This window comes from Phragmites australis, chromosome 21 (assembly GCF_958298935.1).
Source record: "Phragmites australis chromosome 21, lpPhrAust1.1, whole genome shotgun sequence".
NCBI lineage: Eukaryota > Viridiplantae > Streptophyta > Magnoliopsida > Poales > Poaceae > Phragmites > Phragmites australis.
The window spans coordinates 17505384-17576704 of NC_084941.1; the positions used below are offsets into that span (position 1 = coordinate 17505384).

Consider the following 71321-nt stretch of genomic DNA (forward strand, 5'->3'; position numbering starts at 1 on the left):
AGGGACAATAAATTGGGCAACACCCACATAAACCAAATGTCCTGCTTTCTTGCATTGATGCACGCTTTCTGCAGAGTGGACAATTACTAAATGCATAAGGGACTAGATGCTTCATAACGACTATTTTTTCCAAACAAGAATCACATGTGGCAAAAACTTGATAATCATATCTGCTTGTGCCTTCCCAAAATAAGCACATTTCTTCAACTTAGAAATAAGTTCCTCGACCTTTAATTTGAAGACTCGGCTAACTATATCAGGTCTAGCATCAGGCCTTTGCCCTGGAACAAATGCAAGAGCATCAGCTATTTCTTACCATTTTGTACTACAGGTAAAAGTAATATATATGTCCGGAGGTCCATAAAATCGACAAATTACCATTGCATCTTGATAGTTCTGTACTATATACCTTTTACTTCCTGTAAAGCTAGCAGGCAAAATAACCTTTTTCCCAATGTTATTTCCATCAACATCAACCCTATGCAGTGCATCTTCAATGCCCTTATACACCTCGGACCTTAAGTTTTTATTTTTTTTATTATAAACCTAAGCCTATTTTCCTCTACTAATGCAAAAGCGTCAACAATGTATTGCTGGAATAGTTGATTACCACGTATTAGTGTTGTCACCTCGTGGCTACGTTGTTGTAACCGGAAAGTATAGTATTCGAGCATGGTAACCTCATATCTAACTCCGACCCGCAAGGTTCCTGACTGATTGTATTTAATCCCTAACTTCAATCCTTGTTCCCCATAAGGAAATAAAATTGGGTATTGTAAGGCCATATAGTTCGCATGAAGGTTTCTAATTCTTCTAAGCCCACCACCTTTATCTTGAATGATTATGTCATGACTCTTCTTCTCCTTCGAGAAATCTCCTACTATTAAAGCAGCTATCTCCGACCCTGTCGGTGCACTAGACTGAGGTGCAGCCTTGGACCTATCATGCAATAGCCTAAGGCATAAGGTTGGCATTGGCTCTATCCCAATAGGTCCCTAGCCACCCTAAATAATTTTACCAGCTCATTTGATTTGTCAAACATCCTTACCAAGCCCTCAACAATTTTGTTATCAACTCTGTTGTCATTATCACAATCCTTGTCTCTATCAAAAATTAACATTCGATTTTGAACCTCATTTTCAGTGTCAAAAATATAGAGTTGTACATACACTGGGGGCTTGCCCTCATCTGATAGCAAAGATCCAATTTGATGATAGATCTGGCCATTAATTTTAAATACATATGGCTCAGGACCCTTGTTTATACCGGTGTCAATTTTAGCATCGAGTGATGTAAAAGCAAACATCAAATTGTATGACCGAATAGACTTAATGAAGTGTTGCGATAAAACATCACCGTTTGGATTCAACAACCCAACCAGAAATGGAGGATCTTTTTGAAATGGCAAGCTGACCTTACCACCCCTTCAACAAAGATGGTTACGAATACAACACTCACATTGTGCCAAAATTGTGCACCACAGTACTGGCATTCGTGTGTAGGAGGGCCGTAGTATGAAGTCTAGAGTGAAAGGTATACTGCAAAGGAAACAAGCCACTAGATAAATTACAAATTTATTTACTTAGAACATTGGCATGTATATATCTACTAATCTTAACATATCTATTGCTACCTGGATTTTTTTACTGGACAGCACAATTTCCTACATAAGGAATCAACACTCACATGTTAATGGATAAGTATTTTAATCTTTGGGTATCCATAATTATAAATTGAACACAAAGAGGTACACGATTCACCTTTTTTCTTTGCTTGTCTTATGGATCTCCGAAGTTCCTACCTCTCACTTGTTGTTCCCCCACCTACAGCTAGGGACGAAAAACCAGTATAACCAGATGAAGCAACTGAAAATGATATTCTTAGAAGACGAGAATAAAAATGCAAAAGTGCATGAAAAAAAAATAAATCGGGGGAGGCAGGCCAGCCCGACGGAGGAGGCTAAGCTTTGCATGCATTTCTGGTAGTTGATGTGGGAGTAAATATTAAGGCAGGGATCAGATGGGAGAAAAAGAAATGATGGCTGATATGCTGTCACACCCTGATTTTCGGATTTCTCAAATTTCTAAATTTTTCCAAGATTTAATTATAGGTTGAATAATTAGAATAGGATAAAACTTATTTTCTAAATTCAAATTCAAATTTGAAGTAAGGTTATAATTGTTTGAATGCATTCATGCTGGAAATAGGCATCTAGGTTTTTATTTTGAGTTATTGGATTTCTTTGGATTTCATTTGAGCTAGATTTAATTTCCAAAATTCCAAAATGTTTTCATGAGTTCAAAACATTTTTATTGGCTTTTAAATGTTTTCAAAAGTCTGATGGAAATTTTCCTATAGTAATTAGGTTTTATTTGGGTTTTTATTTGTTTTCCTTCTCTTCTAGAAATTCCAAAACCAAATAAAAAACCTAAACCTAATTCTATCCAAACCCAGCCCAACCCCATCTTCTCTCTCTCTCTCTCTCTCCATAGCCAATCCAGTCCCCCATCCTTTCGGGCCCGACCCAGCTCCCCTACCGGCCCAAGCCAACCCTCCTCTTTCCCTTTCTCCACCTGGGCCGCCAGCCCGAGCCGGCCCGCTGTTCCTCCCACCTTCTCCCACCTGGGCTGCGTCACCGAGCAGCCCATCTCGGCCGCGCACTCGCTGGCCACTCAGCCGCTTCGCAGCCCTGCTCGCCAACCCGCTCGCCGTTGGCGCCCAGCGCCGAGCCGCCTTGACCGCGTGTCACCGCCACGTGGGCCGCGCCATTGTTGTCTCCCTTCCAGACTTCGACTCTGAGCCAAGTCCGCCAGCCGCCGCCTCCCAGTACCGGCATCGCACGCCTCCCTAGCCCTTTAAATATCAGCCGAGTGCCCCCGCCGATCCCATACCACCACAAACCGCCGCCTCCCCAAGCCCTATATCGCCGAGTCATCGCAAAAACCTAGCTCGCCACACCGCCATTGAAGCTTCTCGGCCGAACTCGTCGAATTGTCGTTTCCGCACCGCTTTGACCCATCCAAGCCGCCCTCGAACTTCGCCGATGCCTGCTGAACCTGACTGAGCCCTCGCCTTCGCTTTCTGTGTGCCGGAGACCCCATCTCGTTGACAACATGAAGCCGGTGCCGCCTTCTCCCGTCGCTGGACCGCCTTGCCACTTCTCCGAGCCATCTTGTGCCCTAGGTAAGCTGGCCATGCCTCCCTAGTTCTATTCTGCCGCTCGTCGTCATAATCCATCCACCGGAGCGCCGATCCGGCCAACTCCGGTGAAATCCACCGCCGTCCCGAGCTTCCCCCGCCGCCCAGTTTTCCGCCGCCGGCCAAAACCATCGGGAGCAAGCTCCAACCATCCGATCTTCAGCCAATGCCCCAGATTATATCTTTTCTTACCCTTTTATCTACCAATCAAAGGCTACCACGTGTCTATGTGATCCCAGTGAGCAAATGAATCCGATGTAGCCGCCATGTCACCATGCCGCATCAACCAATCTGCCCAATCATCCATCCAGACAGCAATTTCTCAATTTTCAGTGCAAAATCAATTCCAAAAATATCCTTTTTACAGAAAAACCCTTGGATCTTTAAATAGCCAAAATTTCTTTGTTTTAGCTCTGAACTGAGTGATTCTTGCACTCAAATTTTCCTAAATTCATGATCTATCGAACCATGTTAGTTTCAAATAGCCATCCTCATATCTTTACAGTAGTTATATCCTATTAACATCTAGATCCCTACAACATGAAGATATTCATGGTTGTTACAATAGCATATAGGTCATGGCAAGATCTACATGTCATTGTGTCACAAACATAAGTTTATGATGTTAAAATAATATATTGATTTGTAGGTCACACATGTTAATGCTTCAATCAATCTTTTCTATCATTCCATGTAAAACCCTAAACTTTATCGTTTCATCTATCCTCGAAAGAAGTCCAGTCAATTATGTTCTCTTTGCCTAGCTCAACCAAGATCCCGGTCCATCGTTCTATTCCTTTTATGTTTGCTATTTGGAGTTTATTTGGTGTTTATTTGATGTTTCTTTTTATTATCGGTAAAATACACGATTAGTCGACAACGCTTCGGATCTGTTCAAGGGCCTTCAAAACCAAGGTTTCAACAACACTGAGCAGCATGGATAAAAAAGGCAAGTGTCCTTGATCATACTGAACCTATGTTTTTAAATGTTTTATTTTATAAACTGCATGCAGTGTCTGTCAATATGATAGGTAGTCACCTATGTTAGGGTTTTCCCTAGATTTTCCCTTATCATCCCTTGGACCTAGATGGTTTATGGTTAGGTATCTTTGGTAGGTAGATTGCTTAGCCATGCTGTCAGAATGTTGGGAAGTGTCATATACATGATTAATGGAGTTACGCAATGGTGATGATGAACTTGGTATAGTAACATGGAACCCTAAGACTTGGGCAAAAAATGGGTTTGGTGATGATGGTTCAGGTGGTGAGCTTGTGGATACGTTCCAAGAAGAGATGTTAGGTTTCGTTGGTTATTCCCAGCTGGATGTTGGATAGTTGGAAAGTTCTTGCCCAAATATCACATATAAGGACCGGTTCGTGGAGCGACAACCCAAGAACTATCGTACCAAACATGAGGCCAATATGGGTAAGGCTTAGCATATTGATTAGACACCTGGCTGGCATTCATTGGAGTACCAGGACCTAATTGATGGACAATGCTTCGTAGTGATTCCCCTGGCGGCACACCACTGGCGTGTGTTAAGTGTCTAGCAAACATGGCAACAAGGATATCACGACTCGTGGCTAAAAGTTGGACAACCTCTGCAGAGTGTAAAACTGCTATAACAATCGTGCCCGCGGTTATGAGAGACTTGGATCCTCACATGATTAGTTGGTAGTGGAATGATTTTGGTTATGGTTATGGTCACGGATATGGTTTTGGAGGTTAGCCTCGGATGTTAGTTGTTGGGTGGATTAATTGAGTTACATTCACTTAATAATTGTTTAATGCTTTTGTGTTCAAATATATTTTCATTACTCTCATTTACGCAAAAATAACATGTGTAAGCCTATTCTTGATATAAGCTGCATATCATTATCTTTCCCACACTTGTCGAGCGCGTCATGTGCTCACCCTTGCTATTTTCCCCTATACCATGTGACGTGTGTTGTTGCTCAGTGAGTGAAGATGTTGAAGACTATCAAGACGAGGTTGTGACGTTCTAGACGCATGTCTCCCGATCAGTTGCCTGCGGTGTTGTTGGGCACCAGTGCTTCTGTTCTGCTGCAGATATCTTCATAGAAGACAATATATGTCAATTGTTGTAAGAGTTTAACGTTTATTCTATAAAAGTATTACTTTTGTTAATTTACCTGTGACGTTCTTATGTGTGTTGAACATCCTGGACACACATAAGCCGCATCTGTTTTTAGCCGTTAAAACCAGGTGTGACATATGTTCACTTAATACAGGGCGAGCTGTAGTTAGCATTTACCTCAATGGCATACATGGACCCATAATATTTATTTGTTTGGTCAGTGTGCCATGGCTTCTCCGTTCATAGTAAGACATGTGCATAGATCGCATCAGTACCTTTTAAGATCCAATATACTGTTCCTCTTTGCGGAAGCGAAGATGAAAACACAAACAATTTGCTAGAGCATACTATATACTAGAATCGATGGAGAAGAGACATAACACACATGCAGCTTAATCAAATTGCAAATAGCCAAGAAATGAAGACCACTGAAAGGTTTGTTCATGGACAAACACTTTTCGTTTTTGTAACACCCATACAAAGTCAAAATAATAAAAAACGAACAAAGTAATTTTTCTATGTATGCATACACTTGCATGAGCATAGCTAGACATAAGTATAGAGTAGCCATGGGTATTCCACAGAATATACTCCCACTTAAAAAAAGTTGTATAATGCAATCAAAAGAGCATGAAGGTAGGTAAGGACACCTAGCCCTGCAACTGCTCCTTTGCCACGCTACCTCTTCCTTATCCAGCTAGAGGAAGGTGCCCCCTCCATACGACATTCCTGCACATGTGGATATCATACTACAAAAATTACCACTACAAAGTAATCTCAAGAAGAGACGATAAAAGAAAAATGCAAAAAAAAAAGGAAACACTAGAAGGACTCCAAGGAAAATAAAAAAAACAAAAATAGAAAAAGAAGACTTTAAATTAATGTAGTGGTCATAGTAAAACATACGTGCAATTGTCTTCTGCCTGCAGGTCACTACAAATCATGTCCACAAAACATGTCTTTTCAACCCATAACCATATATTAAGTCTATAGTCTCATGGTACTTATTCTTACGTTAAAATCAATCATTCCTACAAAGCCACAACAGAGGCTTATCCTATCGATATGAGTAACTTCTTATCATATCATTAGTTGGTCTTAGTAAATTTTATTGGACAGTGGAAATTTTGTTAGCGTAAACAATAATTGTATAGCATGGTACGGTGAGAAGTGCACCGTCTAGCTGGACTGTGTAAACCTCATAACTAGGTAACTCTAGTACCTTAAGTATGCACTATATCAAGCATACAAGGCAAGCACTGGATGAAATGTGCGATGGAATGAATGTAGCATCATGCTTATATAACCAAGAGAAGCATCATGATGTGCATACATCGCTAGGAACAACATAACAGAAGATGAATAGTCAGTAAGTGACGTGATATGAAAGAGCACTGGATATAGCAAATTAATGTGACATGAAGTAACGCTAGATGCAGCATGTTCATCAATACGCACTGGCTTGGGCAGCAGCTTCATCAATGCGCACTGGCGTGAACACAGGAGGCTTCTTTGTCGTCTGGTTATTGTTTTCTTCTCCGTCTGACATGCTATCAAGAGTAAGTGACAGTAGTATGTACTGCGCTAGCTATGCCTCTTGTGCATGTATAATATTATATTGCATCATTAAATCCTCTTGGATGCAAGTGGTGCAAGACTGCTAAGTCCTCCTTCATGCTCTCTCTCTCTCTCTCATTTGTCTATTCTCATGTACACTAATATTATAAGGAGTCTAATGTGGCTATGCTCGGAGTGATATGAAGGAGCACTGGATATAGCAAATTAATATGATATGAAGAAACACTAGATACAACAGGTTCATGAACACTCGCTGTCTCAAGCAGCAGCTTCATCAATATGCACTGACGTGTGCATGAACACATAAGGCTTCTTTGTCCTCTAGTTATTGTTCCTTCATGTCAAACAGTCACTTACTAAGTATTCACCTTTTGTAATATTGTGCGTGAAAGAAAACATTATCTCAGACATAAAGGAACACTGGATATCGCTAATCATTTTGAATGACCTTCATCCAGACCATACAAAACATATCAAAGGATTAACTAAAATAGACTAACGTGGATCCGCTCGAAGGCCAACGAGACAGCACAGCCTAATACTTCTAATAGGAGGCTTCTTTATCGTCTAGTTATTGTTTTCTTCTCCGTCTGACATACTATCAAGAATTAGTGACAGTAGTATATACTGCGCTAGCTATGACTCCTGTGCATGCACAATATTATATTGCATCATTAAATCCTCTCATGGATGCAAACTGTGCAAGGCTGCTAAATCCTCCTTCACACTCTCTCATCTATCTGTTCTCACATACATTAATATTATAAGAAGTCTAACATGGCTATGCTCGAAGTAATATGAAAGAACACTAGATATAGCAAGTTAATGTGATATGAACACTGGATACATCAGGTTCATGAACACTCAATATCTCGAACAACAACTTCATCAATATACACTAATGTGTACGTGAACACAGGAGGCTTCTTTGTCATCTGGTTATTGTTCTTTCGTGTCAAACGGTCACTTAATGACTATTCACCTTTTGTAATATTATGTATGAAACGAAGCATTGGCTCGAACATGAAGAAACACTGGATATCGCTAATCATTTCAAATGATCTTCATCCAGACCATACAAAATATATCAAACGAAACAACTAAAATAGACTAACATGCATACGCTCGGAGACCGCCGAGACGGAGCCGGCCTAATACTTCTGATTTAGGATTTGTCCACGTGACATATCTTTGGCTGCTTGCCAGCCTTTGGTCTAGGACCCCAATACTTCTCAGGATTAGGGACAAATCTTGGGCTCTTCCGCGGGACTGAAGCCTGGGGTACTTGCGAAAAATTTGCCTGTTAGTTGTTCAATAAGAAAAATATTATAAACAGTTAAATACAGAACAAATATACAACCAATTCAGCTAGCAAATTAAATACAGTAACAAAAGCTTGAGAATAGTGATAACCATAATTCACTTCATACCATTCTTCTATTCATTTCGAAAATATGTCCCGAATAGTTGTTAAATAAAAGTAAAGGCAACAAGAGCATTCTAGTTCAGCAACCTGTCAAAAAACTATATCAACCAAGCATGACCATGATGGTTACCAGAGGAAAATAAAACCACACATTTCTTGACTCAGAACTAGAAAAAGAAAAAGAAAAAAAAACAAACATTCCAGGAAAAAGCTTTGTTTTTTAATATTTTCTTTCAGGCAATAAATTCAAACATGCAGAAAAGTTGTGTAAATAGCCAAACAGCTCTTAGCTCAGCTCAAGCTTCACTGTTGCACATACAAGATGCCTGATATGGAGGGCTGGACGGAACAGCTGCAGTGGAGCATTTAGGATAGAGGAAAACCTATCCTAAATTAAACATACAGACAAGCTGTGTAAACGCGGATGTTCTAAACCTAAGATTTACTTCATTCTTGCTTGCTTGTTGAAAGGATGCAAATGTCTCCATGTTCATAAGAACCTCCTAACATATTGATTCTAGAGATGAACTAATTAAACAAAACAAAAATAAGATATAATTCAAACCACTTATCTCTAAATAAATGACTTCTCTTAAGCAATGCAATTGTTGTGGATACCGGTCCAAACAAGTAGAGAGGGGAACTTGAAGTGCAGGCCCGAATGGTCGATACTTCCAAGGCTAGAGATGATCAAGTACCGGCAAGAAGGAATCTGGTACTAGGTGTCATGCACCTGAGAATTGAGTGCCCCATTACAGCCTAGGGTGGGGAGTATTTATAGCCCATACCAACCACCCAAGAATAATTACCAGAAAGCCCTCATACGGAGGCATATTATGGGGGTTACAAGGGTCATTTTCGGATGCTAGCTTTAGCCTTAATGCCCTAATTAGGATTGCCATTGTACTGGCAATTACACGTGGACACTAAACGGGGCCGTTACATTTTGCTACGGATGGGGCCTTCATCCAGGGGGGCTCGTGACTTCTACAGACTTTAGCGCCGAAGCCCTCTACGGTGTCTTTCGACGCTACCCTTTGGCACCAAGGTGTCCATTGGAGGCACCGGTGCTATTCTCGTGACCTTCGGCGAAGTCTCTAAGGCTTCGCCTCATCTTGTGCTTCGCACACGACCCCCATCTTCTTTGACTTCAGACTATATGGGGGACGAAGCACCGTTCTCCCGACAGTAGCCCCTTGCGGGCAAGGTCCAACTTCAAGGGGCGAACCTGTGACCTTTAGATGTGGGCATCGGTACATCATCCCCCTTTGGCCGGTCGAAGTCGTGTCTTAAATACCGGACCCATTAAATACACCGTGCGCAGTTATGACCTAGTTAGCGATCATCCTTTTGGGGTTCTGTAACAGTCGGACATGGTCACTTCTTCGCCGCCTTCGAGGCATCGACATGGGGAAACGTATCATCAAATGTTGGCGTTTGAGTAGAGCTGGACACGCGCCTGTCGTCCATTTGCTACAAAACGGACACAACTGAACCCACCCACCCACACCCACCCCCCTCGGGGTGGAATGTCACGGTACTTGGTTTGCCTTCAACACGCTTGATTGCCTTCCCTACAATCTTCAGCGCCATCTTCGAGCGGTTATTCATTTTCATCCTCTTTCCCTTCGTTTCCAGCCTTGCCTCGGAGATGGGTTGCCCTAACAAAGCTATTGCCACGTAGTCGGAGGACACGCGATGGGTGTGAAAAAACACCCTTCGACCAACCCTCCTGATCCGAGCCAGGTCAATTGTGGTTTCTTGGAAGGCTTGGTCGAGAAAAGTGTCCTTCAAAGCATCGCGGACGCTCGGCCTCCACTTAAGGGTTTGGCTATTCCCTATCTGGAGGATGAAGAAATCATTGTCTTCCTGGAGTTCTTCGACGCCGAGCTCTGCTTTCCCCTCTCCAAGTTCGTGGAGGTGGTCCTGGCACTCTTCGATCTAGAGATCGAACAGCTGATGCCGAACGCCATCGTACATTTGGTTGTCCTCGAATGGGCCTTCCATGCCGAAGGCTTGCAGCCGTCTGCAGAGGCCTTCACTACCCTGCATTACGCGGATGGCCAAGCCAAGATGATCACAGTGAAGGAGAAGCACTGCCTTTCTTACGGCAGCATCTTTTTCCTCCTTTGGAAGGGCACGTTGGTGCCTGCGAAGGCTACCAAAAACTGTTGGGAGATGGGATGGAACCACTGGTAGTTCTACCACAAGGTGCCGAAGGACAGCACCCTTCGCTCCTCTTGCGATGAGATCTTCACTCGGGAGCCGAAGCTAAAGCTCATCGGCCACCAACAATCTATGATGCTGCTCTTAAAGTAGGTAGCAGCGAAGCTGAGCATGTGAGACATGGCTTTAGAGTTCTGTGACGTAGACATATGGCCCTCTTTGGGCGGGCTGGACCTTGCCTTTGGCCCCTGCCCCACCGGAAGACAGCGTCGGCGTCAGTCAATTTATCGACGGTTTCAAGAGCCTACCAGGTGAGAAGTCTTTGCAGGGGGAGTCTCAGCGTGCCTTTTGTATCAGCAAGTCACCTTAATATAGGATTCTGCAGATGTGTCCGCAAAGGATGTGGAGGACCGTGCATCACACTTGCTCGGGGACTTCATTCGTAAGGAGTGGGAAGCCAAGAGGACAATGGTCACTGATCGTCACCTGAGCCAGGTGCTTCTCCTACGTAAGGTCGACTTGGAAGAGTGGCTGGTGCCCATAAAAAGGGAGCAAGCGCCAAAGGCCGGTAAGCATGTTGCATCGGCGGACTGCCCTTCAAAGCCACCCAAGAAGGCGAAGATTGGGTCGTCGCACTCGAAGGCCTCGGCCGCCGAAGGACGACCTCTGCCAAATTCCAAGCAGTCGGGTCCGACGACGAGGACGAGGTCAATTCACAGAGCGACAAAGAGATCATCCTTTCGGACGAGAATCAAGCATCAGAGTCTGCACTCGGCACCGATGACCCCAAAGCTACAGGCACGCTTGCCTCTGATGACCCCAAAGTTGAGGTCTTGGGGATACCCTTAGTCTCCCCGCCCTCAACCCTCATTGAAGGAGCTTCGTAGTCAACAGGCGGTGGCAAAGTCCCAAGTATGTTTTACGTGGACAGCCTTGGAGCGGAAGACTTCAGTTCCTCTTCAGATGATGATGTCAATTCCCCGCCCAAGGAGATCAACGAAGCATTTGCCCCAACCGGTATGAAGCTTCTCTCCCCTCTACTGTTGAGATATCTTCTGTTAGCTGATAGATCTTCTCCAGCAGCTTCTCTAGGCCATCAAATCAACACCACTCTGGAAAAAGACACAGGCACGGCTCTAGAACGGAGCGTGGGGATGCCCGATCTCCCAATCAGAATGCCTCTAGCTTCTCCATCGAAGATTTCGCAGTGAGCAGCGAGTCCCGGCAATCCTTCCGCTCAACGGCTAGACTTTGGAGAATCCCAAAGTCGACCGCTCGTCCCGGACCCCTTGCCCTTGGCCATAATGCATGACTCCATGTACATCCTCGAAGGACTTTTGTCCAGATGGTTCCAGAGTTATCCCGCCAGTGTATGATGGATATCCGTCTATAGGATATACCGTATTTCTAGTAAAACCTTAATTATCAAATCCTCATCAGCATGTCATGTACTCATATTAGTATGTTACTATGCCCAAAGCATTAAATAAAGACAGATGACAGATGACAAAGATTCCAGATAACTTTATTAAGTCACTACTCCATTTTGTACATGTTTTTTTAACAAGCATTTTGTACATGTTTCGCAATGTAAATATTTCAAACTAAAAGCTCAAGCTTGAAATAAGTAGTCTGACAAGATTTCAATACTAAACAGTACTTGTGCAGTTGAGTTGACCCATTCATTCAGAGAGCTTTTGGATAGTATCTAACACAGGAATTCTACAAAGAATTGATACAAAACTGTGATTTATGAACTATACCTGCAACTTAGGCTCTTGGGAAAGTATTATGTTGCCCGGATGATTTCCAGGTCGATGCTTAACTGGGTGAAGCTTGACCTGCAGAACAAAGCTACCAATAAATCAGTCAAACATGGGTGATTAGCCTAGAGAAAATAAAGAACTGTGTCATACCCAGCATCTCATGATGTCCCAAATTACAGACATTGGGGCATCTGTTTTAAGAGCTAGTGGGTCCACATGACTTCCTGATATTTGATACCCTGCATTTCTGATTGCAGAATGTAACATACCCATGGTTGGATTAGTGCACTTCAGTGTTGCACACAAATTGTGAAGACTCGCAAATAAAGGTGCGTTGGGCAATTCCTGCATGAGTAAATGTGACATATTGCTCCACAAGTCTGATAAGCATCTTGAAAATGGTTACATGTACATTTGACATGTGTAATCAAATCAAAGATTGATTATTTTGATGCCTACAATTTAAAAGGTAACAATAGCTTCTGGACATCATAATCTTGAGGCATTTGTTCAAAGACTTTGGAAAATAAGGTTCAGCTCCAGGCAAACCCAAAATTGTGGCACTTTGTTATCAGATACTGTGCCTATTAAAATATTATTTCCAACCAAGACAGGAGAGAGAAACTTTAGAAAATGACTGGTGATGCCCCTGAATAGAACTCAACACCGATTATTCCATTGTCTGACTGGTGCAAAAGCCATAAATCGTAACTCCCATCTCTCATCCCCATCGGGCTATATGGTCCGATTGGGCCAAACATCAGTGGGTGCAACCGGAGAGGTAAATATTCGGTACAAAACCTCCTCTTTGGTGGAATCGTGAAAACCCATCCCAAAACATATCTAGGAGTTTTGAAAAATTCTTAAAAAATCGACACATGTAGAATAGGTGATCCCACACAAGCATGCAAGATCAAACTCTACTTGGTTTGGAAGATACGAAATTGACAAGTAGCTACATGAATAGTGATGAAATGGTACAAATCCTGTTTTTTTCTTTTTCTTTGCACTTTATAGCTGCTTGTCAATTTTATATCTTCTAACCCAATTCAAGTTTTTCTTGAAAATTTGCATGCTTGTGTGGGATCACCTACTCTACATGTCTGAATTTTTTGAGAATTTTTCAAAACTTTTGGATAAGATTTTGGGAGAGGTTTTCACGATTATACCGAAGAGGGGGTTTGCACCGAATAGACTCCCATTTTAACAGTGTTGTCCTACAGCAAAGAGCCATAATTTTGGGCTCTGGAGTTGAACCGCATTTTTCCAATCATCCAACAAATGTCACAGAATTGTAATGTTAGGAGCCAATTTTGCCTATTAAAAAATCAAGCCTTTTTGTTCTGTACAACAGGTTGCCAAAGAATTATGGAATTTGGCAGACATGCAGCTGAATATTATCATATTCCTTTGCTAATTATTGTCAAGAAGTAAGAGTAGCAAGTAGTTCAAATATGCCCCTGGAAGAGACCACCTACCGGAAACCACACCTGACAGTGAAAAATTGAAAATTAGTCTTAATTTTAATTGATGGGCTCCGATCCGTTAGTTCCAGTTCATGTGGCTCTATTCGAATCAGTTAGGAAAAACCTCTTCAACTCCAGTCGACTGAGAGTTAGGAGATAAACCACTTGGCGGAGTAATGTTTATCATTCCATCTAGAGTTATTTATTAATCCACTAAAACACCCTGTCTCCATAGAGTAGTTTTGTGCCTGAAGTATTGTACCAGCACCTACTCATTTTCGTAAGATCGACTACCATTGACGATGCTTTTATATTATTATGAGCATCTATTGCCAGGTCAGCCATGTGAGAGTTCTTTCTTCTATTGCCTGTTCAGCCATGACCACCAATCGATGTCTTCTGATTTCAATCTGTGACAAGCAATATTTACACTCTTTATTACATAAATTGGTAGTAGATTTCCTTGCTTCAGTTTGTATCCCTCTAGTTCAAAAACCAAGCTAGTCAACCCGTTTGTTTTTGCATCTATCCCATATCACTTAATGTAGTCGCAAAAATCAAATTTGTTTCTATATCCACGGTCAATAACACAGCACATTCTATTGGGCATCAACCGCCCAAGGTTGATCCTTACCATTTTCTCATCTATGTCATCATTGCATTATGTACAATAGAAGAATAGGGCATTACCTCTGACACTGACGTTAGTATAGCTGAAATTTTTGCATAAGCTGGATATACATCACTCATTGCACGGATATTTGACAATATGGAAGCAGCCCATTCCTTGTCATGTATTGGATCACTCCAGATAGGTCCTCCCATAACAAATTTATGGCCACATTCAAAACATTCTTCAGGTACAGCAGGGCAAAAATTTGGTAGAACAATGTTTCTCTTATCCTGGATCAGAGCATCATAACCATAAGCACACTATGCACGACAAATGAAACAAACACAACAAAGACTACCTTTGAGTTAATTCTTCCAATATTTTGTAGGTGAAATGAATGGCATCCAATGCATTGATAGACATGCGACAATTTGAGTGATGAACTTTTGACGGTGCTAGCCGAGCTGCATATTAAAGAGGCACATTGGTAAGATCTGTTATGAGAAACCAAAATTATCCTAGAAAAAAAAAATCCTGTTCACCCTTAGGAAAAGAGTGTTAGGGAAATGATAGTAGCACAGGAGACAACGTGAAGATTTGCACAAAAACTCTAATGTAGAAATCCATGTGCACTGATATTATAGGAACTATATAGCGCTTGTGGCGGATCGCATGCGACTGCAAGATAAACAAGGAAAATAAAAAGATGGATCATCATAATTAACATATGGGAACACAAGAAAACAAAATCAAGTCTTACCTCAATGCAGGCAAGAAGAATCCTCAGGGCCATCTCATGGCAATGTTTACCTCTTAATGGATAAGAACCATATCTGCAATCACATATTACTAACTTCGTGAGCACTGGAACTCTTACTAGTCCTGCGTTTGGAAATTCGCATTCAAGTTGGAAACTGGAAATCTCACTTGGAAAAACAAACTTCCACATTTCCTCCAGCAAGCACTGCCATATCGGTAGCTGAGCACATCAAGATACCCCCATCTGCTACACATTGAACTGCCGAATCAAGGAATGAAGCTGGTGATCCATAAGGATCAAGGTCAACCTGATTCATCATATATACAAAGTTAATACAAATCATATCGATGCATATTTTCCTGACACTCCAACAATATTGAGACATGTGCAGGTGTCAATATAACACATGGTTCAGACAATTCACTCCCTTGGCCAGCAAATTCTAAATTTCATTATTAATATGTAAAGAAATATCTAGATTGGTCACATGAAATCAATACATGATGCCAAAAGCACTTTCATGATACAATGGTCCTAGCATTATTATAAACCACAATGGTCAAAGTTGAATGTTGGAGATTTATAAGAGATTAAGGACTTGTAGCAATTAAGCACTTGACTAGCAACTCAAAACAAATTGTAGACATTGCCTCTGATATAGTTAAAAGAAACTAGTTGGCTTATGGTGCTGTCTCCAGGTTCGTAGTCTCTGTGCATGCATATTTGTATGTGTATAGACTATAGTATTGGCTTGCCATGCCCCACTATGCCTTGGTGTTCCAGTACAATGCTCACGATGCAAGTTCCCATACAGGAGGTTCTACCTAGATGCTAGATTCCTGACAATTATTAGCATTGGTCATTAGCACATTTACTATCTGCCAGTGTTTAGTTGAATCTTTTGGCAGCAGTGACTATAACACACCACGAAACACCATGCACACCCTGGTGGCGAGGTGATCACCATCATGGGCTTGTTCAATCTCAAGCGAGTGCTTTCTTAAGCTTTTGTAGAATGTTAGAGATGAACATGAACTGACGTCAGGCTGTTCATATAAAGAGAGTGCTTCAGTACGCTCCCATGAAAACTCTTGACAAATCATAATGCATCTATAGTTACTTACCTACTTGCAATCTGGGGTATATCTATCTAAGGCCATCTCCAACGGAGTCTCCAAATTTGAGGATTCTAGTGCTACAGTAATTTGCGGTCTACTGTAGCACTGGAAATTCATCTCCAACAGATCCTCTATCCAGTGATACAGTACTGCTACAGTGTTAGGGATAGGGGATGCTGTAATAGTGATAGGGGATGCTGTAATAGTATTTTGAGGATGAAAATTTGAGGTAGCTGTTGGAGATGGTCTAAGCTTCATGTTCTACACCAGTGTATTGAAAAACGGTGTGCATCTCAAAAAAGAAAAACAGTGTGTATGGCCAATTAATTGCCTGTTAATTCTATGATGAGACTCAAAGCATCACGGTTAGCATATGCGTAGATCCCTAAACACGTTTGGATGTTTAATTGGCTAATTGCACTGATTAATAAGCCGTTTACCATTTAATCATCCGTGAATACGGTTATCTCGCAAGCCTTAGCCCATTTAGTTCACTAAGGAAGAACTGATGTCCTTACTTCGCTGATCTTCTACAGTTGCAGGTGTGGTAACTCTCTTGTATCTTTGTCTGTTTGTTCTCTGGCCCTATATTGGAGTTGTGGGAACAATTAAGGGCCTGTTTGGCAGAACTCCCAGAGCAGCTTCCCGGCTAGAATCAGGGGGGCTCTGCCAAACAGTAGCTTTCAACTTTTAGCTCCCTGAGTGAAATCCGTGGGAATGATTCTCTGAAAAAAACTAGAAACTGGGGAGCTGAAAAAAAAACTTCTCCTGATTCACTTCCCGCACAGAATCACTTTCTCCATATATTTTATTTTAGAGAATCACTAAATAATCACTTTCAGCCACAGAATCACTTCCTCGAAAGAATCACTCCCCGCAGAGAATTTGGATCAGAGAGAGTTCTACCAAATAGACCTTAAGTATAGACCTCAAGCCTTCCTAATCAACAAGGACAACATCTTCCTAGTTTTAATGTATGAGCCTTTCTAGTATAGGATTAATCATGTTTTATATGGTGATTTTTATCATTATTCCAATACATCTAATTTTAAACAATTGTACATTAAAATGAATATTATTAGAAGCAATAGCCGAAATTGCCAAGTAAACATATTATAACGACTACATAATTATGTTAAATTCTGGTTGAATGACCATATAACGATCAATCACTTGGTGGTAGGCACCCGTCGTCCGATGAGCGCATACTGTCTTTCACAACACTGTTCTACACAAAGAAATTTGAACTACCCCCATGTGTGCAACAACATCCCCTTAGTTATTCCTTGGCTATGCGCCTAGTTTGCATGGGTGTGGCCTTCATTGATGAACAGTAAAAATACCCACAGTCTTGGACCTTGTTTCAACTCAGGCCCTTGGCCAAATCCTATAAGAGGTTGACTGGAGGCATCAGTGACCCAGGCCGTACCAAGCGAGCGATATTCTTGATGAGCTCACCAATGGGCACATGAAGAATCAAATTTGGTCAAAATTTCATGAATTTTGCTCATCCCGCCATCCTTTGAAATGCATGTCTAGTTTGAGCTTTTCCATACGCTTTACCATTTGAAATATCAAATCTAAACCTAAAAAATTGGAATTGCTATCCTAGTGGAAAGTCTCTATCCATGCATTGTTTAGGTCAAGGGATCCAATGCTCATTTCCCAACTTAGGCCCACGGCGACGGTAGGCAATGCCGCACATAACACCGTGCCATGTGCAAAATGTCATTCATTTATATACATAGGATTATCTGCACTTAATTTTCCTCAGCAATAGAACCTTTGCATCACCAATCACAACAGAAGTAAGCACACATGAAAGTACAAAGAAGGAAGTACCACATCAAATTCTTTTGGGTGGGTGAGCATGTAAACACGAGCATCAGCAAGATGCGGTACCACCTTTGAAGATGCAAGACTGCTATTGAGGTGTATATTTTTCTTGCAGGCTTCTATAGCTACTGCAGTTAATCAAACAAGTGTTTAGAATCAATCAAACAGAATATAAGATTTGTAATCAGAATATTCTGAAAAAATATCTGCAATACTTGAGCTGAAACATAAAAATGCACCTTCATTATTGTCAATAGCTATAACATCCCCAATTCCATCTACCTCAAGGGCATACCTAATGGCTCTTAATCCTGATGCAGCCAAAGCCTGAACATATCATGAAGAGAAGAATCAGAAATGGAAGAATCGGCACTGTGTATGCCAGCAGTACTTAAATTATTTACCAAAAGCAAAGATGAATTAGGTGATTACAAGCAAAAAATGTTCCATAAGAAACTGTAAAAACAGTTGTTCTTTCAAAGCATATATGAAGGGGCATATTAGCATAAGAATTTAAAAACCCCACCTCAAGAACTTTCGGCGCTTTATACTTAGATTGTTCGCTCAATGCAGTGTCTTTTGGTCCTCCTATCACATTTTGTGGTATTTCAGTATTTCTGCCTGGTCAGAAACTGTTGAAGTATAATGGTGTAACAATAGAAGATTGGTACTAGCTCATGTTTTATTTGAACTCCATACCTTTCCTCGATTGGATGGCATGTTCTTCACATCTCTTCGAAATAAATGATCTCAGTACAGCAATAGAAATATCTCTGTTGTTAACCTAACAGGCAATGGACTCTCTTAAGAATGAATTAACACAAACTTTATTTTGAAGCCATTTTCGCATGAAAATTCAAATCAACAACAATTTAAGACAACAACTTTTGTACAGAAACTAATGTATGAATAATGATTGACGATAGGAAATGTACTCAGAAAGTTACAACAATCAAGGTCTAAGTTTAACAGTGCACCTAGATTTCAACTGGGACACAAAACTAGCAGTCCCTGAGAACATTGAAGGTCTCAACTCGCTCTCAGTACGATTTGGCTCCTAAGTCATAAGATAAATTTCATATTTGAATGACTAGGTCACATCACAAACAACAATGTCAACTTCAAAAATAACCAAATTATTACTGCTTGATACATGATATGATTTCATTACGTGATTCTTGTAATATAAGAAAACCACTTCCCCATCATAGCCTAAATTGCCAAATAAACTCCCCGGATTCCACTAAGAATGAATCAAAAAGGTGCTTCTAATCAGCTGAAGCTGCAGCTTCATCATCCAGAACATCAAAATCTAGAGCGCAGAAACAACAAGTTAGTATAACCTGAGCCTTGTTGTAAAACACCGAGTTGGAATTGTCCGCAAAGATTTCCGCCCGCCCTTCCCTGATGGTGGCCAGGCGACCGCCGGTGGCGGCGCAGGAGGGCTCCGACGCGGACGGCGAGGCGGAGGAGGAGGAGAATGCGAGCCAGAGACGAAGGACTGGATGCGCCGGATGGTTGATGCGCCGGTTGAGAAGGCGCGACCGCGAGAAGCCGAATGCCAGGGGCATCGATTTCGGACGGAGAACAGCGAGCCGCCGGCGTGGTCGGTGGTGGTTTCGGGACCTAGGGCTTTAGGATTGGGCGCAGATTTTTTTTTTTTCCTCTGCCATCACGTGGGTTGTAAGTTGTAATGGTATGTTTGTTTTTTAGTTTTTTTTAAGATGTGTTTTTTATTTTGTTAAAAAATTGTTTTTAGATTTTTTTTGTTGTTTTTTATAATATATTTTTTCAGCATACTATTTTTTTTTAAATTATTCTCAGCTAGTTTCGTAGTTTTTAGTTGATTTTCTCAAAAACAACTTCTGACTTCTTTAGAACTATTTTTTAAAGTAAACTTGTTTGTTTTGGCATGTAGCTTATGTGCTTTTGATAGAAGTAGAAGCTACAAGCAGGTTAAAACAAATAGTCCTTTAATCCATCTCGATCATTAGATAAAAAAGTGACCTTCAGAATTTAAAATAATACATACGGGTAACTAAACACGTTTTTTAAATTATACGTATCTACGGAAACAAGTTGCCTCGTACAGTCAACCAATCACATCCTAGATGAACCGTTACCATTTTCCATTGTTACACCTTCAGTGATTTTGTTTTAATTTAAGCATGGCATTTACATTTTGTGCCATCACATATTTTATTAGATGTGCCCTATGTGCTAGCAAACATATTATTAGTAGATAAGCAAAACAAAAAAATTGCTCAGAGAGATGGCCATTGACTCAAATAAAGGGTGCAAAGGGGGTGTGCCACCTCAATACCTCACCTGTTGCAAAATACTTCCTGCACTTATAAGTACTTATTACTTTTAACTTTTCATAGTCTTCGGTGTACAATTTTAATCATTATTTTTTTATTAGAATATAATTATAATATATAATAAAATATAATATTATAAAAGTACTTTATAAGATAAATCTATCCATATGATTTATGTTTTTAAATTAAATATTTTGAAAGTTATTGACTGTTAAAGTTTTAAAAATTTAATCAGATCTTAATTAAAATGATAAGTATTTATGATCGGAGAGAGTATTTAACGAAGAAGAATGAAAGTAAGTGGATTTGCCCCTATCCTTTGTCTAGTTTGGAGCAGTGCGACTTGTTAGTATCAAAGAGTTGTCAACCTGTATGCGTACAAATGGAGGCAATACAACTGTGTGTCTAGGGAGCGTGTTGATGTGTTAACAAGTTAGAATGCTTCTCTCTTAAAAAAAGTGCACTATGATGTGTTTACCAACTATACCACCAATGAGAAAGAGTTATTAATGCATTTTATTGTGCTAATGTGCTAGCTCTATTCAACCCTAGGTCTGCAAAGATTGGACCATGCTGAATCTCACTTTTATTGGGTCAAACCATGGACCATTGTTATAAAAGTTTGAGGAACGAGCTAACCGACCCAATTTTAGAGAGCTCTAATCCACGTGCTCCGATAAGAAACACGTCACAAGAACTCTCAGTGTGCATCACGTTCTCCCTTCTTGCAGGCTCAGATCCTTTCTCCGTGCTAACCCCAACAAGTCCGCTCTGTCATAACTTTTGTTGTTGCCATACAGAGCAAGAACAGCATCAGTTTTGAGATGATTAGGATTTGAACAAGAAAAAACACAGCTTCCAACTCACATGAATCAAAACTTTGAACTTGAATTCGTCAACTTTGAACTCACAAAATTCAACTTTTAACTCAATCTAAATGACACTTTTAAACGAAATAATCAACTGTTACCTCGAATTGTAATCTTTCAACTAATTTTTTTTGAACTCAACTGAATTGAAACTTTGTATCCCCAAATCATTATTTGAAACCTTTTATTGCAATCCATCAGCTTTGACATCAAATTAGTTAGTCGAATTAAAACTTCTAACTCAAAAAAACTCAACACTTAATCCAAAAACTAGGACAAAAACAACTCCAAAGTTGTAACAGCCCAAATTTCGATTTTCCAAGAACTTGAGCGTGCGAATAAAATAATTAAAATAAATCAAATAAAATTGGCCTAGTTTAAAATTTTCTATGTGTGTTTGTTATTTGACTATTAGTTGTTGCTTTGCTTTGTTTGTTAGCTTTTGCGGGAATTACTAAATTAAAAAGGTAATAGGAAAGCCATTAGTAGAAACGAAAAAGAGAAAGTGAAAAAAAAACTTCCCAGGTCAAAAATTTCCTTTCAGCCCATCTCCCCCTCTTTTTCCTTTCTGCCCGATTTTCCTGTCAGATCTCCCGTGTAGGCCTCCCTTTCTCTTTTCCTCATCCGGCTGGTGTCGCACTCTGCACGCTGGGCCGAAGCCAAGCTACAGCCCAATTCTTTTCTTTGTTGGCATGTTCTTGCTAACTCAATGCTCGCACTGGGCCAAAGGATGCCTGCAACCCACCTTCCACCATGTCGCCCTCCCTCAGTCCGTCGTTGACAACTGGGCCCCACTTGTCATCACCTTCCTCCAGCTATGCATGTGCGCGTCCGAAACGGAGACCACAATGCCGCTCGCGCCAAATCCAACAAATCCAGAGTTGGAGATCTTCCAAAAGATTAGGTACAAGATAAAACACGTCCTCCTCAAACCAAACCCGACCTTATCTCCAAGCTTCGCGATTCAAATGGGAAATCGAGCTTGGATAAACCCCGCCGTGGTCAAAACCCTAGCCGACCCTGTCCCCGACTCTCCTCAGCCCGCACCTATAAGTAGATGGCCCCTACGCCCTCCCAGATCACCCCGAAGGTTTCCCCCAACTCGTTGACGCAAAATCAACACAGCAAAACCCTTTGCGTTGAGCTCCGAGGTCCTCCGCCGTCGCTCGATGTCACCATGCCACCAAAGGCCGTTGCGATGACCAGGTTCCCCCTAGGTGAGTTTTTTGTAGTCTCTCGGTCTTGTTCCGTCGCTCGCCAACGCAATCGAGGCCGCTAGCATCGTTCTGGCCAAGTTTCAGCTATGCGCCGCCGTCGCAAAGCCGTTGCCACCGTGAAGGCAGACGGAGTTGAGCCCAACCACCTCTCCGTCGTTGGATCTTAGCCGACCGTCGGGATTAGAAGCCGCATACCCCTTTGGTTAGATCAAATCACGACCGTTAGGTCTGAACCGACGGACAGATTTAAGAGGCCTTAGCCTAGTTAGCTTTTCAGTTTTTAATTGTTTTTATTGTTCTGTTGACATCATGCTTGCGCAATAAATTAGGTTTTTAGTATAAAAATAATTTTAATATTTATTAATTAATCTCTTAAAGGTTTAAATAATATTATTTCTTTAGTAAAATAATTTCAATAAATATCAAGAAAATCCTAGATTGCTCCGAAGAAATCTAGAAAATTCCTAATCATTTAGTTTCACCTGTCTCTAATCTTTTTGCCATATTTTAATCTTTCGGAAGCTCTATCTTGTTAACTGTAGCTCCAATTTGACTGTCCTTTCGCCAAAATTCTTTGAAAATCTTAATTTATGTAGTTAGTTGATACTTGATTGTTTATATACACACACACACCAAGAGGGGGTATTTATTTGTTGTCTTTTCGCTTGCTAGTGAGTAGGCATGACGTTCCGACGGAAAAGCTAGGAGAATTGCAGGACCAAGACTTCATTGAATACCCTACTAAGTATCGAGAAGGCAAGTTGTCCTTGACCATATTATACCTATGTTTTTAAATATTTTTGTTTTACAAACATGCATGCATTTAATACTGTCGATGTTGGGACCGGGATCCCAAACAAGGTGAGCCTTCGGATACGGAGATATCGAAGGGCTCTCAGAGCAACACGTGTTGGAGGCAGAATAGTATTTTTATACCTCTTCCGTGTACACAGTGGCTCTATTTATAGCCCGTACCCACCAACCACAGGTGCGGTTTACAAATCCTACCCCCTCACCTGCTACATTCCCGGAATATCAGGGGGCATTATGGTACAAATGAGCATAATCGCATAATTACAGCAGTACCCCAAGCGACCGAAATCGGGCCCACTGTCTCGAGGCGACTCCTGTCTCCAAAGGGCATCGAAGCCTCCTCCGCTCGGATGTCCGTCGGATAGCCTTTGTCCCTCGAGCGAATGTCGGCTTGCATGTTCGCTCGCTGCGAACGCTGTGGACTGCGGGTCCAGGCTTCGCTCGTCAGCCGAAGGTCTCCTTCGACTTCGTCAGTATGGGAGATCGAAGGTGCGGGCGCGCCTACACCCTTCGACCAACGTAGCTCTACTATCTTTGCCGCTTGCAGATGAAGTCCCTAGAACAAAACCACAACAGCTAGCACGCAGTATTTCTAGTAGACTTCGCGGTTCCCTCCGAAGTGAGGGGTGGGAGATCATCCCTAACAGTAGCCCCCTACTGGTAAGGTTTATCTTCGATAGGCTGAGCCTGTAGTCTGCGAGATATCTCAACGCCGTCCCCTTCGGCCTGTCGACGTCTACTGGGGTCAATGCATGTTGTTGAGCATTATTGTTGTGTATAAGGAATTTTTTTGTTGTATTATTACCATTAGGTTTTTTTTCTGTTTGATAGATTACCAGACAGCTCCGTGGTAACTGCCGAAAGGTCTCAGTAACCGCCTGCATTTAATGCTCTTGATGTATACCGAAGCATAGTTTTCGGCGCCAGTTCAATTTTCGACGCGGGCAATTGTAACCGCCACCACCATACACTATAAATATCACGCCACTGTCAATATTTTTTTACCACGCCTTTGCTGAAGCCGTCGCTCTCGTACGAAGTCGACTAAACTTTCTTGAGCCTTTCAGAGAAAGCCCTGGTTTTATCGAAGGCATCAGCGAAGATGATGTCCGCTGAGCTTCCTCCATCGATCAAGATCCTGTGTACTTCATTTCCCGAGATGTTTGCTGTAACGACGAAGGCATCTGTGTGTGCATAGTCTAAGACCCTCATATCCTCTTGCGAAATGTAATGGGAATGTTTGACCATCTTGAATTAATGTACGTTGGTCCCACTCCGACGTGGTTGACCCTTCACACATATTCTTTTCATTGTCTCTTAGATTCTGTCTACTGGTTAGATCCCCCTGAGATGGCCAACACCACGTTGTAACCACGATTTGTTGTGTTAACTGATTTGCTATCTAGTGGTGCTTCGATCGCGGGTCTCGGTGGTGGCGGAGGTAACTCCCCCTGGAGGTTCATTTGCCTAGTTTGATCAAACTGAGCTGAAGTTGCAGGTGTATACTGTGGTGCAGGAATTTGTTGCCATTGGTTCGCAAACGCCATGTTCTGATTGTGGTTCTGCCACCCTTCGCTTCTTCCGAAGCTTGCTGCATGGTGCACTGTCCTTGTGTGATCAAGAGACTGCTTCGCCAAGCTTTCTTTCATAGCCACGACCTGCAGGCACTGTTTGGTCCGGTGGCCGGCTCCTTCGCCATGCAGTTAGAGGCAGATACGGAGATATCGAAGGGCTCTCAGAGTGACACGTGTTAGAGGCGGAACAGTTTTTTTGATACCTCTTCCGGGTACACAGTGGCTCTATTTATAGCCCGTACCCGACAACCACAGGTGCGGTTTGCAAATCCTACCCCCTCACCTGCTATATTCTCGGAATATCCGGGAGCATTATGGTACAAATGAGCATAATCACATAATTACAGCAGTACCCCGAGCGACCGAAATCGGGCCCACTGTCTCGAGGCGACTCCTGTCTCCGAAGGGCATCGAAGCCTCCTCCGCTCGGATGTCCATCGGATAGCCTTCATCCCTCGAGCGAAGGTCGGCTTGCATCTTCGCCCGCTGCGAACGCTGCGGATTGCGGGTCCAGGCTTCGCTCGTCAGCCGAAGGTCTCCTTCGACTTCGCCGGTATAGGAGATCGAAGGTGCGGGCACGCTGTCGGAGGATTAACTCCAGTCACAGGGATCCTGAAAGAGCCCTTTTTAGAGATTCGGCCTTGGGATGATCCTGAATACGTTCGTCGGAGAAATAAATGGGAATGAATGCAACGGCCGGTGGGGGGGGGGGTGTTGACCTAGTGCAAGAAGAAGTAAATGCACCGGAATTTAGATAGGTTCGGGCCGCGCGGTGGCGTAATACCCTACTCCTGTATGGATACTATAACTGTCCTGAGGAAGTCCCTTAAGGATGTCGCTGGTTACAAGAACCTTGATCTATCTAAGAGCCTGGGCTCCTTGTTCTTCGGTTGGGACTGGGCTCAGCCTTCCTTACAGTGCTTCTCTTGCTATGTTCTTCAGCTCTCTTTTTTGTCTCCTGTTTAGCTATTCTTCGTCTCTTGCTTCTGTGCCGTCGGCTGCTTTAAGTACCCGCCGGCAGCAACGCGCCCCGAACGGGAGGGGGGCACGAGTTCCGAGACGCCATAAATGGAAAGGGCGTCATCATTTCCTCTGAGCGAAGTGACCGGGGGTGGAAAATGCGTCGCACGCCCGGTCATCCGTCACAATAAATGCCCTGGCAATGGGCGCCGTGGAGAGGGCCCACCGGGCAGCCGCAGAGCAGCCCGGCGTGCCCGATCTGTCTTGTTCCCCTACCACAGCAGCGTGGCAAACGGAACGCCTTAGTCCTTACGACGTTATCTGAGACAGGCCGGATGGCACGGGACGGGACCCATGCAATTAATAACCCCACGCCTCTCTGCCAGAACATGGCAGGAACTGACGCTGAGCGCGGCGGGAGCAGTTGGAGGTGACAGGCCACGCACGCTCATTAAATGCGACCTCGGGCCTTTGACTGGTTGACACCTCATCGGTGGGCCCCTCGGGGGCGTTTCTGGATCGTCGGGGTACCGAGTGCTCGGGGGGTACTGTTCACCTCCCCGAGCACTCTCTCCCGAGAATGCCTTTCCTTATCCTCGGGGTATCGAGTGCTCGGGGGTACCGTTCACCTCCCCGAGCACTCTCTCCTGAGCACTCTTGTACGGATCCTCGGGGAACCGAGTACTCGGGGGCTACCGCACGCAGCCCCGAGCACTCTCTCCCGGAACTTAGCTCTCCTGGTCATCGGGGGACTAGGGTGCTCGGGGGTGACTGTACACTTCCCCGAGCACTTTCTTCCCGGTACTTGGATTCCGTGGATCATCGGGGAACTGGGGTATTCGGGGGCCACCGACTGTGGCCCCGAGCGCTTTCTCCCGGGACTTGATCTTTTCTCATCTTGCAGGAGAGACCCCGCGGGATGGCGCCATGTGGCGGATGGCTAGCCTGGCCTCGGGATTCAGGAACCCCCGGTTCCTGATACACCGACACACGCCTACACCCTTCGACCAACGTAGGTCTACGATCTTCGCCGCTTGCAGATGAAGTCCCTGGAACAAAACCACAACGGCTAGTACGCAATATTTCTAGTAGACTTCGCGGTTCCCTCCAAAGTGGAGGGCGGGAGATCATCCCCAACAGTCGGGAATCCCAAGCTAGGCTATATCCTAATTTTCCTTTATCATCCTTGTCGCCTTGGTTTGGTGGGTTCATGGAAGGGTAGTTTAAAATTAACCTTGCTTTGGGATAGTGATGAACATAATTGTTCGATTACACCGGCTAATGGTCTTATGCAAACTATGTTAAAAGTGAAGGATAATCTTTTGTTAACAACACGAAATAGGATTTAAACAAGTGGTTGGAGAAGACCGGTACGGGTTGCAAGGATGGGTTGCTGGTAGTCTTGCTCAAATCATAAGGATCGATTTGTGGAGAGACCATTCCGAGTTTATGGTACAACAACAAGCCAAGTATATGATTCATCTAGCTAATTAATTAGCTTTACTCCTAGTATTGTGTAGACCAGATGGTGGTGTAGGAATAGAAGGGTGTATTTCCTGGAACTATCTAGCGCAAGAAGGGGCTTTTATTGTTGAGGCCTAATTCACGCGCAGGTGAAACCTTAGCGAGGATACACATGTTGGGAGGGACTTTGCAAAGACCTTATAGTGATTCCTAGCTGCACAACCCGAAATTGTATAAATGTTTCATGGACACGGACAAAACTGAAAATCCTAACTTGTGGGTAAAGTGTATAATCTTTGCAGTGTGAAAATTGATTAATCAATCGTGCTCACAGTCAAGAGCAACGATGAACCCTCAAATGATTAGAACTTGATGGTTTAGTTGATTTGGTCAATCACAGTGGTGAGAGCCGTGGTTGAGCTGGTTTGATACTTGATCAACTTTGGTGGTGAGAATTATGGTTGAGATGCTTGGTTTTGGTCAACCTTAGTAGTGGTAACTATGGTTGAGGTGGTTGGATATGTGAAAAGGTTAAGACGTGAAAATCTTGAGGTTGTTTACTTACTGTTGTTCACTAAATTAATTACTCGCTTTCAAAATTGTTGTTTTCAAATAAATGTTGTTTCTATGCAAAAGAGACTTGTTAGCTTTATCCTTGTTTATACCTTTATTTACATATTATTTCATAACTTGTTGAGTGTAACATGTGCTCATACTTACTATACTTATATCATATTCAGTTGGGGAAGATTTTGTAGAGTTCTTAGAAGAAGGAGCAGTCTAGGAAGTGTTCTCTACCGATTGGCTGTGGAGATGCTCAATGAAAATGAATACCTTGCGTAGATTCCGATGCAGTTTTATTTGTTTTTTTTGGCTGATGAAGGTCCCTCCTGTAAGACGCTTTTATTCGATTAAATAAAGAATATTGTTTTATTATCATCTACGAAATCATTATTTGTTAGGATTGATTTATTGTTGAACGCATAGTTGAGATTGGTCTGTTTTTGGACCGGTCTCGACAAAAGTGCCAGCTTCAAACTCAAAAACACCCAACCTGAGATTTTGATTCACGCTGAGAGCTTCCCATAACATATCTAATGGGTTCATGCGTGGTTATTGTTTCGCAAGGGAAAAACAAAAGGAAAATGGTCGGTAGGACCTGTGCAAGGAGGCAGAGGGCTACGAATCGGATGATGTGAACGGAAGAGCCTTGGCAGCGAATCGAGGGGACGGCGGAGCACCGCAGCAAAGCAGAGGATGCACGCAGTCGTGCAGTATGTTGCGAACGGGGAAGAAGGAGCTCGTGCGGAGAAAAAAGGTGTCAACTCCATGACTCGAAGGCGCATAGCCCATCGCCCGCTCGTAAGGGACCCAATAGGCGGATTTGCCGAACCTTTAGTGACCAATACATGGAACTTACGTTTCACACGGCTAGTCTTAAGGCTCTGCTTCAAAAGAAAAGCTTTGTATCAAGGCATTAACTGCCGATGCCGGAGAATCAAGAAAAGATCATAGATTCATATAATACATAAAATCTCTCCTACTTAAAACATCTCTAATCCATCTATCATCAGCCTTTTCCTGCCCCGTCCTTTCCGCTCACTGGCTACGTCGTCTGCCGGATCCTTCCGCCCTCGCCCATCGTCCGGCAAATCCTTCCCGCTTGCGTCCCGCGACCTCCACGCCTGCCCCGCTCGTGACCTCCGTGCTCCCACTGACCCCACCCGCAACCTCCCCTTCCCCGTGGCCTCCCTCTTTCCAACCCCCAACAAATCCGTCGCTCGAGTCTCCACCCTCTCTCTCTCTGGCCGTCGACGCCACCGGAAGCCCCGACATGGCCGTCTCACGGGCGCGTCATTATTTCTCTCCTCCTTCCTTGTCCCTGCCCAAACGTAAGGTTGCGTTCTTACAAATCGCCCTAGCTTTGCCCCAGGATTCGCCACCCAGCGCCCTCGCTGGAATCGTGGGCGCTAAGGTCTCGAGGCGGGCATCGCTTGTCTTGTGAATCCCCCTCCGGTTTCTTGTTTTCTTGCAAGGATTCGACTGATTTAGAGGGAATTGTCGGTCTCGATACCGTTCTGCTCGCTCGGGACCGACGGTTCGGGGCAGTTCCGAAGGTGCGTTTGATCTTCCCCCCACAATACTGTATCATTTGACTCCGATTTATTGGTTTATGTGAAAAGTCTACCTTATGCTCCAAATGTTTGGAAGAGTCGTTGCAATTTGCCAGTTAATTTGTTGCTTTTCTTGCTAAATTTTGGGGTTTTGCAGGGAAAATTAGGTCTTTCTTGCCATTTGCTTGAGATCATCCACGTGCCCCAATTGGGCCTTTGAACCTGTGCTCCTAATCATCCTGGAATGCGCTTTGCGGCTGCCTTGTAAAAGATTGAGAAATTTAGAGGGCATTTGATTCGAGGTCTTCCCGTGTGCGCTCAAGAAAAGGTGTTGTGCCGTGAAGGCCACATCTTGGGCATCCATGGGGTTCCTCAGTCTTGTGGGCAACTCCTTTGGATGCTCTGCTTCCAGTGGACAGCCCATGTTAGCTGATCGCGACGGCGACCTTCTGGAGGCGTGTGCGCTCCTCGAGTACAACCTTCGCCTTGCCCGGTACTCCACATTCGGTGGCCACAACTCACTGCTGCATTATGCTGCTACGCAGGGACATCATGGGGTAATACCATTTCTCTGCTAAACAACTATCATCATTTGAATTGATGGGCATACTAATCACATTCACATGGGTTTGCTGCTTGCGAAATTAGATTGTTTCTCTATCGCTTGAATCCGGCGTCAAGATCAACCTTAGGAATTACTGGGGCAGGTAAGCTCTATTTCTCTTACATTTACCTGTATTTGGTTATGCATGGTAGATTAATATATGCATTAGTATGTTATATCTAAGTGTATGCTTCTCTAATTGTATATAGACTGTTTTGATGCAAGCATGCCAATATGGTCACTGGGAGGTTGTTCAAACACTGATGCTTTTCAATGTAAATGTGAGCATTTTTCTTTTCTCAACTACAGTGTTTCTTGTAATATCTTGGATATATAGTTCTGACATGGCAAAATGTCTTATAGGTTCGCAGGACAGATTATCTCAATGGTGGAACTGCTCTCCATTTTGCTGCACTGCATGGTCATGCTCGATGCCTTCGTCTTGTGCTCGCAGATTATGTGCCAAGCATACCGAACTTCTGCACCTTGGCAAATTATAGATCATCTGAAGAAGATTCGGTTGCTAATTTTGATCATGAGTATGTTGGGTAATTTGTATGAGTATGTTGGGTAATTTGTATGTTTTCTCTTTATTTTACTTTAGCACACGAATCATGCAATAGTATCTCAGTGTCAGTGCTTTGGTCAAGATGGTAAATAAGAAGGTGGATGGAGGCTTAACTCCACTGCATATGTCAGCGTTAAATGGGCATGTAGAGTGCGTGCAGTTGTTACTGGACTTAGGAGCATCTATTTCTGATGCCACTATTGAGGATGGAACGACTATTGACTTAATAGGTATTTTGCTATCTTTCATTTTTTTAGTTGCTTCTTTTCAACTTGCTAATCATTGTCATGTATATGCTTGGCTGTTTATCAGTTTTACTTTTTTGGTACATTCTTGTTGTGAGTGCTTAGCGTGTTTAGTGAGAACATTGTAAGTAGTCAGCAATTTAACAACAACGTATATGATTCTTGGTCTTGAAATGGTTTCAATCGTTATCTTGTATGCGTAATTTGTACATATGCCCGTGGCATGGCATGAGAGGACAGATTTCCTTTACTAACCTGGAAAACCTTCCTAATCTGTCCCTCTTAGCCTCTTGATATCTGCAAGTCCACGTCATTCAACTTTGTACTTTTACTGCCTAGTGCTCGCTTGTTCTAGCATATTGAGATATGATTCTTTATTAAGTGAACCATTTATCTGTTGTATTGTCATTTTATTCATCTTTATCACACTGTACTATGGCTTCCACGTGGCAAGAGTTGGTAACACCCCACTTCATTACGCTGCTTGCGGTGGAAATGTTGTTTGTTGTTTATTAATTAATGCTCTTAAGTTGATTCATAGTTATTTATGGAAGTTTTATGTTTAAATTTCTAACTATCGTCACTATTAAGACGATGACAACACATACTATAGCGATAAAATATTCAGCTCCCATTACCATACATAGCCACGAAACTAAGTAGAAGATAAACATTTCATTTGTTTAGATCGTTTTTACACATATTACTGAGCAGGAAAGTTAAATACACGCACCTTGTTACATCATATTTCAATGTAATACACAGCAAATACTTCGATCTGAACGTGACGCCAAACCATGGTGCATAGAGTTACAGAGTACTGACACACTGCGGCAACCTAACCAACTCGGGGATGGGACGTGTATATCTATGGGCAATAAAATCAACGTCTTGCTTAGGGATTCCCCGGCCGGCGGTTCTTTGAAGCGGAAGCCGGCGGTACGCCAGGAACCAGTGGAGGGAGCAACGGCAGTGGAGGGAGAAGACGCGGCGGGGGCGGCGGTGGTGGGGGGTTAAGCAACGGCGGCAGAAGAGGCGGCAATATGGATGATGGCGGCGGCTGTGGTACAAGCGGTGGCAGGATGGACGGTGGAGACGGGGTGGGAAGGATCGGTGGCACAAGAGATGGCGGGGCTGGCGTGATTGGGTTCGGTGGAATCGGCACGCCGCCGATGTTCGGCGGCTCCGGCACGAGAGGGATCGGCGGAAAGAAGAGGCCCTTCTGGCTGCAGAGCTCCGGACGGACGGCGAATTTACCGGCGGAGAAGACGTGGGCGCCACCGTGGTGCTTCGGGGCGATGAGATGGAGCCCACGAGAGGTCGGGGCGGCAGCGCACGGCGCTGCATTCGACGGCTGTGGGAGCTGCACCGAGCAGGACGTCACGGAGCCGAGCCGGCCGCTTGGCTCCGGTGCTAGGTGGACACGGAACCTGCCGTGGCGGTCGGTGACGGCTTGCTTCCGGAAGACCGTCCGGCCGTTCCCGTCGTGGCAACGGACGGCGACCAGGGTGCCTGGGACATAAGAGGGGCAGAGAGCCGTGGGCATGCAGTGTTAGAAACCGGCTACGCTAACTTCTTGGAAATGAAGTAGCATAAGCTTGGAACATGCATGTGTGACACGAGAACACGATACGACAAGTTGCTCACCTGAGACGGCGTTCCTTGGCTCTGAGCCGGAGTGAACGGAGCCGACGATGACCGCGGTGGATGGTGTTGGCTGAGTGTGCTTCTGGCCATGGTGGGCGGCGAAGTGGCACCGGAAGCAAGAGAGCAGCACCAAGAAAAGCAGCAAGGAAGAGTTCTTTGTAGCGGTGCTGGTACCCATCTTGTCGTTGATTGGGAGCGCCTTGGGTTACGTCTCGGGTGGCGTTTATAGACGTGGAGAAGAAGAGTCGAGATGCAGCGCGCTCAATTGCTCATGTACGTACACCTCACTAGTGACATGCGTACGTTGTCACCGCGCAAGGAGAAAAGAACAATGGATGTACTGGTTCGGACACCTCGGCTTGAAACTGAAACTCTATGTTGCAAGCAAACGGAACAGATTTTTCGCCCTTGGCACGTGTCTTCACAACATCCGTCATACATTTCAATACCAAGATCCGAGCCACTCGTCTCCCCCTAATTCATTAAGGTTCGAATAGGATGAAATTACTTTAGATGGAATGATCTGGATGCAATGATCTGGATGAGGTGATACAAATATGTTGTTTGGTTAGATGTATGAAATGGTACGAGAATATATTTGATCGGATGTATGGGATGATACGAAAATACGTTTTGTTGGATGTATGGAATGATGCGAGAACGCGTTTAGTTGCTTAAAAGCTATGTATTATATCGATGTATAACACTAATTATTTTATACAAATAATAAATTTTATATTCGTTATTATCACATAAAATGATAAAAATACATATAAATGGAGTATTACAAATACTCACTTTTTCGCAATATAATCAAGGGCTGGAAATAATTTTAGAAATTAGTCCATTACATAAGAAGAATATTTGTGAATTTTCTCATTTTTTTGGATTTATTTAAGACCCTAACAATTATTAGAAGTAATAAAAATAGCTTTTATTTTGAGAATTTTAGTTTCAATTCTACACAAGTATTTTGGTGAATCCAATAAAAATGGATTACACATGAATTATGAAATACGTACAAAAATTCTGAAATTTTTGCAGAAAAAAACCACTATTTTGAATAGAAGGAAATTTTGAGTACCATTCATATGGAGTGACTCGTCAGGATCTAAGGAGAATATACTTGGAATCTGCACCAGGTATCATCCTGGATGATGGATGATTCATGCATCCAAACACGAGAAGGAGGCCTCGTCCTGGACCATTCCATACAGGCTCACGCTCAAACACTTCCTAAAAACACAATGCTCTCACTCTCTCTCAAGTAGAGCGCGCATCTCGAAGCAGGATCTACGTCGGTCTCTGCATGTAGGGCATGTGCCCTTAACGGCACAAATGACTTCTGCCTTCGGAAACATGTACGAGTATCAGTTTTGTAAGAGCCAACCCTACTGGACAGCTGTTGATCCTTTCTGAAGAGGGTGCTGAGGATGAAGATCAGATGCTTCATGATGAAGACAATTCGGCTCACTGATCTTATCGTGAACATTCCTGGAACCTGGTTATCTTGTTCTGTTATTGACCTCATGGTCGTGTGCACTCTTGTTTTGCTGTCTGCTGGGACTTAGCTTTACCTTGGTCTAGCCCTATTACTCATATGTCGAGTAGTATAGTAGTTGGTTTAATTTGTTACCAGTCTACATTATTATAGAACATCATTATATGTATCCGTTCATTAGTGTCAATTCAACAGTAACCAGTATTGTTGACATATTAGTGTTGGTTCTTAAACTCTCATGGGCGAATAGTCACTAAGGAGTTAAGAACCAGCACTGATAGTCACTATTAGTGCCGGTTCATAGCTGGAACTGACACTGATACATCATATACCAACCGGCACTGATGGTGCGTTACAGTATAAAGCCCTCCTCCCCAAGCGCGACTAGAGCTGCCGCAGGCCCACTAGAACAGCGTCGTTCACCATTTTTGCCATCTCTACGGTTAGAGGAATCAAGATTTGGAGGAGTAAAGTGCTCTAAGGTTAATAAGATGTTCTATATTTCCTTTTTAGATAGATTTACTTGGTAGATTGCTCTAGGGTTGATGCTTGGTGCTTGCTCTATAGTTTTGGATTTAGAGATGCAATTGAGATCTAATTTAGAAAAAGTTTACAACTTTGTCATTGTTTTGTCAGATGTATAGAGATGATCTACATTTAATTCTTAGTTGGATTTAGTTGCTATATTGCTCTAGATTTGAATTTAGATGGTTGTTCTTTGGTGTTGAATTTTGGAATTAGCAAGAGCTCCAATATGATATAAATTAGAGAAAGATCAATATTTTATCATTGTAGATGATTTAAGGAGTAGATTAATAGTCACATGTAAATAGATGTGAAGGCGTACATTAAAATCTATGGATAAATGCAAATTTACCACTACTAGAACCGTTATTGCTATTAAAAATTGCAAAAAAAAATCACTATAACTGTCATTCAAGTGACATTCTTGCAAAGAATAAAAAATTAGGGAGGTATTGCAAATGCCCTAAAATCTAGCTCTAATTTTCTAGTATGTGGTTGGCGTATATTTTCAAAAAAAAAAAACCAATTCGTGTAAAAATACAGAAGTTTTTCTTAAAGATGGCCAAACCTGTTGAGCGTAAGAGTAAATCAGACTATGCACGCATCAAAAGCAAGAAATACTTGAAAGAGTCTTGTATCGAACATATACGATAAGAACAGAATTTAGAAAGATTTCTTGAAGATGCTAAAATGACAAAAGAGCAATTTTTAGACGAGTTCATAGCACTAAAGGCAGCCGAGAGATGGCAATTTAAGTTGGGCGAACTCTTGGTTGTGCCAAACTTGTGGGACAAACTGACATATCAACTTCGAAAATTCCATGCGTAGTACATGAAGGAGTCGCGGGATGGTAGAGAAATGTTTGAGGCCAGATACAAGGATCGAGATTTCCTCTACGGGGATGGCTCTATTTATATATTATTTGAGGAAATGTATCGACTGTACCAGCAAGATGCCTTCGACATGTCTATCTTGAGTTGTTGGACTCTGTAAGTGTCGTATACATATAATTCACAATATACATTCATGTACCATTGGATTGAATGTCTTAACTTATTTCTTATGTAAAATGGAGGTACAAAGATGCATGACAGAGGGCATCGACCATGTGGGATTCGTTAACCCACATCATGTAAACCTGACAATGATGCAATCCGATCCAAAAGGAACCGGTGACTATGCATTGAAGTATATTCTGGAGCTACAATTAAAGAAATACATACTTTTGCCCTACCACTTTAGGTATGTGTTTCCCTCCATGAATGTTCTACTCTTTTCGAGCAATATATAGTTAGAAATTAGGACCAACTAACCTATGGTGACCTATGTGCAGTTATCACCGAATCCTCCTTGTCATCCAGCTAGACATCAGCAAGATCGTTATTTTTGACTCACAAAATAATCCAAAATAATCCTACCAACCCGTCATTGACTTGCTACAAATGTAAAACCCAACCATTTCGTTATTGCTCTTGTAATATTTGATTCGATTGAATCTAAGTATACTTACGGTAATAATCACACACACTCAGAGTGTACCTACGATATATCAAGAAGAGTGTCAGACACCGGCCATTCTTGAAAGAATGGATTATCCGACATGACTTTGCTTGTAGGAAGCAGGACCTGGGAAATAATTTATGTGGTTTTTATGTAATGGAATTCATGTACGGATTCAACGGAGATGCGTCGTACCAGGTGGTCGATGCTGAGGTATGTGACATACATCTTGATAACTAATTTTTAGGTTCAACATGCGTTCATAAGGATTCATTTATTCAATTTTTGAAATTGCACCTCCTCACGCTATCCAGAGATCGACTCATGGCCATTGAAATCAAAGCACTTCAAGAACAACTTGTTGGGTTCATCAATGATCAAGTCATCAGTCCAACCGACGAGTTCCATGAATTTAACTCCTCTTTCTCGTTACCTTCATCCAACAAGAAAAAAACAGAGTTTATAACATTCGATTAGCAAGAAACCTTAAACTCTTTTTCATTGTTGTAATGAAACCTCACATGTATACGGTGTATATGTACTGTGACGAGACTTGATGTTTTAGAAATGAAATTTATATGTTCTTGTGTATATATGCTGCGATAAAAATCGGCGTCTCGTAAATTAAATTTATATGTGCGTGTCCATAAATATACCGTATACTATTACCGGCAACCGCCAAAATTTGAAAATGACACAGAATTGGCGACAACAACCACATTTTGAAAATAGCAGGGAAATACCTATCAGTGCCGGTTAGGAAAACAAACCGGCACTGATAGTACACAAATCAGTACCGGTTCGTATTACCAACCGGCACTGATATGTGTACTATCAGTGCCAGTTCGATCCACAAACCGGCACTAATAGTGATTTTCAGTGCCGGTTCAATACCCGACAATGATAGTCACAGACTATCAGTGCCGAGTAATCAGTGTCAGGTCAAAAACCAACACTGATGAGGTTTTGGAACCTACACTGTTCACTTGTTTTGTAGTAGTGCTATTGCATCTGCTACTCTGTCAGCTATTGGTTGTAAGACTGGATTTTGTTATTTGTAAAGGGAATGGGGTATTCCCGTGTTCGAAAAAAGTGGACATCTGCGAAGTAATGCTAAGTCATAGATCATATGTACTTCCTCCCTTTTGGTTCATATAACTTTTGCACGCAGATTCCATATTAGGTGGCGCTTAAGGCTTAGGGAGGTTAGTTTCTAGTAACACCCTTCTCGTGTTTACTCCCGGTAACCCCTTATAATGTGGAGTCATTAATACTCCCGGTAATATCCCTCTGGATCCCTCCAGCTTCTCCTTCCTCTCCTCCTCGCATGCAACAATTAATCTCTCCACACTACTCCTTCCTCTTCTCCATTCCCGGCCAAACAGCGAGCACGACTGCCATGGCAACGACGGAGATAGGAATCGGGGAAAACAGCGAGGGCGACAGCGATCTCGGCCATGGTGTGCACACGCGTGGGCCAGCATGTCGTGCGTCGGCTGCGGAAGATAGCATGGACAACGGCTTCGCCACTGAAACCGACAACGGCGAGCACCAGGTAGACACTGTGAATCCAACCACTCTGGCCGTGGCGAAGGATTGGCTGAAGAATGTCACCGAGGAGGAGTTAATGGATTACGTCTCCAATTTCTTTGATGAGGACGATGTTGAGGACGATGATGGCCACGGGTGCGGCTACGAGGGTGATGACGAGGGCGCATACGACGTCGAGGATGAGGACCTGTGTGGGCCTCGATTTGTCTACAACGGCTGGTGGTGCGGCCACGGTACCTGCTGGTTGGTACACGATGAAACCCAAGATGCTGAACAGTTGCTGCTCGACGAATTTGCGCTGGACACACTGGATGACAGATTTGTGCCTGACTCACTACCGCCCGATTCGGAGAACACGGTAATTGGTGACATGTTGAAAATTTTGCTGCCATCATTGTATTGATGAACTAATGCAGCTTGCATCCAATATATTTTTGTTGCGATTTCATCCATGGACTAGTACTTGTATGGATGAACTATTCTGGCTTGGTTACTTAGTTTTCATTTGCTATACATGTGCAAGTTTACTGAATTTCGGACTAGCTAAAGTTCCTATCGTCGGACTAGCTACAGTTCCAATTAGTGCACGGATAAGAGTTGCTTGATTAAACAAGGTTAAACATTGCATGGATTAAACATTGATAAAATTAACTAAAGAACTCCATTGCCTCGTTTGCCATGGTAGAATCGCATTGCAACCTAATCGGAAGTTCATCATGCTTTTCTAAAAATTTCTTCCACAAGTGTGGAACCTTGTAGTGTTGCCGCATAATCTCTCTCATGCAAGATTGATTGGCGCATGCAAGATCGTGGTGAAAGATTCGTTTTCATGCAGGGTGGTTTCAGCTGCGCGAGAGTTAAATGAGGAAGGAAATTAACTGCTGCGCGGGAGGGTAGATTCACCCGAAATTTGAACGCGCTGGGTGTTCTTGGTCTAGCAAAAACGCTAATATGCCAGGTAAACCGCAACAGATGGAGTATAACTTTGGCCTTGTTTGGATAGCCCACACAAGTAGTGCCCCTTCAGTCTTGAGCCCTCACTTTATCACATTTTCCCTGGTGCTTTCTGGGCGTGGTAGGCGCGGTGTCGTAGAATAAGTGAGACCTAATGAGTTACACCACAAGGGTAGCGGTGTGGAACGCAATTGGCATAGTCTAAGGCCTTTATTTGGACTTCATTCAGCTTATGCTTGTCAGAGGCTAGAAATACAAACAAACAACCTGCTTTTTATTGGTTTCTGAGAAGCAAAATCAGTCTTTACTACTATAAAAGCCTGAGAAGACAGAAACAAATCTGGATGTGCTTATACTAGAAGCAAGTTTATGGAGAAATCATAGCTTGTAGAAACCCAAACAAACAAATCCTAAGTGTAGAATGATAAAGGAGAAGTGGTGTCGAGGCATATGTGCTCTAAGATGAGCTTTCTTTCTTTTTCCTCATGTAGATTATGTCAGTTCTTACATAACATATTAAGAAAAGATCCTCTTCATCTCCCTATACACATTCCGATGAATCTGGACTCGAACCGCTAGTCTTCTAAATCGATACTAATAGATAATAGATAATTATATGGTGGGCAGTAGATTTCTATGTATTAATCATGTCAACATATGAACGCCGCAATAGGAGTATAGAACGCATAACCTGAAACGTTCACACCAGCCCCCTTGGAAACTGCCAATGGCACATGAATGGACGTTAGACGGAAGGGATGGAGACGTTTTGGAGGTTCCGCCCCTTCATCATAGAAGAGACACGCATGCATGTACTCTGCGGTCCGCATTGTTTCTTGGGTTTTGCATCATGCATCTTTTGTTGGCTTCTACCTTCACGGGCTGCTGTTAGGAGGAGATGGCGAAATTGTTCAACGAGCCAGAAATGAAGGATAAGGTTTCCATGGATTAGCTTCTAGCTCCAATGTTGGGTGGCTGCTGCTTTACACGACCACTTGATTAATCCATATCGTAGAACAATGACGCGTGCCTTTCATTTCATCTTGGGTAGGGGAGGAGTAGGATCGAGGGCTCTAACTATAGCATGCATGGCTTCAACAGCTCTCAGGTCGCAGCAGAAAACGCATCGCAACCGGAGTAACTATACATCACTGCATTCGTTTGCATCATCATTCTACATGGCCGGCCCGCCTGGCATGCATCAGTTTTGTAAAAAAAATTCCCGAACAGGCATCTATTATATTATGATTACAACTGGTATTCCAGAAAGGATCTTAGAGATTAACTGAATTATACAAACATAAGCGATAATTCTCATCTCCAAGCCCGACATGTATCCCCATCACCTCAGAATCTTATCGGACCACCACGAGAGCATGTGGAGACTAAGAACACTGAGGAAAAGACACACACACTACAACAAAAACCATCTATAGAGACACTTTGCTATAGATCGATGATGATTTGATAATTAATAATTAAAGATTTACTAAGAAATATAGTATACCCTGATGATGGAGTGCCATCGTATATGTATCCATTAATTTGTATGGTAGCACTACTCCATAAACCCCAATAGGTGACCGGCTATCACAGCCGGTTTGGCTAGTATCGACAGTAATAAAGTATCATTGCCGGTTTATAACCACCAACAACCAAAAAAATAATAAGTCCGTTGGAACCAGCAGCGATAACATGTATATCGTTGCTGGTTCCTTCCACGAGCCCGTAGTGATATGCCGGCTCGTGAAAGGAACTGACAGTGATATACATTTTATCACCGCCGGTTGATGCCACGAACGGGCTGTGATACGGTGATAGGGCTTCAGAGAGGACGTGTTTCCCAAACTTAGAAGTGAAAAATAAGACACTAAGCTTGAAAATGCAAAATTTAGACTAAGAATGTAACTACAAAATAAGTTCCTAATTGCACAAGGAAGATCATGATTACACTAAGAAATATATTCCTGATTACACTAAATAACCTAATTGATTACAAAAGACATAAGGTCATGATTAAAAAAGAAGTTTCGGATTACACAAAAACCAACATCCGGATTGCAAAAGATTGACACTAAGTCTATGCAAGCCTACATTTCTTAGACGGCGGGCCACTGTTGTCATTGTCATCGTCCGCTGATGACAACGACAACAATAACTTCTCGAGCTCATCCCAATCAATGTTGCCATCGTCATCATCATCGTCATTGTCGATGATGTGGGGTTCTCGGGAGCTCCAGTGCCAACGGCTACCTCTGCCTCCTCCTCGTCCTCGTCCTCCTTTGTAACATCTCAAAATCTTTAAACATGTCATTAAACATTCATGAGCATCATCAGCATCATAATTGAAGGTTTGAGAACGTAATTAATTCAATTGAAATTTAAATATAAATTGACAAATTTAATGGAAAATGATGCATTGCGAAGGTTCTCAGAAAATTACTATGTAACCTAGGGTCTAAAATAATTTTATAAATTATTTCATGTTATATGAAGAATATTAGTGAATTTTCACAAATTTTAGGGATTAAAATTGAAGCATTAAAAATTAGAGCAATTTAGAAAAGGTTACAAATTTGAAGAATTTTCATTTAAATTTGTCTCAGTCTTTTTGGGTCAAACCACTTAAAATGGGCTACAGTTGAATTATAGTATCTCACAAAAATTTTCCTAGAATTTTTGAGCTTGGGAAGGCTTTCTTTGGATTAGAGAAGGGAAGGGGATATTTTTCACTTGGTTGGTCACTGTTCCTTCGGGCCCACTGGTCATCCTCTCCCTCTCTCTACCTCTGCTGTCGGCCGCCGCTGTTGTTGACTATGAGGCCGGCCACTGAGCCACATCATCGGTCACCAAGCTGCATCCAGGGAGTTCTGTCGCCACCTTAACCCCTGCCCTCTCATACTCTCCCTCACTCTCTCTCTCGCGCGCGAGCCTTCTGCTTCGTCTCTTCTCCCTAGCCAAACAGAGCAGAGTAGCATAGCCACATTGTTGGCTAAATCTAGTGCACCACTGACAGAATCCCTTGAGCCCAAGCCAAGGGAAGTCCAGAGCGAAGTCATGGAGCCTTCTCCGAGCTTCCCTCACCGGATCCCCTCAATGTCCTGGTCGGATTTCGCGCATTGACGCCCTTCTTCCCCAACTCCGGTGTCCTCCACCACCTCACCATCGCGCTGTTGCTCCACCACTCCATACCCCGATCTGAGCCCTCAGTGAGCTTCCTCATGACCCCTTGAAGCTTTTGTGCACGCTCTTTTTGTCTTGGCCCATCGTCGGCACGCTCGTCCACGGGAGCCGAAATTGAATTATTATTATGCTATTAAATTGGTAGATTCTTGTACAGTGCATAGTAAATTAAATATAGCTCCAAAAATTATGAAAATATTTTTGTTAGCTTTGTATGATCATGCTTTATATGTTAAAAATGCTAGGAGTCATGAAAAATGTACTGAAATTTTTTTAGTAAATGAAATAAGTTTATTGATGTAAAGAATAAGAGGGTCCCCTGTTCTGTGGGCCCACACCAGAAAAAGTCCGCTAGCAGTAGATATTATCAAAAGCTGACTCTAGCACGCACGTCTAGCAGGGCTTGCATAACCAGTCCCCTGATTGCACAAGGAAACCCCACGACCAGCACCTAACCAGTCTAATCTCATTTAATGCTACCAACTCAAGTGTTTTCCTTCCCCAGGCAACTCCTTTCGGCAACCGAAGTCGTGGCCGGTGCAGTGGTGCCGTGGGCTGATGCGTGTTTGCTCAATCTTCTGAAAGGTAATATGATAAGCTAATTGATGGAGTTTCGATATTGATGATCCAAAGGCTCCGAATAGAACAGATCAAGAATCCTTGCAACCACTACACCACTAATCCGTGGTTATCAACCGTGCTAAGACACGGTTGACCTTGCCAAGAAGACTTTTCCTGTAAGTGAATCGAGAACACAAGCAAGAACAGGTACATGCAATCTAAATATTGCTAATTACCAATGAAGTACTCGAGTTGGGGTTCTACAAACCGAACAAGCGGCAAAACTGTATAAAACAGAATAATCTAAGCAAAACCCAAGCCTAAACTATGACAACTACTATGTATATATAGGGAGATGTGAGGAGGTTGAACTAGGGTTGTGCAGCCATGAAAAGAGGTCACAACCTGGACTTCGACCCGACACGATTACAAGACCCAACTAGGTCCAAAATGGTGGCACAACACCTTATTTCTTTGACTCTGACTAAACTATAAGGAATATTTGGTTGATCTCATATCTATTGGAAAGGGCTAGTCGTAAGCTTTCCAGAATGTCCAAGATTGCCTAAAATGGACTTCGTATGAGAGAGTTACGCCTGTTTTACTGACGTGCTGTCCTGCAACTCGACCACGACCACGACTTAGACCACAACCATGACTAGAGCTCAGCCTCAAGTTTGAGTAGACTTGGCCTTTGAGGGGTGACGTTCGGGTAAGGTTGTGGTGCTTCTCCCATGTTCCTAAGCAATAATGCATCACAAAAGTTTAGTAGGAATCCATCCAAGGAAGCATGAACAGCAAGGAATGAGTTCACCTAGTGGTTTAATTGTCGCGCACGTGCTCTTATAATTGGATCTTGTATGATTTGAGAAATATTAATAGTTTTAATTGTATCTGAAGGAGCCATGGACTCATCATTCTCCCCCTCTTGAATTGGTGTTGTCCTTGACTCAAGCTCTTCTTCTTCTCCTAAGTAGGGCTTCAGATCTGAAATGTTAAATGTGGGACTACATGTAGGCCCAATTTGTATGGATTATTATTAATTTTCTCAATTATCTTAAATGGTCCATCAGCTCTAGACATCAATTTTTTACTTTCTTAGTTCTGGAAAACTATCCTTCCTCAAATGCTACCAAATTAAATTACCCGGTTCAAATTTTATTTCCTTCCTACCTTTACTTCCAGCAATCCTATACTTTTCAGTCATGCTCTCTATATTCTTTTTAGTGGTTTCATACAACTTAAAATAAATTCAACATATTTCTTAGCATCTAAATTAAGTCTTTCAAAAGTCGGCAAATATAGTAAATTAATAGGAGCACGGAGATTATATCTATACACTACCTGAAACGGACTTACCTTAGTGGTAGAGTGTACCAACCTGTTGTAAGCAAATTCAATATGTGGTAAACACTCTTCCCATCAGTTTGATCATCAGTTTGGGGATGATACGTAGTAGAAAATAGCAGCTTCGTTCCCAATTTATTCTAAAGTGATCTTCAAAAGTGACTCAAAAACTTTATATCATGATCCGAGACGATAGTAGTCGAACGATTTTCTTGAAAAATAAATCAGCTATGTTTGTAGCATCATCGCTCTTATAGCAAGGTATAAAATATGCCATTTTAGAAAAATGATCTACAATTACAAATATGATATCCCTCCCCCTCTTTGTCCTAGGAAATCCTAAAACAAAATTCATGAAAATATCCTCCCAAGGTGCACTAGGAACATGAAGAGGCATGTAAAGACCATATGGATTTAAGCGAAACTTAGCTATGTTGCAAGAGGTGCAACGTGACAGGTAGCGCTCGATGTCACATCTCATCTTTGACCAAAAGAAATGAGTGGCGAACACATCTTCAATCTTCTTTGCTCCAAAATATGCCATCAATCCTGCTCCATGCGCCTCATGTAACAACAAATGACGAACGAAATTAGCTAGAACGCATAGCTTGTTAGCACGATAGAGCAAACCATCATTCAACACATATTTATTTCATGTTCTCCGTTCTTTACAATGTTCAAGCACTTCTTTAAAATCCAAATCAACATCATATAATTTTTTAATGGTCTCTAAAGCAAAAATTTTATGATCCATTTGAGATAACATGGTATATCACCTAGAAAGCGCATCAGTAATCACATTGTCCTTTCCCTTCTTATGCTTTATGACATATGAGAAAGGCTTAATAAATTCTACCCATTTAGCATGTCTTTTATTTATTTTAGCTTGACTTCTAATATGTTCTAGCAATTCATAATTAGAATGTATAACAAATTCTTTGGGCCATAGATAATGTTGCAAAGTTTCAAGCATACGAACTAAAGCATACAATTCTTTATCATAAGTGGAATAATTCAGAGTTTGGCCCACTTAATTTCTCGCTAAAATAAGCAACATGTTTACCTTCTTGAATTAGTACACCTCCAATTCCAATCCCACTAGCATCACATTCTAGTTCAAAGGTCTTACCAAAATCAGAGAGTTGGAGCAATGGAGTATGGGTGAGCTTCTCTTTCAATAACTTGAATGTTTTTTCTTATGCAGGTCCCTATTTGAAAATTACTCATTTCTTTGTCAACTCATTTAATGGGGCAGGAATGGTGCTAAAAAATCCCGCACAAATCGTCGATAAAACCCATAAGACCATGAAAGCTTCTTACTTGTGTAACAGTCTTAGGAGTTTTTCAGCTCTTTATGGCTTCAATTTTTGCTTTATCCACCTCTATTCCCTATGGAGTAACAACATAAATAAGAAAAGAGACTTGATCCATGCAAAAGGTGCTCTTTTCAAGGTTACTGAACAAACGTGCATCTCTCGAAACATTAAAAATAGCACGTAAGTGATCAAAGTGTTGTTCTTGTGTCTTGCTGTAAATCAAGATATCATCAAAATATACCACCACAAATCTTCCAATTAAAGCATGTAAAACTTCATTCATCAATCACATGAAAGTAATAGGTGTATTAGTTAACCCAAAAGGCATTACTAACCACTCATACAAGCCAAACTTAGTTTTAAAAGCGGTTTTCTTTCATTTATACATAAGGGTGTACTTATTACTTCTACCATGATGTGTTGCATCAGTATCAAACTCCCATGGTCGTCCTAACAAAAGTGAACATGCTTGCATAGGTACTACATCGAAATCAGCACAATCATGGTATGAACCAATAGAAAAATACACTCAAGCTGTTTGCATTACCTTCACCTTACTACTGTTGTTGAACCATTGAATATGATAAGGGTGAGGATGGTTTCTTGTCAGCAAGGCAAGCTTCTTGATTATATCTGAACTTATCAAGTTGTTGCAGCATTCTCCATCAATAATGACTAGAACACGATAGTCCTTGACTGTGAGGAACATCTGAAACAAATTGTGACGTTGTAGCTATTCCGCTTGCTCTATTTGAGTTCTTAACACTCGCTTGACAATGAAGGTCCGATAATCCTCCGTGGCAGTGGCATCGAACACTTCCTCATGGTCAATATCTGTCTCACGACCATCCTCATCACCTGCATTGTTAGCTGCAAGAGCATATTCATCCTCAACATCACTAGCACTTACATATCCACTGTCTTCTGTTACAATGTATGCTCACTGACTTGGGTAATCCTTCATGACGTAGCCCATTCCCTTGCATCGGTGGCATACAGTCCCGGTCGATCGGCCTGTAGAAGCAACCGAAGAAGAGCTCTTGGCTGGACCCTGCACACTTACGGATTTGCTTACCTCGGGAGCGTGCGACGATGTCGAAGGTAATGCTGAATACGTTCTACTCGAGAAGGGGGCAGTAGACTGTGTAGTTGAACGTGGGGCTATTTGGACTTGTCCCGATATTGATTTTGAAGTGGTCGTGCTTCCAAAATTGCTCCTTGGCCTCTGTTGCCGTCTCTGCAATTCTTTTTCTGCCAGACATGCAAGTTGGAACAATCTAGGAACACTATTGTATTCTTTGTAATCAACTATGTCCTGAATTTTACGCCTTAACCCTCCATAAAAGTGTGCCATTGCAGCCTCTTCATCGTCAATAATATCACAATCAACATACTAATTTGTAGCTCATGATAATATTCTTCTACGGATCTATCACCTTTGTTTAAGCGCTGCAATTTCTTACGCGAAATCACGATTAAAAGAGGGTGGAACAAATCTGTTACGCATAGCAACCTTTAAAGCGTTCCATGTGATAGGAGCTAATCCATTGATGTGTACTCTATTCCACCAGATAATTACAAATTATTTAAATTCACTAGTGGCTTGCCTAACTCTATGCAGTTCAGAAACTAAATGAGCATTAAACTTTTACTCAACTGTCATCTCCCAATCTAAATACTTTTCAGCATCATAAGGACCCGCAAAAAATGGTATGGTGAACTTAACCTTAGCAAATGGATCATCATTAACATATAGGTTATGTTGCTGAAAATTGTTACCTCTCATACGTTGATGGTTGAAGTTTAATCGGTCCCGTTGTCGTGCATCAAAGGTGTCTTGCCTATGCTTGAAGAGCTTCCCGAGGAGGATCGCCAAGCTATTGAAGCTCAAAAATGGGAGGTTGAGAAGATGATGCTTGCATGCTATCAGAAAACACGTCAAGGTGTCATCAAGAAGGGTGATCCGATGTCAATCGTCCACGCCAAGCATGAGGTAAAGACCGATGTAAGTGATTTACTCATGATTTCAAAGAGCACATTGCACATATGGTATATCAATCTGTTGGTGCTGCTATGTTCAATAATTCTGAAACATTTGTTAACAGTCTAGATCATGTACTGTCTAGTCGTGTTAGGGCTTTGTTTATTGAATTGCAAGATAAAAAAGGTAAAAAACAGCCCCAACTACATGATGCTAGCACCTCAAATTCCAATGATGGTAATCAATTTCAGCAAATACCATTAGTTTCATTGGCACAATTTGCAACACCTTTGCCTACACAACAAAATATGCCGATGCAACAAATTCATAGCCGACCCAATGTTGGTCTGGTTGGTATGGTAGCGCCTCTGTTTAATACATTGAGTACTAGCAAGCCGGAGGTGTCCTCATTTGTTTTTCCGGTTCCAACTACTTCATCTAGCATAACTAGTTCGGTTCAGTATGTGGCCAATAGCCGGGCTGCTGAAATTTCAGCAAGTATGCCATTAGTTCCTTACATCACTGTGTCATATAACACACATCCTATACCCCCACAAGGTACTGGCATACCCTATGGTCCATTGCTGGGTACTTCAATGTGCCTTCACAAAATACTCCATATATGCAACACGTGACTTCACACTCTCATGATACGCCACAACAACAATCTTTTAGGCCGCAACCACATGCTAATGCGTCATCCAATAGGCCTATGGCCGAAACGCTTTTTGGGCCTAAAAGCATCAAAGAGCAAATGACTAATATTTTGGAGACTCAATATTTTGAGGGAATATTTTGGGGTAGCGCTCAAAGGTAAATCAGTGTTTATCAAAAACCATAAGCTGATTATTATGACACAATTCTATATCCACGTGGGTTTAAGGTCCCTGATTTTGTTAAATTCAATGGGAAAGATGGTAGAACTACAATGGAGCATATAGGTCAATTTCTTGCACAATGTGGTGAAGCCGGTTGTAGTGATGCTTTAAGATTGCGTTCATTTCCTTTATCACTTTACGGCAATGCATTTACTTGGTTTACTTCACTTGCGCCTAACTCTATTCATACATGGGCACAACTTGAGCAAAAATTTCATGAGTATTTCTATACCGAAGACATGGAGTTGAGGTTAATTCACTTGACATCGGTTACGCAAAAATACAATGAGTCTGTTTCTGAATACATTAGAAGATTTAGAGATACTAAAAACCGATGTTTCAATGTTTCGCTCTCCAATAGAGATCTAGCTGAGTTAGCTTTTGCTGGGTTGCATGCACACATCAAGGAGAGGTTAGAGGGGCAAGAATTTTCAGATGTAAACTAAGTTTTGCAGTGGGCTTTGGCTCAAGAAAGCCGTGCCAAAGAATATAGAAAGGTTCAAAGATTTAGTGAAAAACACAAGGTGGATCGTTCAGGTGTTAATGTAGTTGAATATGAGGACAATTCGTCAGATGAGGATAGCGTAGACGTGTGTGTATCCGAATGCACATGAAAGTCCAAATCTAAGCCATTCATGTGCTCCACATTGAAGCCGACTCCACAAAAGAATTGGCAAGAAGAGATGAAATTCACATTCGATGTCACTAAATGTGATAGGATATTTGACCTCTTGTTACAAGAAAAGAAAATTAGTTTGTCTCATAATCATGTTATTTCATCACTTGAGGAGATTAAGAAACGTGCATATTGTAAATGGCATAATTCATATTCTCACGCTACTAATAATTGCAATGTTTTCTGTCGATAGATTCAATCGGCCATTAATGAAGGACGATTGAAGTTTGCTAAAAATTCTAAGATGAAGCTAGATGATGATCCATTTCCCATCAACATGATGAACTTTGAAGGGAACAAGGTCTTGGTTCGGCCGTCTCAAGCCGAATCGACTAAAGGCAAGAGTGTGATCATTGGTAATGATAATATAAGGCCAAGGATGATCAAACCTAAAAGTCCAGAAATTGGTCGTTGGAAAGTGAATGAAGATAAGAACAAAACTATTAAGAAGCATGGGAAGCCAAAACTTACATTTGATACACTTTTGGCTAAATATGAGAGTGGCAAAGCCGGGCGAGAAAGGGGTAGCCAGCCCAATGCTCTTAAACGTCCAAGATCACCTCCGAAGCATGAGTTTTAAGGGAGGAGGAGGCAATAGGAGGATAATATTGCAGCAGCTCTGTTCCCTCCTTTTGGGCCGCCAATGCCTATGATGTGGGGTCTCCTCCAATGGTTTGTCCTCCATGTCCGCCGTGGGGTTGGTGTGCACCTTGGGCACCACCTTCTATGCCATTTGCACCATTTCGCCCGGGGTGGACAGCACCACGATCTTCGGCGTTCAACAGACTATCTCGTCCTAGACAAGACCGGTTTGATCCCAAAAATCAGTCGAATGATGAGAAGGATATGAGACATGTTAAGAAGGTCTATCATGTGAAGAACACAAGTGTTTCTAATAAGAAATCAGATCTGGAACCGAAAGGAAAACAACCTGTTGTTGATGAAAGCAAAGTGCAAAAGCAATCGGCTAATGATAGATCAAGTGCCAGCAACGAAGGGGAAGCTGTAGGAGTGGTTGGTACTGATCTTGAGCTTAAGGAAGCGCCACCTAGAATAGTACAACAGCCCATGGGGCCAAATGTTCAAGAAGCCACTTCTAGTTCAAAGCCGATCGTTAGTTCAGACGATTGGAAGGTTGAAAAGGAGAAGTCCTTGCTGCCCGGGACTAAGTCGCAACCACAGTGGTGTCCTGGGGGTCTCTCACATTCCCAAAAGAGGATGCTACAAAGGTTACGAAAACAAGAGTTGGGAGAAGCACAAGCTGAAAATGTGAGAGATCAAGTATTCAATGAAATCAAGCCGATGGTGCCTACTCCGCCGCATGATAATATGAATATCAATATGGTTTTTGTTTTACCTTCAGAGTTTCGGGCTATTAATGAAGAAGTTGCTCAACTAAATCTTGGTTCGAAGAAAGCTATATTTGAAAAGCCTAAAGAATCGAGCCAACATTTGGGACCATTGTATGTCAAGGGGCATATTGATGGATGGCCGATTTCGAGAACGCTAGTGGATGGTGGAGCCACCATGAATCTAATGCCACATTCAGTTTTCAAGAAGCTAGGAAAAGAAGACAAAGAGCTCGTAAAGACAAACTTGGTGCTTGATGGCTTCACCGGCGAGCCTACGGAGGTATAAGGCATAATTTCCATGGAGCTCACCATTGGGAGCAAGACGGTCCCTACGGCCTTCTTAGTCCCGACGTGCAAGGTAACTACAACGTTTTATTAGGCCGTGATTGGATTCATGCAAATCGTTGTGTACCTTCTAGTTTGCACCAATTCTTGATTCAATGAGTAGATGATGAAATAGAGGTTGTACATGTGGATACATCGGCTTTTGTTGCTTTGGCTGATGCTTCGGTAGATTGGCAACATGGGAATGTACAGTGCCTCTCCGGTCAAGATCTCTCAGGGTACGATTTTCTTAGTGTTACTAGAGATGGTTTTGTACCCGTGTCTGTACAACCAATTTCTTCATCTCGTCTTAGCAATGTAATGTTATAAATGGATAAACAAAGTAATTTAGAATGGTTGCAACAGCGTTTGGAGCAATATCGATCTAAAAAGAACGATATTTATTAGACTATTTATTCCGATGAGATAGAAAAGCTAGGACAAGGTTTTTCGTCGGCTGATCCATTAGAAGAGATAGATATAGGAGATGGTACTATTCCTAGGCTGATATTTGTGAATAAAAACACGCATGATGTTCAAAAAGGCCAAATGATTGCATTACTCAAAGAATATATTGATTGTTTCGCTTGGGAGTATCATGAGATGCCGGGACTTAGCCATGAGCTTGTAGAGCATCGGCTTCCCATAAAGTCGGGTTTTAGACCTCACAAACAATTGGATAGAAAGTTTAATCCTAACATGTATGGGCGAATCAAAGAAGAAATAAGTCGGTTGCTTGTTGCGGGGTTTATTCATCGTTGTAGATATGTTGAATGGATATCTAATATTGTTCCGGTTGAGAAGAAAAATAGTGATAAGTTGAGACTATGCATTGATTTTAGATATTTAAATAAAGCTACTCCTAAAGATGAATATCCTATGCCCATTGTCGATATATTGATTAAGGATGCTTTGGGTCATAGAGTTATTAGTTTTTTGGATGGAAATGCGGGCTATAATCAAATTTTCATGGCCGAAGAAGATATGTCTAAAACGGCTTTCCATTGCTCGGGTTTTGTTGGTTTATTTGAATGGGTTGTTATGACATTTGGTCTAAAGAATGCCGGTGCTACTTGTCAAAGAGCTATGAATTTGATCTTTCATGATTTGCTTGGTGTCATCTTGGAGATTTATATCGATGATGTTGTTATCAAATCAGATGCTATGCATAGTCATTTAGCCGATTTGCATTTAGCTTTTGAAAGAATGCGTCGGTATGGTTTAAGATGAACCCACTTAAGTGTGCTTTTGGTGTATCGGTGGATAAATTCTTAGGTTTCATAATACATGAAAGAGGCATAGAGATAGATCTTAACAAAATAGCAGTTATAGATAAGTTGGGAGTGCCACAATCAAAGAGAGATGTCCAAAAATTGTTAGGAAAGGTCAATTATTTGAGGCGTTTCATATCTAACTTATCCGGCAAGATTAGTGCTTTTACTCCCATACTTCGGTTAAAGAAAGAAGCAAATTTTACTTGGGGGTAGAACAACAATGAGCTTTTGATGACATCAAAAAATATTTATCATCACCTCCCGTGTTAATGGCGCCCAAGGCTGGGATTCCGTTTCGGCTATATGTTGCTACACAAGAGACGGTAATAGGTGTTGTTCTTACACAAGAAAGCGAAGGGAAAGAATATGCGATCACTTATTTGAGCTAGCGTCTCTTGGATGCAGAAATAAGGTATGCATTTATTGAAAAATTATGTTTATCTTTATACTATGCATGCACCAAGTTGAGACATTATTTGTTTTCTAGTACTTGTGTGGTTGCATGCCAAACCGATGTTATTAAGTACATGTTGCAAAAGCCGATTTTGAGTGGTAGAATCAGAAAGTGGGCCTGTGCTTTGATTGAATATGATTTGGCTATGAACCGTTAAGATCTATGAAAAGCCAAATCGTTGCTGATTTTATTGTTGATCATCGTATTGATAGTGATGCATTGGTTAGTTTGATTAGTGTGTGTCCATGGAAATTATACTTTGATGGCTCGGCTTGTAGAGAAGGTCAAGGTGTTGGCATTGTTTTAATTTCCTCTAGAGGTGTTATTTTTGAAACATCAGTTCGCTCAGAACACTTTTGTACCAACAATCAAGCCGAGTATGAAGCTCTTTTGTTAGGTTTGCAAATTTTAAAGTCCATGGGCGTGACACATGTAGAAGTGTTTGGTGATTCATTATTAGTGGTGCAGCAAGTTTTTAGAGTTTATCAATGCTTTGATAGGTCACTAAATAGCTATTTGGATAGATGCTTAGATATCATAGCAAGTTTTGATTATTTCACCATCATTCACATATCTAGAGAAGAAATATTATGCGAGCGTTTGGCAAGATGCTTGAGAAGGTAACTATATAAAGTCGATGTAATTTACTATCATCCTAAGATATATCAATGTACATGGCTGGTGTGAATATCACCGCCCTTAGAACATACACATATGGCCCATATGTTGTTTGTATCGCTCTAAGTCTTAACTTGGAATAGAAGATGAGATATTCGTGATTATCCTGTGTAAAAATATTTTTCGGTGCGCAAGCTTTACCAAAATAGGGGGCATGTGTTGATAGCAAAAAATGACATGGCCAGATTTTTTGTATACACCGGATAGTTGAATGATCAATGCCGTGTCATCGCCGGACTATCCGGTGCTCTAGTTCGATTTCGGCTAGAAGACATGCTTTCTGGAAAAAATAGTCCAGTGAGGGGCTCATTGAACGCCAGACTATCCGGTGCTTATAGCTCGAATTTGGTGCATAAAACATGCTCTCTGTATAAAATAGTCCGGTGAATGATCCGGTGAAATTGCCGTACTATTCAGTGTGTAGAAGAAGGTCAATTTGTGCCGAAAACTTGTTCTCTGGAAGAAATGGTCCGGTGGATATTCTGGGGTATCACCGGACTATCTAGTGTGTAGAAGGGCAATTTGCGCCAAAAACTTGCTCTCTGGAAAAAATGGTTTGGCGGAGATTTCAGGGTATCACTAGACAATCCGATGAGAAGAAGAAGGTTTTTAGCCAAAAAAATATTTTCTAGTGAAAATTGTCCGGTGAGGTCTTTGATGATCGCCGGATCATCCGGTGCGTTCAAAAGGAAAACTTTGCAAAAAATTTGCCCTCTGCAAATATTGGTCCGGTGACATACACCGGTGAGTATAAATGTGATGTTGGAATATCAAGTGTGTGTAAGACCGAGTCATAGAGTTTTGGCCGAGTGAACTCGCTGGATGGTCCGGTGTTCTGGAGTTTGTTCTCATCAGACCATCCGGTGTTCAGTCCGAAACCGAATCGAACTGGATTTGTGGATTTGTTCGGATATCTTTCACAATTTTGGCCGAACAGGGCATGTTTAGGGTTGGAATAGAGTCCTATTTCGATTCTTTAGGGTCAAGATCATACCCCCCTTATAAATAGTCAAGAGGTGGATGCCGATTGTATATCCATCAGCCAATCACATCTATTGCATCTACTTTTTGTTTTACCTTTATTTTCTTAGAATTTAGAGTTAGTTCTTCGCTGTTACTTTGAATCCCTGTGATTTGGGTGGTAGTTCTTTGTTGATTTGCTCATAAATCGTTCGGGCCACGATCCCCAATGTTGCTGGTCGAAACCTTTGCATGTTTGCTTGTAAACAAGTCGCGTGTCACTGCGAAAAGCGACAAGTATCCTTGACGGACCCGTGTTGGTGAGATGTTGCCCAATTCTGTGCCAACAATGTTGTTCATCGATGCAAGCACGGATGTACATGCAGAGTCTCCATTGGCACCTCCATCCATTGCTTCGACCCAATCGACGTACTCGGCGATGGTGGGGTGGTGGGTGAGTTCACTAATCGGCCGTTCCCGCGCTGAAATTTAAAATCTTCTCTAGTATAGAAAGAGATCCAGAGAATCATATATTGTAATATTTTTTTCATTTGTGTTTGATTATGTTAGCAGACCAAAAATTCATATACCTGAGTGCATGAAATCTCCTTGTTTAGTTGATTATTTTCTTGATTAGTTGGAGACAGTTTCCCTAATTATGTGATTAGTTTTCTTGTTTAGAGAGAAAATCTCATAGGCTATTATTGCCAACCAAATTAGCTAGAGATGATTTTCTTGATTATCTAGGGATTGCTCCTTCGATTACGTGTTTAGTTTTCTTGTTTAGAGAGGAAATCTCGTAAGCTGTTATTGCCTATGTACTCTATATATGGTGCAATATTATCAAATGAATCAATAAGTGTGAATATTTTGTTTCCTTCTGTGTAACATATATTTTTTGGTCATGTAATAAATATTTTCTGGTCACACCAACATATGTTTTACGGTCACGCCAACAACTGCTTTTTGGTTTCTTAATAGGCTTTTTCCTATTTGAAATGTGTGTTTTTCTTTTTTATAATGTGTGCTTCTAGCTTTCTGGTTTCTTAATTGGTGTTTTCCTGTGTTTTAATAATTTTTTTCCTGTTTTTCCACCTCGCAAGCCTGCCTAGTAGCTCAAGCGGGGTGGGATTGGTTAAGGCGTCGGCGCTTGGAATAATATTTAACGCCTAGCATGTTATATAGCATGGCCCTATATATATGTATATATATGTGTATATTTGTATATGTATATATATATGTGTGTGTGTGTCTATATATATATATACAAATATACACATATATATACAAATATACACATATATATACATATATACATATACATATATATACATATATATATACATATATATATATACATATATATATATATATGCAGAATTTCTGCGGATTCAAATATTTTTGAGAAATTTTGAGGATTTGATGGAGACCATAATCTCTGGGTTCAAAGGTACCGTGAACGAATTTGAATTGGCTCAAAGGTGGGAATATTTGGTGAAATGGATGCTGTCGATGACACAGGAACCTGGGGTCCCCGAGTCACGAGGCCAAATCAGCAGTTTGCCACGTGGCGCCCTCCCGTGGAGATCATCTCCCCGAGGCGCGAGAAGACTAAGTCCCGGGAGAGGGTGCTCGGGGCCATGAACAGTGGTCCTCGAGTACCCAAGTTCCCCGATGACCCGAGAAGACCAAGTGCCGGGAAGAAAGTGCTCGGGGCTGCGAACAGTGGCCCTCGAGCACTCAAGTCCCCCGACGACATGAAGGGCCAAGTACCGGGAAGGGGGTGCTCGGGGCTGCGAACAGTGGCCCCTGAGCACCCGAGTACCCCGAGGACCCAAGGGAAGTTAGTTCCGGGAGAGAGTGCGCGGGGCCATGAACAGTGGCCCCCGGGCACTCGGTTCCCCGAGAATCCGAACAGCCAATTCCGGGAGAGAATGCTCGGGGCCGTGAACAGTGGTCCCCGAGCACTCGGTTCCCCGAGGACCAAGAAAGGGCATATCCGGGAGAGTGTGCTCGGGGCTGTGAACAGTGGCCCCCGAGCACTCGGTTCCCCGAAAGCCTAAGAAGTCCTTCGCCGGTGGCCCCCACAGAGGTCCAGCGGTGAGGTGTCAACCAGTGAAAGGCCCAATGCTGCATTTAAGACGGTGTGTGGTCTGTCAGCTCCGATTGCTCCTCCACGCTTGCTGTCAGTCCCTGCCACGGCCTGGTAGGGAAGCGGGGACATTTAATGCACAGGTCCCATCGCGGGACATCCGGCGTGCCTCAGGATAACATCGCGAGGTCCAAGGCGCCCCGCCTGCCACCCTGCTGTGTCAGACTCGCTCTGACTGAGCGGGCACGACGGGCTGCTCGGTGGCTGCCCGGTGGGTCCTCCCAACGGTGCCCGTTGAAGAACGGCATGATGACGAACAAGACCGGACGGGGGCGCATTTTCAACCCTCCCTGTCACTTCACGCAGCAGCCCATGATGGTTGGTTTCGATTTATAGCGCCTCGAAACTTGCACCTCCCTTTCTGGGCATGCTACCGCCCTGGCGGGTATTTAAGGCGGGGCGGGCTCCCCGGAGAACGCCAGGACTTTGGACCAGCTCGAGCCCACGACAAGCCAGACGAGCACCGAAGAACAAGGAGCACGAAGCTCTAGACTAGACAAATATTCTTGTAACCCAGGAACACCCATAGAGACATTCTCGGAGCATTTATAGCATACCCACAGGAGTAGGGTATTACGCTCAGTGCGGCCCGAACCTGTCTAAAAACCTCCTGAGCATTTACAACTTATGCGGCCGATCATTCCATTCCACCTGCATCACATTTACACCCATTTATTTCACCCGCAAAACAGATTCAGAATCATCCCCCCAGCCGAATCTCAAAGGGGGTCCCTCCGGATCCCTGCTTGAGGAGTTCACCCTCCAACAGCTGGCGCCAGGTAGGGGGGTTGCATCCCTGAATTTGTTTTGTTTTCCTGTAGAAAAAATGGCAGGTGAACATCACCTCTGACGCACCGGCTCCAGCTCCAGTGAAGAAATGGAGCCCCTGGCACAGGAGGCCACAGTCTCTGCTGCTCCCTAGCAGCAGCCACGGTCCGCCCGCACGGTGCTCCCCTCTCATGAGGACCATGGCGTTGGGCCCAGCAGGGCTGCCGCCGCTGTTGCAAGCGCACCGCCTAATTCTCAGCAAGCGGCAGAAACTCTTGCCGTGAGATCCACGTCCGGACAGCACCGGGCGCCGTTACGGCGCAGGCTCGCCTTCAGCGATGCCAGTCCTGGGAGCGCGCTGCTTGTGGCGCAAGCGCTCCTCAGGCACCCGCCTGTCCAGACGGCGGGGGAAACCCCATAAGGCTGCTGGCTCCAGGAGGTGGCCGCTCTGGTGGGCACGGCTCACCGTCAGGTGCTGGCCGAGAGCTCCCGTGCCACCTCCCACTGCGGCGCAACCAAGGCCGGTCCATCTGCATGTGGCGGCCGAGCTGGCCGGGGGGCCTCCAAGCGGAGTGCCGCCCCCCTGGCCACTACCGGAGCTCAGGACCTCCGCTTGCATCTCAACAAGCGGAGGTCCATCGAAGATGCGCGCGTTACCCTCGAGCGCCAACGAAAGTCCCAGGACGAGGCCGAGGCAGAGGACCAAGCCTCCTCTATGCCGGCCCATGACCGATGGGGTTCCCCGACTCACCGGCGTTCACCGCCCAAGGGTGCTGCCCGCACAACAGGGTACGGCACAGGCTGCCGCGCCTTCACCAGCGAGCTCCGTCGGGTCAACTGGCCCACGAAGTTTAGGCCAGAATTGCTGGAGAAGTACGATGGGTCCATCGACCCCATCGAGTTCCTCCAGATTTACACCACGTTGTCCAAGTGTTAGGCGGCAGTGAAAAGGTGATGGCCAATTATTTCCATGTAGCCTTGAGGGCTCTACCCATTCTTGGCTTATGAACTTACCCCCAGGATCCATCGGCTCCTGGGATGACCTCTGCCACCAGTTTGTGGCAAACTTTCAGGGCACATTCACGCGCCCCGGCCTGGAGTGCGACCTCCATGCCGTAAAACAGTAGGAGGGGGAGACATTGCGGTGCTTCATACAGCGCTTCAGCCAGGCCCGCAACAGCATCGTCGTGTTCCGGCAGGGCGTCCGCGATGAGCGGATGCTCGAAAAGCTAGGCACGCACGAAGTCGAGACCACCGCAGAACTCTTCGCGTTGGTCGACAAGTGCACCAAGGCGGCGGAGGCTCGGGCGTGGCACGTTCCGCGCCCTGAGCAACTCGCTGCCTATTAACCTGGTCCTTCCCGCTCTGACAGGCGGGAAAAGAAAAAGAGAAGAAGGCGCGAGGTTGTCCCCATCATGCCAGCTCAGGGCCCTGCCCGTAGGCCGGTGGAAGAGCCTGACCGCCGGCCGGCGCACCAGGCGGCCGCCGACAGAAGGCCCGCACCCGCAAAGGCTCTAGCTCCTGCGAGGGCTCCGGCTCCCGCGAGGGCTCCTTCTCCCGCAAGGGCCCCCGCTCCTGCAAGGCCCGAGCTGGGGAAGTGGTGCCAGATCCACCAGACTGAGTGGCATGACCTCACGGAGTGCCACTCAGTCAAAAGCCTCATCGAGCAGCGCCAGAAGGACCGCAAAGAGCGCCGAAGGGACGACAGCGATAGAGCCGCCCCGGACAACCAAGAGCTCGGGTTCCAGGAGCCTAAGCACACCGTCGCCTTCATCAACGGAGGCGCGTACACGCCCTCCTACCGTCGCTGTGTCAAGACCATGCGTCACGAGGTGTGCTCGACGACCCCGAGCACGGAGGCCGCAAGGCCCTTGAAGTGGTCAGACTCCCCGATCACGTTCAGCCTGGCAGACCACCCCTCAAGTACTGTAGGCGTGGGGCGACTACCCCTGGTAGTGTCCCCCACCATCTGCAACGTAAAGGTTAGCAGAGTGCTGATCGACGGGGGTGCAGGCCTGAACCTCCTCTCCCGAGAGGCCTTCGAGGAGCTCTAGGTGCCTTCTAGGCGCCTAAAGCCGTCGCTCCCCTTCTATGGGGTGACACCCGGGCACACCCTGCCCCTCGGGCAGGTCGAGCTGCCTGTGACATTCGGGAGCCGGGACAACTTCCAGACAGAGAACTTCATCTTTGATGTCACGGAAGTCCCCCTCCCCTACAACGCCATTCTCGGGTGCCCGACGCTCGCTCGGTTCATGGTGGTCACACACTATGCATACCTCACGGTTACGATGCCGGGCCCTGCAGGCCCCATCTCCGTGCCCACCAAGACCGGCAGCGCCGTCTCCTGCACCGAGTAGCTATACTCGACCTTGGTCTCTGCTCGGGCCGAGGTCGAAGGACACCTAGGGGGCCCGGGACCCTCTTCATCCAAACGCCGACTCACCGCCGACGCCTCCGTTCCTACGAAGGAGGTCATGGTGGGCGAAGACGCTTCCCAGGTCGTCCGAATCGGCGGTGACCTGGGCGGCAAATAGGAAAGCACGTTCGTCGTCTTCCTCCAGGCTAACGTCGATGTGTTTGCATGGCAGTCGTCTGATATGCCTGGGATCCCTAGGGAGGTGATCGAGCACCACCTTGCTGTGCGCCCGGACGCACGGCCGATGAGACAGAAAGTTCGACGACAGGCGCCCGAGCGCCAGGAGTTCATCCGGGAGCAAGTAAGCAAGCTCCTCGACGCCGGCTTCATCCAAGAAGTTCTCCACCCTGAGTGGCTGGCAAACCCAGTTATCATCCCAAAGGCCAACGACAAGCTCCGCATGTGCGTCGACTACACCGACCTAAACAAGGCTTGCCCAAAAGATCATTTTCCTTTACCCCGCATAGAACAAATTGTAGATGCAACCACGGGGTGCGATCTTTTATGTTTTTTAGATGCAAATTCTGGTTATCACCAAATCTGCATGGCCATAGAGGACGAGGAAAAAACTTCTTTTACCACTCCGGTGGGGACTTATTGTTATGTGTCAATGCCGTTTGGTTTGCGCAACGCTGGGTCATCTTTCCAGCGCGCTGTGCGCATTACCCTTGACTCGCAGGTTGGCCTCAACATCGAGGCTTACATCGACAATCTCGTGTTTAAATCCTGAGACCGCGCCACCTTGCTGGAAGATCTGGCCGAGACTTTCAACAGTCTCCGCACTACCCACTTGAAGCTCAACCCTGAGAAGTGTGTCTTCGGGGTGCCCACGGGCAAGCTCCTCGGTTTCTTGGTCTCTAGCCGAGGAATCGAGGCCAACCCAGAAAAGATCCGGGCCATCGAACAGATGTGACCTCCGGCTCGACTCAAGGAAGTTCAACACCTCGTTGGCTGCATGGCTCCCGACCGTCCCCGAGCAGTCCCCAGTTCTCTCGGTTCCTCCCGAATAGGGAGTCGAGCCCAAGCACTCAGTTCCTCCCGACCAGGGAGTCGAGCCCGAGCACTCTGTTCCTCCTGAACAGGGAGTCGAGCCCGAGTACTCGGCCAGCCCCGACCACGCCGCTGAGCTCAGGGGCTGTGACAAGCCCTCGGGTGAAGCCACCGTCCGGGCCCGCCGTGTACATTGACCGGTGTACTTCGTCAGTGTAGTCCTCCGAGACGCCAAGACAAGGTATCCCCAAGCCCAGAAGCTGCTCTATGCCATGCTCGTCACTTCTCGGAAGCTGCGCCACTACTTCCAGGCGCACAAGGTCTCAGTGGTTACCACGTATCCACTGGGGCCGATCCTCCAAAACCGAGAAGGCACTGGGCGCATTGTCAAGTGGGTGGTGGAGCTGGCGGAGTTCGATCTGCACTTCGTCAGTCGCCAGGCAATCAAGAGTCAGGCGCTGTCTGACTTTGTGGCAGAGTGGACGCCCGTCCCCGAGAACGACCATGAAGAAATTTCCGCATATCCCGGGCACGACGCACCCGGGTACTGGATTAAACACTTCGACGGATCCCTCACGCTGAAAGGCGCGGGGGCTGGAGTGGTTCTCACCTCTCCAACAGGTGAAGTACTTTGGTACGTCGTGTAGCTGCATTTCTGAGCAACCAACAACATGGCGGAATATGAGGGCCTCATCGCTGTCCTCCGAGCCGCGGTGGGCCTTGGGATTCGTCGCCAGCTGGTCAAGGGAGACTCCCAGCTGGTGGTCCACTAAGTGTCCAAGGAATACCAGTGCACGGATCCTCAGATGACGGCATACATGGCGGAAGTCGGGAGGCTGGAGAGGCACTTCGACGGCCTAGAGCTGCGGTACATATCTCGCCGCGACAACGCTCTGGCCAATGACCTTTCTCGCCTGGCCTCTTCCCGTGCGCGCTTTCCTGCCGGAGCCTTTGAAGAAAGGCTCACACGGCCTTCCGTCCTGCCTGCCGACCAGGACGAAGGGGAACCCTCGAGCCTAGTTGAGGGAACCCAGGCGGCGCCCTCAGTGGGGAATCCCATCAGGGTGCCGCCGCCCAATGAATGCGTTGCACTTGCCGGCGGTTCTCAAGATGCCTCGTGGATCGACGAGATTCGAGGGTACTTGAAAGGAAACATCCTCCCCGGGGATGATGCCTCTGCCGAGAGGATTGCACGGTAGTCCAAACGCTATGTCATAGTAGACAGGGGTCTCTACCGGTATGGCACGGATGGTGTCCTCCTAAAATGCATCACCCGGGCAGAAGGCGGTGAGCTTCTCACTGAGATCCACGAGGGCGAGTGCGGTGGCCATGCATCGTTCCGCACGCTGGTCGGGAAGGCCTTCCGGTAAGGTTTTTACTGGCCTACAGTTCTCCAGGATGCTTCCGAGTTGGTTCGGCGCTGCAGGGCATGCCAGTTCCATGCAAAACAGATTCACCAGCCAGCTCAGGCTCTTCATACCATCCCACTGTCATGGCCCTTCGCGGTCTGGGGGCTGGACATCTTGGGTCCATTCCCCTGAGCAATCGGGGGCTATGATGTAACACCCTAATTTTTCCAATTCTAAAATTTCTCAATATTTGATAAGTTCAAAATGAGCTTAAATATTTTAAGAGAGAGAAAATCCTATTTTATATGAAAGAAGATATAAATGACATAGGATATAAGTGAATATTTTACATTCATGCTGATTTAGGCAAGTAGTATTTTTATTTATTTTTGATGAATTTATTTGAAGAGTTTTTGCCTGGATTTTGAATTTGAATTTGGATTTTAAATTCAAAAGAAAAAGAATAAAATCTCTCATGGGCTGCCTTTTTCCTTTTCGGCCCAGCCACCGCCGACCTCCTCTCCCGCCCGGGCCGCCTGCCTCGGCCCATCTCCGCGCGCCAGCCCACGCGCCAAGCCACTCACCGAGCCGCTGACATGCGGGTCCCGCATGTCAGGACCTTTTTCCTCCTCAGTCGGACTCCGACTCAGACACGGGAACGTGCCGGCCGCCGTCTTCCGTTCGAATCCGAGCGCATCCCGAACCCGAGAACTTCTAGGAAGCCGCCAAATCAAATCCCCGGGATCCCCTCTATCTCTAGCCGGCTTATCTCTAAGGAAATCGCGGAAACGAGCTCTGATACAACTCCCCGCCACCATGTCCGAGTTGATCTCGCTGTGCCGTCGCCCTGGACACCCTGAGATGCCTATATAAGTAGAGCCTCCCTCCCCGAACGCATCTCAACCAGAATTCGCCAAAACCCGAGCCTTAGACGCCGAGTTCAGAGCTTACCGAGCCGCCCTCGCCGCCGCTTCGACCGAGCTCGCCGCCACACCGTTCTAGAGCCTTGCAGCGCATCCCGAGCCCACCATCACGAGTGCCTGCCACCACAGAAGCTTTTCCCATCATCGATTTGGTCTCTGCGCCGCCGGAGAGCCTTCTCCGATGAGTTCCCAAAGCAGCCGCCACCCCCTTCCGTCGCCGACCACCTTCCCTTGCCGCGCCGCCTTCGGTAAGCCCCAAAACGAGATCGTCGTTTCCTTCTTGTTGTGTTCCGCCGCTTGTCGTCGTGATCCGAGGCTGGCGACGAGGTTAACGGTTGTCTCTGGCGAGTCGCCGCCGTGCCCGAGCTCGGCTCCGCCGATAACCAATCTGCCGACCGCCCAAACCTTCCCCAGCCGTCGGATCCGAAGCCCTCGGCCCAGATTAGATCTGTTTTTACCCCTTCGGTCAACCAACCAGAAGCTACCACGTGTTGCCACTTAACCCAGTCAGCAGCCATGCCATGTCACCCATCCACCTCAGCCGCCACCTCAACCTTTCTGCTGATGTGTCACCCCTGTCGCCATGCCACATCAGCCAGAGCTACCCAGTCAGTAATTCAAACCTTTTTCAGTATAAAAATAAATCTGATAATTCTTTTAAATAGGTAATTTTGCAATTTAGCCCTTGAACTTTTTTGAAATAACAAAAAGAGCCTTGTCTTTTTGCAGTTAGGTCCCTATACTTTTTCATAATTACATTTAGGTCCCTCTATTTTTTCAAAAAGGTCCTTGAACTTTCTGTTAATTCAATATAAGCCCTTTTCTTTTTCCAGATTTAACCCTAGACTTGTTTTAGCCCTAACTTTTTCATCGTAGCTCCAATTTAAGCGATTCTTGCGCCGATGGATTCGTTTTTCAGTGCTCTTTCTTTTTAGCTAATTTTTAATCTTGTTGTTCTTTTGTTTTGTGCTCTGTTCTTAGTGTATCTTATTTGTTTGTTTGCTAGTGATTGTGCGATTAGCCGATAACGTTCCGGATCAATTTGAAGAATATTAAGACCAGGAGCAAGAATACACTGAGCGGTGGCAAGGAGAAGGCAAGTGTCCTTGATCATTTTGAACCTACGTTTTTAAATGTTTTGTTTTACAAAACTGCATGCATCGACTGTCAATATGATGGGTAGTCACCTATGTTAGGGTCTTTCCCTAGATATTCCCTTATCATCCCTTGGAATCTAGATGGTTATGGTTAGGGGTCTTTTATGGGTAGACTGCTTAACTTGCTTTGGGATATTGGGAAGTGTCATAATTTTGACTAATGAACATATGCAGTAATGATGGTTAATATGATGATGCTTTAGCAACATGGAACCTTAGGTCTTGAGCATAGGGATGTTGGTGATAGTTGTCATGGTTATGACGTTGGATTAGTGTTTGCTCAAGTAACTTAAGTAAGGACCGGTTCGTGGAGCGACAACCCAAGAAGTAACGTACCAACCACGAGGCTGATATGGGTAAGGCGTGACATACTGATTAGAGTCTATCCAGTATGCATTGGGTCAGCACAAAAGGGGGCTTCTGGGTAGGAGCTTTGCTTGCATAAAGCCTGGCGGTGAAACCTAGTGGGCAGACACACACTGGATTAATCTCTGGTTAGTGGAAAGTGTCATACAGTGATTCTTGGTGGCACACCACTGACGTGTGTTAAGTGTCTTGCAAACATGGCGACATGGAATTCACTAACTCGTGGGTAAAGTTGGACAACCTTTGCAGAGTGTAAAACTGTTATAACAGCCGTGCTCACGGATATGAGAGACTTGGATCCTCACATGATTAGATGGTGGTTTGGTTTTGGTTCTGGTACAGGGAGTACTAGATGGTTTGGTTTTGGTCTTAGTACAGGGAATACTAGACGGTTGTGGTATGCAGGGTGGGGAACCTTGTATGCTAGATGATGGATTGTTGGGTTATATTCATTTAATACTTGTCTAATGCTTTTGAGTCCAAATGTGTTTTCATTACTCGCATTTACGCAAATAATACCTCGTGTCAGCCTATTCTTGATATAAGCCTGCATGTCATTATTTTCCCACACTTGCTGAGTACATTATGTGCTCACCCTTGCTTTCTCCTACAAAAACATATGCTGCTCAGAGGAAGACTTTGAGGATTTCCAAGATGACGACCTGGTGTTCTAAGGAGCATGTCTTCCAGTCGGTGCCTGTGGAGTATTGGTCGCCAATGCTTTTGTCCCGCTGCCATCGTTTAGATGATGTCGTTTAGGTTAATTTTGAGGTTGCTTAGGTGAAGTCTTTTATTGTAAGAAGTGAACGTTTAATTAAATAAAGTATTGCTTTTGTTACTTCATCTATGACGTCCTTATGTGTGTTAAACTTCCTGGGCACACATAAGCCGCACTTGGTTTTGGCCGTTAAAACCGGGTGTGACATATGAGTACCTCTACGTCGCCATCGACAAGTTCACCAAGTGACTGGAGGCGGTTCCAGTCATCAAGGTTACCAAGAACATGGCGCTTCAGTTCATCCGCGGTATCACAAGTCGCTTCGGTGTCCTGAACAGAATCATCACCGATAATGGCACCCAGTTCACAAGTGCCCTGTTCGGGGACTATTGCGAGGACCTCGGCATACAACTCTATTTCACCTCTGTCGCTCATCCTTGGAGCAATGGGTAGGTCGAGCGTGCAAATGCTGAGATACTGAAGGGGCTCAAAACCCGAACCTACGACGTGCTCGCAAAGCACGGGAAAGGGTGGATCGACGAGCTACCTGCTGTGCTATGGGCCAACCGGACCACGCCAAGCCGCGCCACCAGGGAGACTCCTTTCTTCCTCGTATACGGCACCGAGGCGGTCCTCCCCTCCGAGCTCACTCTTGGCTCCCCTCAGGTGCATGCCTACTTCGAAGGCGAATAGGAACAGTGAAGGAGCGATGACGTCGACTACATGGAGGAGCGCCAGCGACATGCCGCCGTCCGAGCAGCTAGATACCAGCAAAGCCTGTGGCGCTATCACCAGCGTCACGTCCAGGCCCGGTCACTTGAGGTTGGGGATCTAGTTCTCCGATACGTTCAATCGCGCGAAGGAAGGAATAAACTGTCCCCCCATGTGGGAGGGCCCCTTTACCGTGATCGGTGTCCCACGGCAAGGCTCGTTCCGGCTGGCTGCGGAGGATGGGCAGCCACTCCCAAACGCGTGGAACATCGAGCATCTGCGCAAGTTCTATCCCTAGGTGGACATGTTTGTGCTCGGGACAACCAGGTCGGGGGTTCCCCCCGCCAAGTTGGCCGGGGGCTACCACCAACCATGTAAGTCACCCAATCTTGTACAAAATTGTCAATATATACTCTCATTTTCCAGTTCTTATTTCAAATTTTATTTTCTATCTGGAATCCATATGTTTAATCTATCTGGTGAGATACTCGATTGTGCGAGAAAAACACGCTCTCTCATTTTTCCCATTGATAAAAGAATCCCGATCGGTATACGCGCAGGCAGTTGCCGCTGACCTAAGTCTGTTGTGGTAGGCTGTGGTGTCCGGTGCCATGGCAGTACCCTAAGCATCACCGAGCCTCTGGGGTTCTCGGGTAATCCTACCGCTTGAGCAAAGAGTGGTCGGGACAGCCTAGACCACAGGGGCGGGCTGTCGGTGCTCGGTTTGGTCAGTCCTTCCCGGGAGCCACCAAACCATAGGACCTCTTGGTTATGCCTCTGTCTGTATACTTCGCCGGTCCGGGTATTCGAGAGGTCTCGGGTCAAAAATGAGAGCAGTCTATAATGAGTACCGCACTAAAAGAGCGTACCAAACAAAGAATCTTTTTCTATTTCCTAAAACTTACAGATCAACAATCAAGAATAAGAGCAGCCCAACCATAAGGGCCTCAGTGCCCAGGGCGCTGCTCGAGCCTATGGGGTACTCGGGCAGTCCTACCACTTGGGTATGAGTGGTCGGGACCGCCTAGCCCCTGGCTCCCTCTCATGCTCTCCAGTGCTCGGCACTCCGTCCGAGGGAACCAAGCTCCCGGATACCCCGAGCTTGGAGCGCACCCCCCTCCTGGATCGGTCGGCCGAAAGGCTGACAGCTGTCCGGTGAGTGGCTAAAGTCATACGAATTTACATTCTTACTTACTCAGCAATCTATCGTTCCCGAGTTATCCTCGGGACCCTCGCATTCTAATATGTTCGGCGAGATGGTCTCCTCGTGCACAAAAACCCTGCCCACGTGCTAGCTTTTTCCGGAACGACAGAACAGATAGTAGTCGGGTGTACTGTACGAACAGCAATGTTTGACCGAAGTCTTTCATGGTGGTCGTGGTGTTCGGCTAGCTTGGCAGTACCCCGGGCACTACCGAGCCTCTGGGGTTCTCGGGTAATCCTACCGCTTGAGCAAAGAGTGGTCGGGACCGCCTAGACCCTGGGTGCGTGCTATCGGTGCTCGGTCTGGTCCGTCCTAGCCCGGACACCACCAAACCGTGGGGACCCTTGGTCGCATTTCTGCCCGCACGTGTCTCCGGTCTGCTTGTTTGAGTGGTCGCAAAGTGGAAAAGTGTTCACTGGTTGTGGCGTGCTCCGTGTTGGATCGACCTATCTCCCGAGCAAGGAAGTTCGTGCCTTTGTCTCTTGACTTAGCCGCTGCGGACTCGCGAGGGCTCGGGGGCTGAACACGCGGATTGGTCTCGCTACTCGAACGATGAGTGGTCGGGGCGACATCGCTCTCGAGGAAGGAAGGTCGGGCTCAGTCCGGCTAAGTACTTCTCGGGACGTCAAGTGAAAAGCGAAAAGACATCATCAAGCATCAAGATGAACATTGGAGTTACGATCCCGAAGAAAGGCTTCTATTATATTCAAAAAGAACCATTCGGAGGGATCACTCCCATATTTACAACAAGTCAAAAAACAAAAGCCTAATCTAGGTCGGTGGGCTCTGAAGGCGGCGAGGAGTCTTCGTTGCTGCTGCTGCTGCTCGATTCTGGTGGCGGCTCCCGCATGAAGCACGCCGCCACATCGGCAGTGATGCCCTGGACAGCCTCCCGAGCGGCCCCTTCCTTGGCCTCGACCACCCCTGCCGGACCGGTTCCAGCGAGAAGTTGGGGTCTCGGCTCTGGTAGCAGGCAAGGACGTGCTCGGCCACCGCTTGGGCCAGAGCGCGCCCCTCCTGGGATGCCAACTCCTGCACAGCCCAGAGAAGAGCCTTCAGGCGCCGGCTGATCTCCTCGAAACCGAGGGCGATGTGGCCGATGGTCTCTTGGTCCATCCCCTTCTCGCCCACATTGACTTGCCCGAGCCCGGCCACCCTCACAGACCTCCGTGTCTGACAAAGGACGCCTCGCATAATCAGCTTCACGTTGGCCCGCTCGGTGACGACGGTCTCGAGCTCGTCCTTCGCGATCTGCAGCCGCTCACCAAGGCTAATCCCCTCGGCCGTGCTGGTCGGAACACTGCTGGTCGCCGGGCCTTCGGCTTGTCCCCGCTTCACCTGCTCGGCAAGGGCAGTAAGGGCCCGCTCTCGGGCAGCCAGCTCAGCCTCCCATTTGGCAGCCTACTCCTCCAGAGCAGTTAGGACCGCCGACATCGAGACAGCCTCCGCTTCTTGCCGAGTAATCTGTACCTCCCGGGCATCCTGAGCCGTCGACATGATTTCGACGTCAGTCTCGTGGATCGCGACCTCTTCCTCCCGACGGTGGACTTTGGTGTGACCCCGCTCGAGTTCGTCGTTCCAGCTGGCTAAGTCTGCTCGGGCGGTCTCCACAGACTTCTCGCGCTGAAAGATGGCCTCCTCCCGAGCACGGACCAGCCGCTCCCGCGCAAGGAGCTCCGCGGCCCGCCGTCGCGACGCCTGCTCCAAGCGGCTGGCCTCCTCTTGCGCGGCGATAGCCTCATCGCACACGTCCTCCAGGGCCTCCCGCTCCTCGGCCACCGTGCGCATCGCCCTCTCATGGGTTGCGCGGGCTGAGGTAATGCGGGTCTCCAGGAGCCAGCCGACCTCTTCTAGGCGCCCCCTCTCCTCGACGAGGGCGGCACGGTCCCTCTCGGGCTATGCTCGCTCCCCCGCCACGGCCGCCTCCAGCCACTCGATCACCTCCTGGGCGCTTCCAAGCACGTCCGGGAGGGGTTCTGCGGCCTGGCTGGATGACGATCGTGTGCTGGGTCCCCTGTGAGCCCTCTCAGTGGAGGCGCTCGGGGTCCCCTATGGTTGCCACATCAGCGCCACCCTCACCGTAGCCACTTGCCCTGCCCTCGACGTGCTCGGGGCGGGCTCGGCAGGCGCCGGTTGCTCGGGCGCGGCCGCTGCTCTCGGCTCAAGGCAGGGCGGCGCCTGCGGTTCCGGTTCGGCCGGTGCACTCAGCTCAAGCGCGGGCACGCTTGGCTCTGGGGCGGGGGCCAGCCTCGGCGCCTCTGGTCACCTCTGATCTCCTGCGGGGTCCTTAGGCCACCTGAAAACATAAAAGGTTAGTACCCTAACTTACATCCGGGCCAAAACGCTCAGGAGAAAAAAGAACTCACATAGATTTCGGTCCGCGGTATTGCCACCAGGACTCTGGAATCTTGAATTCTGGGCCCTACGCTTTTGGCCTGGGGTCCGCCTTTCTCTTCTTCGGCGGGAGGCTCTGTCCCCTGGGCCGTTGAGGGGTCGCCGTAGAGCCTGCCTCCGGCGGCGGATCGGCTTGGGCGCCCGCTGTAGCGCCGCCGGGCCGACCTTGGTCTTCGGGCTCCCGCGCACTGGACCTTGCTTCCGTCGCGGACTTCGCGCCGGACGACTGGCCACCCCGGCCTCCCTCCTTCGCGTCACCCGCCGCCGGCCGCTGCCGTGGAGGCGACGGCAATGACGAGGACAACGGCTGGGGCACGAACGACCAAGGGCGTTTTCCTTTGTCCCCTGGGGCCGCCGCTCCGCTACCGGTGGTGCCTCTCCCGCCAGCCTGATGGCTGCTGCCTGCGGTAGCCCCGCGGCTGGCCTGCGGCCTGTTGCCCGTGGCGTCCCTGCCAACGGCCTGTGTCCTGCCGCCCGTGGCCTCCCTACCGCCAGCCTGCGGCTTGCCGCCCGGGGCGTCCCCGCCGCCGGTCCTCTGCGCGCCGCCCGTCTCCTCATCTACCCCGGGAATCTGGATAGTTCCGGGGTTCTGGCGCCCTGGGCGGTCGACCAGACCCTGGCCATCGAACTTGGGCAGCGTCGCTTGCAGCGTCACCTGGCCCGGGTCCGCGTAGAGCGCCAACTACTCCCGGGGCAGGACCGCCCTGGTGAGGTCTTCCACGCCGGTGACCACCCACAGCAGAGCTGCCAGCGCTCCCTCGTTCAGGTTCCCGTCCTCGCCGACCTGGGTCCTGGTGATGTCGTTGGGGCCCGTGTACATCCAAGCGAACCGGACCCGTTTCCGCAGAGGCGCCAGGCGGCGGCGCAGATAGTCCGCCACCACCAACACCGACGTTAGCCCCACCCGGTGCAGGTCGTTGATGCGGTTCAGTACCGGTCGCATCCTCTCATCCTCCGCCGGGGCCGCCTCCCAGGTTGGCCTGTGGGGCTCCGCCACCGCCTCCGGCAGCGCGAGGCAGTCGTGGGGGCTGACGTCGATGTAGACCCAGTCGCGCCGCCAATCCTCCCACTTGCTCCGCAATACCTGGGGGATGTACAGCTCGGCTAGCCCGTCCCACAGCCGGAAGTTGCAGCAGCCGGTGACGTCCGCGGTGGAGGAGCCTCTCTTCTTCCGAGCCGACCGCAGAACGAAGAAGTGGCGGAACAAGGCCACCGACGGTGGCACTCCCACGAACATTTCGCAGAAGTGCGCGAATATGGCCAGAATGACCACTGAGTTCAGACCCAGATGGACCAACTGGATTCCGAACGCGTCCAGGATCTGGAGGAAGAACGTCGAGGATGGTGGCACCAGCCCGGCCGTAATGAAGGAGACGAAGACGACGATTTGCTCTGGCCGGTCCATGATGTGCGGGAAGCTCGCCGGCCTCACCACCGAGGCCTCCCACTGGCCTTCGGGCACCATAAGCTTGCGGACCTTCTCCGCCCCCTCCTCGTTGACGATCCATGACTCCGGCAGCACGCTGTCGGGCCCCTTGTCACGGCGGCTGCTCCCTGCCTTTGGCATTTTGTCGGTGGTGGGGAGTGTGCTGGAACGGATGGGGAAGGAGAGCGCTGAGGACCGGAGAAAGAGCGAGAGCTCTCGAGCACAAGGAAGAAGCAGGAAGCAAGAGTCTTGATCGCAAGGATGGCGTAAAGGGGCAACGGTTCACTCCCCTCCCCTTTTTATATCATGGGGATTTCAAACGACGCCTGCCGCGGCGCATTCGGCGAGATGAATTTCCTCGTTCGGCGTGGGCACTAGGTGAATCTTCCTCGATCTGTGCGGTTGCCAGACGCACTATCCTCGATCTGCGCGATTGCCACGTGCGCCGCCCACCTCGTTATCACGCGCCTCGGGAGTCGGATGGACATGCGTCCGTTCGGTTCCCCGCTGGGCCGTACCAGAAGCCTGGGCCAGAGAGACCAGCGTCTAAAAACAGGCCACGAGGGCCCCATCCACAGTCTCTAAGCTATCGCCTGCCAATGGGTCCGGGGGCTGCTGTCGGTGACACATGAACCAGGGGTCCCTGAGTCCCGAGGCCAGATCAGCAGTTTGCCACATGGTGCCCTCCCGTGGGGATCATCTCCCCGAGACGCAAGAAGACTAAGTCCTGGGAGAGGGTGCTCGGGTCCATGAACAGTGGTCCCCGAGTACTCAAGTTCCCCAATGACCCGAGAAGACCAAGTGCTGGGAAGAGAGTGCTCGGGGCTGCGAACAATGGCCCCCGAGCACTCAAGTCCCCCAACGACATGAAAAGCCAAGTACCGGGAAGGGGGTGCTCGGGGCTACGAACAGTGGCCCCCGAGCACCTGAGTACCCCGAGAACCCAAGGGAAGTCAGTTCCGGGAGAGAGTGCTCGGGGCCGTGAACAGTGGCCCCTGGGCACTCGGTTCCCTGAGAACTCGAACAGCCAATTCCGGGAGAGAGTGCTCGGGGCCGTGAACTGTGGCCCCCAAGCACTCGGTTCCCGAGGACCAAGAAAGGGCATATCCGAGAGAGAGTGCTCGGGGCTATGAATAGTAGACCCCGAGCACTCGGTTCCCCGAAGGCCTAAGAAGTCCTTCGCTGGTGGCCCCCACAGGGGTCCAGTGGTGAGGTGTCAACCAGTGAAAGGCCCAACGCTACATTTAAGAGGGCGTGTGGTCTGTCACCTCCGATTTCTCCTCCACGCTTGCTGTCAGTCCCTGCCATGG

General features: G+C 45.6%; 3 protein-coding genes and 1 pseudogene across 8 annotated transcripts; 2 read left to right on the forward strand and 2 right to left on the reverse strand.

Moving 5' to 3' along the window:
• Positions 1–7781: 7781 nt before the first annotated feature.
• LOC133903323 (tRNA (guanine(26)-N(2))-dimethyltransferase 1-like) lies at positions 7782–19710 on the reverse strand. 5 transcript variants are annotated; one of them, XM_062344638.1, is made up of 13 exons: positions 19370–19710; positions 18726–18810; positions 18553–18647; positions 18266–18353; positions 18033–18151; positions 15240–15379; positions 15073–15145; positions 14902–14990; positions 14671–14776; positions 14390–14602; positions 12384–12578; positions 12231–12308; positions 7782–8175 (listed from the first exon to the last, which is right to left on the reverse strand). In XM_062344638.1, the coding sequence occupies exons 1-13, from the start codon at positions 19595–19597 to the stop codon at positions 8041–8043; spliced, it is 1644 nt and encodes a 547-aa protein (XP_062200622.1). In that variant the 5' UTR covers positions 19598–19710; the 3' UTR covers positions 7782–8040. The 5 variants fall into 5 exon arrangements, with proteins under 5 accessions (XP_062200622.1, XP_062200623.1, XP_062200621.1 ...); XM_062344639.1 differs by having other exon boundaries at positions 18033–18154; positions 18553–18614; positions 19370–19709; XM_062344637.1 differs by having other exon boundaries at positions 18033–18154; positions 19370–19709.
• Positions 19711–28684: 8974 nt separating this feature from the next.
• Positions 28685–30949, forward strand: LOC133903669 (probable E3 ubiquitin-protein ligase XBOS32). 2 transcript variants are annotated; one of them, XM_062345104.1, is made up of 5 exons: positions 28685–29361; positions 29516–29915; positions 30007–30061; positions 30172–30243; positions 30326–30949. In XM_062345104.1, exons 2-5 carry the CDS (start codon positions 29721–29723, stop codon positions 30460–30462), a joined length of 459 nt encoding a protein of 152 aa, XP_062201088.1. In that variant the 5' UTR covers positions 28685–29361; positions 29516–29720; the 3' UTR covers positions 30463–30949. The 2 variants fall into 2 exon arrangements, 1 of the variants encoding a protein (XP_062201088.1); XR_009907321.1 differs by having other exon boundaries at positions 28689–29361; positions 30007–30065.
• Positions 30950–31433: 484 nt separating this feature from the next.
• Positions 31434–32712, reverse strand: LOC133903670 (36.4 kDa proline-rich protein-like). Its single transcript, XM_062345105.1, has 2 exons — positions 32423–32712; positions 31434–32287 (listed from the first exon to the last, which is right to left on the reverse strand). The coding sequence occupies exons 1-2, from the start codon at positions 32598–32600 to the stop codon at positions 31671–31673; spliced, it is 795 nt and encodes a 264-aa protein (XP_062201089.1). The 5' UTR covers positions 32601–32712; the 3' UTR covers positions 31434–31670.
• Positions 32713–68976: 36264 nt separating this feature from the next.
• Positions 68977–71321, forward strand: part of LOC133903193 (uncharacterized) — a 7745-nt pseudogene continuing 5400 nt past the window's right edge.

Excerpts from the sequence above, each read along its gene's own strand:
- LOC133903670 (XM_062345105.1), bottom strand. The coding sequence starts at position 32,600 with ATGGGTACCAGCACCGCTACAAAGAACTCTTCCTTGCTGCTTTTCTTG. Across the intron at positions 32,288-32,422 it reads GCCAAGGAACGCCGTCTCAG|GCACCCTGGTCGCCGTCCGT; the intron begins GTGAGCAACTTG and ends CTTATGTCCCAG.
- LOC133903669 (XM_062345104.1), top strand. The coding sequence starts at position 29,721 with ATGGGGTTCCTCAGTCTTGTGGGCAACTCCTTTGGATGCTCTGCTTCC. Across the intron at positions 30,062-30,171 it reads CAACCTTAGGAATTACTGGG|ACTGTTTTGATGCAAGCATG; the intron begins GCAGGTAAGCTC and ends AATTGTATATAG. Across the intron at positions 30,244-30,325 it reads TGATGCTTTTCAATGTAAAT|GTTCGCAGGACAGATTATCT; the intron begins GTGAGCATTTTT and ends AATGTCTTATAG.
- LOC133903323 (XM_062344637.1), bottom strand. The coding sequence starts at position 19,597 with ATGCCCCTGGCATTCGGCTTCTCGCGGTCGCGCCTTCTCAACCGGCGC. Across the intron at positions 18,811-19,369 it reads TGTTTTACAACAAGGCTCAG|GTTAACAACAGAGATATTTC; the intron begins GTTATACTAACT and ends ATTGCCTGTTAG. Across the intron at positions 14,991-15,072 it reads TTCTTCTTGCCTGCATTGAG|TCGCATGCGATCCGCCACAA; the intron begins GTAAGACTTGAT and ends TTTATCTTGCAG.